The sequence below is a fragment of the Cyprinus carpio genome, unplaced genomic scaffold (genome assembly GCF_018340385.1).
Source record: "Cyprinus carpio isolate SPL01 unplaced genomic scaffold, ASM1834038v1 S000006628, whole genome shotgun sequence".
NCBI lineage: Eukaryota > Metazoa > Chordata > Actinopteri > Cypriniformes > Cyprinidae > Cyprinus > Cyprinus carpio.
Window position 1 is genome coordinate 1,225,046 of NW_024879260.1, and position 72,089 is coordinate 1,297,134.

General features: G+C 37.2%; 2 pseudogenes; one reads left to right on the forward strand and one right to left on the reverse strand.

Moving 5' to 3' along the window:
- Nucleotides 1–6,679: 6,679 nt before the first annotated feature.
- On the reverse strand, nt 6,680–60,671 carry LOC109069859 (annotated as a pseudogene).
- Nucleotides 60,672–62,934: 2,263 nt separating this feature from the next.
- Nucleotides 62,935–72,089, forward strand: part of LOC122134274 — a 30,673-nt pseudogene continuing 21,518 nt past the window's right edge.

Below are 72,089 nucleotides of genomic sequence, written 5' to 3' on the forward strand. Positions count from 1 at the left end.
ATTCTAATTTTAACCTATCAAGTAAAAAGTATTTTTAGTACATGTTTGTTCCTCACAGCACTGAATAAATAAGTGCACACACCATATTAATCCGTGGAATATATATACTATATACATATATATATATATATATATATATATATATATATATATATAATATATATAGTATTATTCCAATTTTCGTGGTTATTTATTTATGAATATTTGTTTTGGGAAATTGTACTACATGACAACTTTCCACAAACTAAAACTAACCCCTTGCCTTGTTTATTTGTTGTTGTTTTTGTTTTTAAAAATCTGATACATTTTAAGCGACCCCCCTTACTGTCCCTTTTTTTTTTTTTTCTGTATAGTTCTTGCGTTTTGTGTGCACAAATATTAACTTTGTTTTTCAAGTGCTGTAATATACATATGTAGTAAGTTTGTTTTCTTTCCCCGCCATTTCTCCAGAAATATAACAGAACTTCATTATGAAAGCAGGAATGTGTTGTATCACCCTGATGCATTTTTACTCTTTATACACTCCCCCCAAATATCAAAAAATTATGAATATTATATTTAAAAAAATGAAAACAGGTTAGTCCTCGGTTCTGAGGTAACAGGGTTATAAACAGGTTATAAAATGGTGTTATTCTAATCACTATGGCATGAATTCCGATTATTTGATATCCTAACTCTGTAATATTTTTAAAAAGAAATGATAGGTCAAAAAGCCCGCAATATATTATATATATATATCAAATATATATAATGATAAAAATAAAATAATATAATATATATATATATATATAATAATATATATTATATTATATATAGATTATATAATTATATATATATATATATCATATATATATATATAACTACAGTAAAAAAGAGAAAAGTTGGCATTTTATGGGTGCAGGGTGGAAGTCTTAGACTTCTAGGTGAAACAACAGCAGGGATCCCTTGCAGTGGTAGAGAGAGAGAGGCGTCGTGGCACACACTGGTAGCTTGCTGCAATCTTATGTGATATCCCCATCACCTCCTGGCAGATCACGGTTTTGTGCATGTTCTCCTTTTCTACACTGCCATTTACTCATTATATTGGAGGGATTGTTATTTCCAGCATATATATGGTCCCCCGCTGGCATTCAATTTACAGTGTGGATCCCTCATTTTTATTGCAGAGAAGCTGGGACAGCTCTCCATCATCTTTAAGCGAAAAGTGAACACCATGACTAGGATTACAACGCCCACATTCTTCTGAGCATTAAACACTTAATCCCACTTTCCTTCTGCCTTCGCCGAGCATCAGGTGGGGCTTTATGCCCTTAAGCAGCATTTTGGAGGGAAATGGCTGGATAAATGGTATTGAGCTTGAAGATTGGAGTCATCTAAAAGACTTATATGAGAATCGGGGCCCCTTTGGTGGCATTATATTTTACAAACCTTATATATGCCATCACTGGCACATTACCCATAAAACACCACAGGAATCCTGACCACAGCTGGGCTTCCACAGGCTGACATGTTGCAATCACTAGAAAAATGACTTCCACCTTTCCAAATGGTGACACTGACATAAAGTTAAAGGTTTGTTCAATTTCATTTGTGATTATTCTTGGAGAAAGTAAAGGAATTAAAAAAATTAAAAAAATAAAATAAAAATAAAAAAAATCTGTCATCATTTACAGTACTCACCCTCATGTTGTTCCAATTTAATTTTTTTTTTTCTTATATAGAACACAAAAGATGACTATCTGAAGAATATCCTGGCTAGTTAATAAGGCTTAAACTCAAAAAAAAAAAAAAAAAAAAAAAAGAATAAAATTTCTGAAGTCATGTAACAATTTTATGTGGGAAACTTATCAAAATTACTCGTTAATTCCTGATAACCATCCTCTCCAGTATGAAGGAAGGAAGGAAGTGAGCTTGAGAGTCAGAAGAGTGAATTCTTGAATTGTTGTGTGAACTGCATTAAGCATTTAGTTGAAAAGATCCGACTCCAAAGAATGAGTATTTCATGAATCGCACATTGCTGCATCTCTCAGGAACAAGCTACACTAGATATCAAGTTTTTTAGTGAACAGACTTTAAATTTCACATACACAAAGCTATCGTACGGCCTCGAATATTTAGAATATTAATAACAAATCATATGAACCACTTTAATTAACTGACTTACTTTCAAATATATGGTAAGAGAACTGCAAGAACATTCTTCAAAAATTCACTGTATGTGTCCACACAGAAGAAATAAAATGGACACAGTTTTGAAACAACATGAGGGTAAGAATAATGATGCAGAATTTCCTTCTTTCCATTGTCTTTTCCCTCCTGCAAACGGCCCCTTTAAACAATTAACTTTGATTTTAATGCTTAAACATTTTCAAGGAATTTACAGTCGAAATTAAATGCCTTTAAATAAACACAGACGTGTTGCAATTGAATTGAATCAAACAAATCTGAAGCACTTGGCATGTTCTAATCAAATTTTTTTAGCTATTAAGAACTTTTGCATATCCTGGTACCTGATACAAATGAGAAGTTTAAACTTAGTCTAGTGGGAAGCTGTGTGGCACAAGATATAACTGGTCTTCCTGTAAATGTGAAACGGGGGATTTGTAATGGTAATAAAGGAAACTTCTGAAAAACATGAATTCTTATAAGATGGTTGTTTGTAACCTGGGGTTAAATGTTGTATATCAGAGGAAAAAACTACATAATATGGGTCCAATGACGCATACATAGATCACCAACCATTAGCCTTCATGAACAGGCTCAGTCTTTAGCCAAGCACAAAGCATTACACAGAAGAAATTAAATCTGCCTGTTTTGCTGGTCCTTTTTGTCAAGGTCCCCTTACAAAGCACCTTGAAGGCTATTATAATGAAAGGGAAACAGCATGAGTCTACAGGCAGTTTAAGCAGATTTTGAGGATTCACACTTGCAAGGAATCTCAAACTGCGGCAGGGTTTGAGTTACATGCTTTATTTGAAAGCACTTTAAACTGAAGGTTGACCTGCATTGCTGAGAAGATACAAACGACTTAATCAGAATCAGAGCCAGACTCCGAACGCACGGCTGAACTATCATTTCAATTGTGGCTGTAAATTTAGGCACACGGGAGCAGTGCATTGCATCATTTATTTTATGGCGCAGTGTGTGTGCATTTATTTATTCAACAAAGATTTTAGAATAAAATTTATGTATGCAGTGGGATCCAAAAGTCTAAGAACACACACAAAATCTGTAATTTAAAATTTAATTTAAATGTGGAAATGAACAGAAAAAAAAAGATTAAAAATGAAATAATTTAGTCTTTTAGATCTAAGCCACAAATCAAAACCAAATGTGACCCTGGACCACAAAACCAGTCATAAGGGTAAATTTTTTGAAACTGAGATTTATACATAATCTGAAAGATGAATAAATAAGGATAGGACAATATTTGGCCGGATACTACTATTTGAAAATTTCTAATCTAAGGGGGCAAAAAAACTAAATATTAAGAAAATCGCCTTTAAAGTTGTCCAAATGAAGTTCTTAGCAATGCATATTACTAATCAAAAATAAGGTTTTGATATATTTACGGTAGGAAATTTACAAAATATCTTCATGAAACATGATCTTTACTTAATATCCTAATGATTTTTGGCATATAAGAAAAATCATTAATTTTGACCCATACAATGTATTGTTGGCTATTGCTACAAATATACCTGTGCTACTTATGACTGGTTTTGTGGTCCAGGGTCACAAAGAAATTCTGAAATTAAACAACTTTTTTTTTTTTTTTGTCCAACTTTTCACTTAAAGTATGCAAATAATAGAATTTATAACAGAAACAATTGTATTAAATCAGAAATATGCAAAATAGAAACATTTCCACTAGTTCTTGGTCTAAACTAGTTTTAAATGTTAACATTTTTAATGTTTTAAATATTTGTATTTGAAAAGAACTGTTGAAACTGCTTAAAATTTAATGTCACCTATCTGTATTAAGTAGCTAATTCGGTTTTCTATTTTCTGTTTTTGTACCAGCTGTTCAGGTCCACATCCTAAAGGCAGACAAAGCCGGCGAGTGGTGGAAGTTCACTGTCAACATCATCTCTGTCTACAAACAGGGAGAAAGCCGGATCCGCAGGGGGGATCAGTTTTTGTGGGTCAGAGCAAAGGACGTGGCCTGCAAGTGCCCAAAGATCAAGCCAGGCAAAAAGTACCTGCTGCTGGGCAATGATGAGGATTCCCCTGGACAAAGCGGAGTGGTGGCAGACAAGGGCAGTCTGGTCATTCAGTGGAGGGACACTTGGGCTCGGAGACTCCGGAAGTTTCAGCAGCGGGAGAAGAAAGGAAAATGCAAGAAAGCATAGTGAAAGAGGTGGCTATCAAGAGCTGGACAGAGAAACACCAGACGAGTGGTGGATGAAAAGAAGAGAAGAAAAAAAGACGGACTAAACATCGCTGCTTTGAATAAAAGCATGAAGAGAATATTAACTTTTTTTTTCTTTTTTTTTATAAATAGGAACATGTGTGAAGGAGTTCACAATGCAGTTTTCATTTCTTATTTGTTTGCTGTTTGCCAATTTTGCACCTGTGTTCAGCATAAAGAAAGGTATTTTATGTTAAATGGCTTTCTGATCCATTTTGGACAGTTTCAGTCTGGTTGAGAATCAGATTTAGCCATATTTAATATTCTAAAAAAAAAAAAAAAAATATTAAAGGAACAGTCCTTCAGCATGCATCTTCATTACACAAATAAAACAACTTCATTAATCAGTTTTGCATTTAAAAATTGATATGATCTAATGTATGCATAATACATGCCAACATTTCAGAAATTTCAAAATTCTGAGGAATTGGGAGGAATTTTTTTATATGACAGATATCAAAACTAATTTGCTCTTCTTCAGCCAGTTTAAAATATTATTTTTGTCTGAAAAGTATTTAAAAAGTATGACTTGAAAAGTGAAAAGGACAACACAGAAAAGCTCATGTAAAGTGTAACATTTTTATTCTTTTTTTTTTTTATTAATTATTCATTCAATTATTTTAGTTGAGTGGTTTTTCATTCAATACAGATGCAAACAAAATGAAAAGGACAACACAGAAAAGCTCATGTACAGTGTAACATTTATATTTCAAATAACACTACTAATCTATGAAAACTGGTGCTGCTTGTTTTTACCCAGACTGTCCGAGCAAATGCACCACAAAAGCAAATCAAGGTTTCTGTTCAATGTACATGTTTCCGATTCCCTTTTTATTGTCAGTGACCCAGAGTTTGCTGATTCAAAGGTAAAGAAAAATCAATCAAACAATAGCTGAAAAGAAGCTTTGTACATTTTTAAAGTAGTGCTCATTCTCTTCAACAGACATACAATATACTACATTTGGTTGATTTTATTTTTTTTTTAATTTAAGCCATGTGTTGTGAATCATGCCACAACTTCTTTACAACAAGAAAAACAAATCTGTACACATAAGTGTTGAAAACTGATTTAGGATCTATAAAAATGTAATAGCATGCTTGTACAAATCCTACAACTATTAGCATGCATTTACAATTATTTTTGAACTTGGAATAAAACCACCGTGTATATTTTTGTATAAGACATGATGATTGAGGTAGATGACTCTAAATACAAACAGCAGTCCTTGCTCTATTTGATGCTCTGATTCAATTGTTTATAGTCCAGACATGGATGATGACGTTCTTTTGTTAAAACCGAACTTCAGTGTGAGGAGTCCACTGTATAAACAGGCCTTTTCGTAAGTCCTGGAAGTGTTGGTAGAATGGTGTGTATAGTTAGTATTTTTCCTTGTGTGTGAAAGTATTTAGAAGTGTACGATTTACCTTTAACTAGTATTTAGTTTTGTAAAGCAACGACATCTCTGCTTAAACATTTCCATTTAGCATCTGTGAAAGTAGGAATGCATGTACAGTAATGTTTCACTACAATAGAGAATTCTCTTCACTGTGAGAAACGCTGCTCATACACACACACACACACACACACACACACACACACACACACACACACACACACACACACACACACACACACACACGCATTTATTTTGTTACTAATGAGACGGACGTTCTCTAAAGTACAGATCCACTGATCTTTTGAGGGTCATTACACATTTGCTTGTGTGGTCAGTCCTTCACAGATCATTAAGAAAATAAACTGCAAGAACTGATAATTTCCGCATCAAATACCAAAAAAAAAAAAAAAAAAAAGAATAGAAAGAAAAAAAGTCAGATTTGATGAACGGTTTACGTGTGCAGTAATTATCATCTTTACTCAACGATTATTTCTTGTAAATGTACACAATGTATGACATACAGATATTTATACATATGCTGTATTTACCGGTTACAAACAATATTCGTAACAGCACATGTAAATGTATTGTGTTTGGCACTCAGTATCTTAGTGCACACTCATTTTTATTTTAAGTATTCCAGTGATGTAAATTTCTGTTCAGTTTTGACTTTTCGCAGCAGTGGAAAGATGGCTCCTGTATTTGACATTACCAGCAGACCTTACATACATGCTTCTTGGTTCATATTATGAATTGTAAATTTAGCTGTGGCAAATACAAGACGTCTGCAATATTGTTTTACAGTGCATACTAATATATTATGGTTATTATAAGAAAATATTTAATGACACAAGACATTGTGGATTTTTTGTGTCTTTCTTTTTCCTTTTTTATTTTTATTTTTTACAGTTTGTGGTTGTTTAGATGGTTGTGATTAAAATCCAGAGGGGAAGATAACTACTGAACACCAACCTGGTAGAACTACATTCAGCATTCATTTGGAATAAAACCTCAAAACATTACTAGTGTGCCTTTTCTTTTTTCCCCCTCTTATAAATAAGTCAGTAACTACAGGAAAGATTTAAGAAAATATGACCTAACGTGACAAATGATCAGCACTTACATTTCTGATAATTAAAATTTTTACCATCAAAACCAAAGCTGACCAACTACATTTATTAGAATTTCTAACAGTCACATTTTCAGGTTAAAATCTATTTACAGGAAAGTGTTATTAAATGACAAAATCAGGCATTTCATTTTTTCGTACTTACAAAATAGAATCTGAACTTTAAATGAAAGAGAAGTTAAGAGATGATACATCTGCATTATACTGTATATACATATATTTTGTATTGCTTTGTGACTCAGACCTTGTTTACAAGATGGATACGCTGCCAAACAATGAATTTAAATAGGTTTTCCCCCCTTGGAGCATCTCGAACTCATGGTTATATTCATAATACTATTCAAAAGCTCTTTTCTATTTTTCTTTCCATTCCGAATCCTACTTTGATCATTATCTGAGAAGCTAAGAATTTTCGTTCTTCATAGTGGTCCATTCCTTGGCTTTATCCCAGCAATGGGTTTTATTATTTTCATAAATGTAAAAGGGCGCAGGAGTGTGTTTTTTTTTTTTTTTTACAGTAGATGTGTGTTTACATATACAGCCTGATTTGGAAGCTGTGAGTATCTCTCGTTCACATCAAAGAAGGTTTTTCTAATATATGTGCCGTCTTCTCTTCAGAAACTTGCTCTTCATTAAGTCTACCAAACAGCCACGACAATGATGGCGATGAGGAGAAGAACAATCACCAGCTGCATTCCTGATTGAAAGAACACACACAAAACATTTGAATGAACAAACAACTTCACGATGCCCCAACAGTGAATAGTTGTGTGTGTGTGCGCACATTTAAATTCATCATTTGCCATGCAAAAACACATGACTGATCTTTAGCACATGTGCATGCCCTATCAGCCGCACCGCAGAAATGTCATAAATCTGTTGTTTATATTCTGTGACTATGATCTGTTTCTCAGAGAAACTTAATGTAATCTATATTTCTGACTTCCTGAAACACTTGAAAAATGCCTAACTAGTTTATTCCTTTTATTCCATTCATTATTTGCATTTTTCAATGATCACTCTTTAAAATAAACACAGTAATGACTCCTAGATGGGGCTCTTAGCCCTGTGTTTAATTCAAACTCAAGATCAACACTAACTGATGGTGAGAAGGACAAACAAAATGTGGTGAAACTTTCAGCGATGCATCTGCCTTTCATTAATCCTTCCGATAGTCAAATTTCTCATATACTCCGTGTCACTAGAGGAATTCCATGAAGGTGTCGCAGAGGATGTCTCATCTCCTGTGAGTCACTGACATCAACCAGAACATTCTTACATGTGTTATAGATCGGCTTTTACAAAGCTGATAGTTCCGACTCTATAATGAGACACGTTTGAAGTTGTGAAATGCAAATAAAACCACAACTATGAACTGTGAGTGAACATTATCCCGCTTAGTTTTGTTTATAAGGTATAAGCCTACAGTTATAAAGCTAGGCTTGTAACAAAAGTTTTAATAATTTATTACAAATGCATTTAATGATATATTGAATATGGGTGTTTTATTAGTGCTTTAATAAAAGTATATACTTTTTGTTAAGTGCTGCCAAATCGCTTTTCATTACAATAACACTGAGTACAACATCTAATAGCAGGCATATATTTAATCTAAGGGTATTTAATTTAAATGCAAATCTGATCTCTTGAAATGTGTCAAAAAATATTTTTGCATCAATCATTTTAAAATTTTCAAATCCTTAACCAAGTCTGTTGGATAACACAATTTAGGTATGTTTCTGAATTAAAATGTTTGAATACTAACTTTGCTATCTAATATAATATACAGTAGCTACACCTCAGACTGTGATTGAAAATTTTTTAAATTAATTACATTTCTGATCTAGAAATATAAAAAAGTTTTTCTAAAACGTTAAGCATCACAGATAACAATTATGTGTTATTAGACAAAATAAAAAAAACTGTACATATAAATGCTAAATTAACTCAACCTATTCTGTTAATATGAAAAGTCCAAAATGTTCCCAATTTTAACATTTTATATTAACTGAGGAAAATTGCACCTTTCCTATTCTTAAGTGAATAATGAGACCCAATAAAAACACTCACAGGTACTATAATAAAATGTATCCAGTAAACTAGAATGACATAATATTTATTTTTTCACCTTTAAAATCATCATAGAAAAGTTACTCTACTTTCAGATCATCCATATAATTTTTTTCAATACACACATCTTCTGACTATGCTTGTCTCCAGCGTGCCTTACTTCAGTGCTTTCTTTGTTTGTGCAAACTCTCTAACATAGCAGACGCGCCATCATCTGTCACGTCTTTTCAAAACATGCTTATCTCAGCTAATCAGACAGGATTTTTGAAATATGCGCTGTTCTTCACGGACACTGGCTGGTACTGTATTTGCAGCCTGATTCAGTACTTTAGTTTACATTTCTCTCATAGTTTGGCTCGGTGGCTGTGTGTTCCCACTGGAGATCACAGCGCCAGCTGGCCTGCACTGAGGCACAGCGCAAAAGGAAGCTGTGCTGAACTAACTTACGCTGGTATTATAAAAAACCGACCTACCAAAGCCTGCTGCGGGCATGGTGTGAGTTAGGAAATCATTTTGACTGTGACAAGGAACAATGTCAGATTTTTAGAGAACAGACCCCTATCCCTCTGAATAATTCCACATTTATTTAAAAGAAAATTTGCAAGAGAAGTGAAATATCAAACACCAAAAAAAAAAAGGTTTTTCAATCTCCACTGAGCTGGTAAACCCATAGCCATTTTACAAGTTTTACTCTCCAAGTGAACATGATCTTTTCTGTATTAAATGCCAAATGGTGAAATGTCGTTCAGATTTAAATCAGCCTAAAACAAACCATCATTCAAGCTGTCAGACTTCTACGCTTGTCTGTTTGCTCCTCTTTTTCACCTCTGCGAAACTGTCACAGTTCTCTAAGTAATCAAATAAGTTCTGTAACCCAATCGCGCTGCCCCAATGACAACAATAATATTTGCTAGACAAATAGATTAGTGTGCACAGAGGGCAGAAGACCTGTGTGGCCACCCAGGGGGCAGAACAAAGGACACACATTCTTCCCAATTGTCCTTTATTTATTTAAAATCAAAGCTGAGGGAGAAAGAGAGACCTGTGAGGATCTAAACTTCAACTTGACATATTCAGGGGCTTGAAGACTCAAAACATAAGCCTCAACTTCATTTTCTGACCAGATAATTTTCCTCTGCCTGTCAATGTTGTACCTAACACCCCTTTTTTTTTCTTTTTCATCTTTCCAAAGAGGACAGTTGTAAAGTATTTGGCTGTAGAATTTAAACAAATTAAAAACTAATTACGCATCAGACTTCATACATTACAATATGACGACACATTTGGCTATTATTTTGGCATTCGATTGCAGTACTAAAGTCCATTTCTCACGTAAAGATGAAGTCATATGGTCTATATCTATTCACTACCATTCAAAGGTTTAGGGTCAGAAAGAGTTTCGACAGTAAAGGCCATTTGTAGATTATATATACACACCAAACACAGGCAGTTTTAACCTGGATTAATAAAAAAACAGAATTAAACTAAAGTAATCTGAAATAGACAATAGATAGAAAATCAGATACTTACAGATACAAGAGAACAACTGGTGCTACATGTAAAATATTCTCTTCTAGAACATACAGCATATTGTGAACACCCATATAGTTTGAAAATAAGACAAATACAGGAGAGAGATACTTTATAAACATTATGTGCCCAGAGGAGAGAATGATCAGACAGCTTTAAAAGTGGTGTGGCATGTTATTATTATTATTATTTTTTAATTTTCTTTCCACAAGACAAAGACAAGTGTTGAACAAAGTTGGGAAACGTAAGAAGTGAAGTAAGTCAGGGAACACAAGTTGAAAGAATAGACCAAAAAAAAAAAGTGGGGTATGGACGACAAGGCAGTGAGGAATTTTTCCATTCATCAACCCCTCCTTCACCCCCCTTCACTGAATACATGAATATGGTTAGGTGTCAAAAGCAGACGCGGGACGAGAAGACGAGGAGTAGAGAAATAAAGGAGCGAGAAAGAGAATCAATGCAAAACTCGGCAACTCTGGCCTTCGGCTCTGGGATCTGCAAACAAACTTCAGTCTGTAGAGTCCTCTGGACAAACAAATAGATTAAGTGTGACATAAGAGGAGCAAGACCAAGCATGGCAATGCATTTATTTCCCAGGAAAATTCACAATAGATCTTTATAGGATTTTATTATTCACACTCTTTGCATGCTCATGACCATAATAAAAATGAGTTAATGATCAATTCCACATCTTCTGCAAAGAGCTTATTTAATTAATGTCTTGATATAATTTGAGATAGTTCCAGGAAATAAAAATTCTATCATCTACCTTCAACAGCAATGACAAAAAGACAATTATGCCATGTTCGACATTTGTCAAGTATATAACCAGTGGCACCAAAAAGGTTTGTAGTGAGAGCAGATTGGTTGAACATCTCTCATCCCCCAAAGACACAAGAATTAGAGGGTTAGTTCACCCAAAATTGAGCATATGGCAACCTTTACTCACCATTATGTTGTTTCAGACCCTTATGAGATACTCTCTTCCATGGAACAAACCAGGACATGATGTATGACTTTCTTTCTTCTGCGAAAGAATGAGATCTTCAGCAGAATATTTAAGCTGCTCTTTGAATGCTATGCAATATACACTGTTAAAAATAAAGGTGCTTAAAAAGTTCTTCACAGCGATACCATAGATGAACCATTTTTGGTTCCACAAAGAACCATTCAGTCAAAGGTTCTTTAAAGAACCATCTCTTTCTTACCTTTTTATAATCTGAAGAACCTTCTTTCGCCACAACGAACCTTTTGTGAAACAGAAAGGTTCTTCAGATGTTAAAGGTTCTTTATGGAACCATTTAGACAAAAATTAGACAAAAAAGGTTCTTCTATGGCATTGTGAAGCATATATATGTATATAGTATATATATAATATTGTAAACAAGAGCTGTCTTTGAAGCCATTTGTCAGCTTTGTGTGAGAATCAGACTAAAATTTAAGTTATTCAAAGAATATTTTATAAATAAAATCTTATTTTTAAAACCATTGATTTATGTCAAGTCTGGATGCTTCAGGTTTGACAACCCCTGGTCACGGTTCACTTTCAAAGCACAGAAAAGAGCAGCTTAGATATTCTGCTGAAATACAAACATGAGGGCGGGTAAATAATCAAAGGATTTTTGGGGGAAGTATTCCTTTAATGAAGAGCTTAATGAAGACAGATATTTTGTGTCTGCTGCTGAAGTATGCAGACATGCTTGAACATTTACCACATGTGAAATGATTTAAGCGGTCCAGACATGGTTGGCGTGCACAAAACTTGAGAAATCTGAGAGGCTGCAGTCATTGATCACATCACAGAAAATGCAATTAAAGCAATAGTTCACCATAAATGAAATTTCTGTCATCATTTCCTCAACCCCAATATCGTTCCAAACACACACACGAGAAGATTTAAATACTGTACTGGCCGTTCTTTTCCCTGCATTTTACAGAAATGCAGACTTGAGCTTTCAAAGCTTCAAAAAGAAATAAATCAGAATCAGAATGAGCTTTATTGCCAAGTATGTTTACACATACGAGGAATTTGTTTTCGTGACAGAAGCTTCCACAGTGCAACAGAATGACAGCGACAGAACAAAAACAGATAATAAAATAATAAAAAAATAGAACAAGTAAGGAATAACAATATACAAATTGACAATTGTATGTGCAGGTATATTACAATAGACAGTTTTGTATGTACAGGTATATTATGTGCAAATTTGAAGTGTAGACTAAGTATGTGTGTTAGATAAATAAGTGTATGAGTGTATAAATAGTGTCAAAAAGAAATAAATGCTATATAATAACTATGTCTATCAAAAAGAAATAAATGCTATATAACTCCTCCTATGTGGAAGACTATATTATGTTTATATATGTCTGTATATTAACTCTCCTAAAGTCATAGGCTTTTCACACTTCCCAGGGTAAACAGAATCGTTATCTTGCTATACACTGCTCATAATTTACTCAGAGTTAACAAATAATCTGGAATGTTCAAAAGATGATTCCTAAACCCTATCTTAATGTTCTTATTTGCATATTTGCTGTGTCAGTTTCATTAACGAGAAAAATGTGGGACACGACTTGTTTACATAAAGGCGCTAGCATTGCACATCCTCATATTATATACTGTTGACTGTACTATCAAGTTTTTCTCAATGAATTTTTCTGACTATAAATATAAGAATGAAATGGTCTCTTTGTCACGCCAGCTGATGCATTTTCTGCCACCTTTTGACATTTTCCCCCTCTAATACTGACTGTTTGTACAACGCAAAGTGTTTCTGTGACTGTCCAAAGCATGTGAATATGTGATTGGGTGTCTGTTGCTAAGCATTTAGCCATAACATTCTAACACTGCTTCTAAATAACAAGTGTTTTAACCTGGGGTTAAAAGTGGGGTTTAGAATAATGATAACTCGGGGTTAAGCACAGTGTGAAACGCCCTTCTGAGTAGGGCTAGATGGTATATCAAGGCAATACAGCTTATATCAAAATGCAGTTTAATGTTACGAGTTCATCTGAAAACCGAGTGAGCAGAAATGAAGCACAAACAGACAAGAGTGCAGTAAAACAGGAGTGCACTAATTCTGACTAAAATATACATTTTGCTAAAATATGTGTTACTGGACATTACATGTGCCATATGTAGAATTTTAAAACTTCATCTAAGTGTATTTTATCATAGCAGTAACTGTAAAGGGACATTTGCAATAGGGTAACTCAATTGTAGGCTAATAAAGTTACTATTCTTAGATGAGCTACAGTAGGTGTGATACCTTTGATACCTAGGGTGTCAAAACGTAAAGGATATCCAAATCTTCTGTGAATTAGCAACAGATCTTGAGAGAGTGAAACAGATCATAAAAAAAGAAAAATTAGTGTACAGCATTCAAGCTGTATGGACCATTTTTATTATAATTTTATGGTGGGTTTTTTTGGTCATTTCTTCACAGTCCTAGTCCTCTTTCATTATCTTGAAAAGAGTACTCATGATGTTCTTCAAAAAAAAAAAAAAAAAACCCTTTGTGCTCCACTTCATAAAAGTTTGAAGCAAGTTTGGAAATGACGGTACTAAATAATGAAATAAATTGTAATTTTGGGTGATTTATCCCTTTAACAACAGACTAACAAAATGAGATCACAGAAGAAAGTACTCTGAAGTATACAGATGTAAAATACTGTAATGTCTTGCAGAACTTTCCAGAAATCTGTGTAAATGACCTCTCTAAATGTCTCAGCCTGATCTCACCTTTAGTGCAGCTCCAATAACAAACACACAGATCACACACAGATGGGCCTGTAAGAGCTCACAGCACTGAGACCGACCATAACGTGCAGATCTGACTTTACCATTTACAGGCAATAGACTTAATTCCTTTCAGTTCTGCAGAAGGGAGGAGAGAGGGGACAGAAATAGAGAGATTGCCATAAATCTGAACGATGGACTGGCTTATTGTTGCGAATCTCTTGATGCAGAGTACATAAAACCCGAGCTTCAGTGGCTCTACAGAGGCAGAAAACTCACCACAGGAAGCAGACTTAGTGTCCAACAGCTTGACTCTGTGCGTCTCGTTTTTGATGCGGCTGTCCGTCTTGTCCACAAGCTGAGCAAGGTCATCAATGATCTCTGAAATACACAACAAGCCAAGTCAAGGTGAGCAAGGTCATCAATGATCTCTGAAATACACAAGATCATCATTCCTAATTACTTCCCAAGACTTGCAAATGCAATACAAACATTAAAAACAGTCTCAGCACATGATCCTAGAGAGAGAAAGAGTGCAGCACGCGACATATGAAAGTATTCTCCTGCTGTCGTTTTGTGGTGTGTGTGGGGGATTTATAGTGGCCAGAAATGTGTGGTTTGTGTGTGCTGGTAGCTGTGGCTAAACCGCACACCATCTGATGCCTTATTGACTGTATTAGTATGTCTATGTTTGATGACATCTGTGCAATTACTACTAAAATATAGCCACAAGTGGCAACAACTTGTGTCCAAGCAGGCTGGACCACAATTGGAAAATCTGAAAGAACAGACCATGTGGATACAATTGTTGTGGATCAAGTTTTTTCCATCACAGTTGCACAGATTTAAGGTTTTCTTAAGTTATAGCGCCCCCTAGTTCCGTAAAATTGGTGAAATTTGGCATCTTTAGAATGTTGTCAAGTTCAAGATAGCACTTACACCAAGCAAAATGTAAACCAAATTTTCACTTTTTGATCAAATGCTTGCATCCTTTCTCTATGTGTAACAAGTTTTTAATTTGCGAGAACTCGTTTAGTCATTAGCAGTCTCATAAAAAAATAAACTGGCTTGTTTCAGTGAAATGATTTTATAAATCTCTCAACTTTTTTTTCATTCTCATCTCTAGGTGATACATATGAAATTTCTTAGAAATCAAACAAAGGGGCAAGTTTGGAAAAAAAACAAAACTGTTTTTGTAGGTAATATTTTTAAAATGTATTTAAGTTCATAAGATCCATTTAACAGTTTAATTCATTTTTATTTTAGTCCAAGTGGTATTACAGTTGTTGCAAAAGTGTAAATTTGCTTATTATAGTGTCCAAATGATATATACTGTATGCATACAATACACACTGTACAACTGATTTCAGGGTCTCTGCGATTTATCGTCTCTGACAAACTCTTTAAGAGAAAAAATAAATAAAAAATAAGCAAAGAGGAAGAAGAAAATCAGAACAAACACAACTGATTCCAGCAGCTTTGGTGCTAGGACCTAATTAGTACTTAAATTAAATTACTAAAATAATCAAAAGGAAACAGTTTCAGATTTCCTGGAAGAAGCTGGATGTAGTAGGAACGTTAATAATACACTTTCTGGGAGGAAATGTTACATATCTGGAGAGATACAGACTCACTCCTGTGCTTTGTAGAATAGAATTGAGAAGTAGAAAGAGACAGAAGAGCTGGGATCAGGACACAATGTGTCACAAATATGACATTTAACAAATTAGATCTTTTATTTAAACTAAAACTGGACCTTCAATTAAAAATGTACATAAAATAAAAAATTATAGAATTCACAGTTTACATTATGCTGTAATACTATCCATTACTGGACCTGTGCTACTGTACTTAAATAACTAACCATCTGTATTATGATTTGCAGTGTTTTTCTGTCTGTTTCAGAGTCCTGGAACTAATGCACTATAAAATCATTTTTATGAGGTCTGTTTTATCCTAGAAAATATAAGACAGTTGGGATTGAACATCACTGGGCAATGTGCCATTTAGAACTTCCCAGGACAATATGCTGTAGCCATCAGCCTCTGTCACCAAAGCAACCTACAACAACCTTTATTTCACTGCATTTCTGGAAATACTCACTCAAGACAATTTTTTTATGAATGAAAAGCTGTAGCCAGATTTTTTATTTATCATCACAGTGTATAAAGCCGTGAGCAGAGGTTATTCTATTCAAAAATCAATCAATCAAACAAAATTTAGTTGTACTGTAGCTGCAACATGGAACAAAACTTCACGTGCATGTTCCACATTGCTTACTGAAATTGTCATACACACAAGAGGGGCAACATGTAAAATAAAAACAACAACAAAATACATAAATGTGCAAGATGCAGTGTGCTAAGTTTAAAGCTTTGACTGAGTTTGATGAGAATCCGTTGAAACCCATTTTTAAGTCTAATTCTATTATGCGTACCGGTACATTAACTTTGTATCACACACTTGAGAAGACTACCATCTGAAAGGAATCTTCTCATTTTCTTTAAGAAGCTGAAATGAGCAGAACATGAACTGCAGAGCAAAAGAAAAATAAATAGAAAAATAAGGCAGCATCTGACAAAATTAAATAATGAAAAGAAAAAAGTAAACTTAAGCACAAAATACCATGGCTCATTACGGAGTACGTTCAATATAATATAATGTATGATTAAATAGAAAGTTAATTGGCCGTTTTGCTTTAGTGCAGATCTAGTTGTGTGGCTTCCCTCCTCCCTGCTCTAAAAACACTAACCTTGCTGAAAGCCTCTTTCCAGAGTAGAGAGAAAATGAGTGAAAGAAATGAAGCAGAGAGTGAGAAATAAAACGAAAGAATGAAACGGAAAGAAAAGAGAGATTAATGATAAAATGGTTAAAGACAAAAAGAAAAAAGGAGAGGGAGTGGACAGGTCGACCTGTATGGACTTTGAGGTAGAGCAGAACACACACTTGAACAGAAACCACGACTGTAAAAACGAGCCGCTTACTGACAGAATTTCAATAGCTAGCAGCAGCGAGCTGGATGTAATTCAGTAGAAAAATGCAAAGTTGTAAGTTTTTTTCTTCTGCTTGCTGCCATCAGCCTGCCAACTCAAATAAGCCTTGCTCCACTGTGCAACAAGCTGTTTTGATGAAGCCTGATGAAGAAGAATCTCCAACACATTTCAGACTCTGATACAGAAGCCAAAACAGCCATCACTCACAGCATTACTGTTATTGGTGGAAAGAGTGGAAGGACCAAAGGTTAAATATATAATGTGTCATGTCAGCTGATAGGTACAAAAAGATATAAATCAAGAACCAAAATGAAGCCAAAAAACACCAATGGAAACACAATACCACTAAGAACTGCAGATCAAGGCATATTTCGAAATGCATTACGGTCATTTTAACATGGGTGAATGTGTGGTCAAAGCAGACTTTGGTGTTCCATTAATTTCCATTTAAACACATGCGAATAAGGAGGATGGAAACATGAGCATATCTTTCACTGTGTAACAACAATATTTAAGATTGTTTACTCTGACCTGTAGCTTTAAACTTTTATATATAAAAGGTGTTCAACCAACAGAGAAGTCTCACAGATTGGCTCCACGCAAAGCATAAGTAAAAGGAGATGATATGTTTTATGTATTATATTTTATATAATTTAATTTATAATGTATTTTTTTATATTATATTTAACTTTGAGGCTTTTCCACAAGGATGGGAGAGAACACACTGACGACCGCAGTGGTCTGGCCAGAGGCACGGTTGGATGGAGGTGCAGGTTTCCTGGCTACGATACAGACCAAGAACAGGTTCATGAGTATTAATCTGGCAGCTCTAGGAAGAGATCTGAACACATTTCTGAAGGATGAAAGCCAGTTTGGCAGCAGAGCTTTGATTACGGTCAAAATGACAGATGCAGTCAGAGGTCAAAAAGTGAATGTTTTTCACTTTTCTTTTTCAGAATATCACCCCCGTTACAAACACATGCTTCGGTTTTATTGAAATAATACTCCAAGTTCAATACAAGTTAAACTCTATTACCAGTTGTACACTGTACAACAGTAGTATAAAGTTTATTAAACAGACAAAAGATGAGTTTCAGAGTAGCAAACAAAAGTAAACAAGTGAAAAATGAAGCTAGTGTAATAGACACCGTTGTGCTCATAAGTTTACATACCCCTTGCAGAATATGCAAATCATTTAGCATATTCTGCAATGGGTATGTAAACTTATGAGCACAACTGTAATTGAAAAAAAAAAAAAAAGCTGATTCAAAAGAAATAATTAAATAATTTTAGTTGTAGGGTGAACTATCCCTATCTCTCCTACTGAAATCTCATAAACACAAAGGAGAGCTGTAGTGAATGTCAAGATTTTCAGTGAATACTAACATAAATTTCACGTTTCACTGGCTTTTATATCGCTTTAATGTCTGAAATTTTGTTTATTGCAAAATTGTTTCATTGCAATTTCACGAAAAAAAAAAGAACATTAAAAACAGTTCAAAATGTCCCTTTTTGTGTTTCACACACACAAAAAAGTCATATGAGTTTGAAACAATGTGATGGTAAAATAGATTAACTGTTTACAGCTTGTATTTAACCCATAACATTGCTTAAAGGAGATTATTTATTTGAGCTGAGGCATAAGAGCTCAGAAGCAAAGAACTGTGTCACATATGGCTTAACTTGAGGCCACGCGTGTGGTAGGAGAAAATTGGCGTGTCCAACAGGAGGCCCAGAGACCACAAATGTGGACAAAGCCACGGAAATTATGTTGATAATGAAGAGAATCATTTGAAGGGGACATACAGCAGATTAATGCAGAAGAAGAAACACATAATAAAGTATTCGAGAGTGTCAAAGAAAAACAGACATAACAGACAGAAGCAAGTGCCCCAAACATAAGGTAAGATTTAGCTTCAGACTCTCATAACAACTCAGTAACTCTCTACTGGCAGCAGTGGACTCATGGGAAAACAGGCCTGCCTGGCGGTTCCCCTAACACAAGCTTGCCATTCCAGTGACATAATTCTCAATTTCCGAACTCAGTGTTTGCACAGATATCTGACAGCTGCCTTCTCTGGCTTGGGCTGTAACTATCAGCCACATAACAAAGCGGAGCCTGTTCCAAGCAAGGGCTGTTTATTTAAAATGCTATCATACTGAATAAACCTCTAAAGCCACATTGTGGAGCACAGACAATGTGTATCCACACACACAAACTTACATAGAGTGGGCAAGAAATGTAAATATGTGTGGGTCAATGACAAATAAGAGTGTTTGCACTGAAGAAAAAGGAAAATATATTTTTTTAAATGAATTAAAAAAAATCCAATTTAAAATACAAGTTCATAAATATACTTAGCATGTTGCTTTTATAGGGTTTTGAAAAATATTCTATACTATTGTCAAGAAAAGAAATTTGGTATGTGGTATAACCATCAAGTAACATTTTTATGACATTTTTATGCTGTGAATACATGGGAGTGTACAAAAGAATTACAGTATATAACGAAATATATATATAAAAAAATACATTCTCAAAGTAAAAAGGTTGAATTACCTGATATTTTTTGGAGATACGCACCAAATAAGCTTGTTGAAAAATAAAAATTTTTTCACCTATTTTTGTACTGTACCAAAAAAAAAAGTCATGATATTGACACATTCATTAATTAATTTTCAGTAGTCAAGTAAAATGTATTCACACAGTGCATTTCACAATACACAGTTTCACAGTAGCTTTACAGAAAATCATAATGTTTATAATATTATAATCAACTTTTTTGCTTTATTGGTAAAGTTATATTTTGTCACAACCAATAAAAACAAAGCAATAGTGAAGAAATATAGATTTAGATGAAGCTCCCATCAGCAATTGACTTAAACTGCCTGTCTCCTAAAACAATACTTACTAAAATTTTTCGATCATGACTATTAGGCATTCATAAGGGATAGAAATATCAAAGGAAATTTGGCCCAAAAAAAAAACACCCCACAATTTTTGAGGATATCCTAATGTCAACGCAGCATGTGATGCTGTAAAAACGTGAACCCTCTGAGAGAGACACCAATCAGACACAGATGTTCTCGCATATGACCTCATGCATGCATTTTCTTTCTCACCATCCCGCCATCATCTCAAACACTTTGGGTCGCCCCACCTCCAGACCCATCAGAGCAAGCGTCATTCTCTAAACAACCGGTCGTGATTAGCTTTCATTCTCTTCCAGATGCTTTTCACAAGGACACACCAGAGCAGTTAACAGGTTCATTTCCGTACCTGCTTGTAATGTGGAATGGGACACTTCCGATTCTGGGAATAATAGAGGGGAGTGATTTGCTCTTGGACCTGAGCCGCCTTTCCAGGCGCTAACTGCCAATCGTTTGAAAAAGTCATTGCAAATCCTTCTGAGAGGCGGTCTGCAAAGGAAGGGTGGATGCTGACAATCCGTGTCCTGTCCTGTCCACTCTGCCAGCTCTCTCCCACTCTGTCTGTCTCTCTCAGCTTGCAGCAAGCAATTCCAGTGTTCCCGCTCTATTCCCAAACCAGAGTCTTCCAGCAGTGACTCACTGGAGAGATTCCTCTGCATTCAAATCTGTTTCCTATAAATTAGTCTCTGTTATCAGAACATGTCTCCCGCTATGGGCTGATCTTACAAGCAGAAAGTAGTTGAGCTGTTTCCTACTATCATGAGTTTCCTACAAAAATGCTCAATTGTCACTGCTCTCAACTTACAGTTGTTGTTGAAACATCACAGGAAGGTGAAGTATACTGTGACATTTAATAATGACCAAAAGCCTAAATCAAAATACACCAGTATACACAAATGCAGTTCATTTTAAAACAACAACAAAAAACATTTTCACTTTTAGCTGAAATAGTTTTTTGTGGGGGTGAAATCATTGACTGAAATGATGTTTAATTATTGCTTCTGAGATAATATATTTTGTATTTTGTGCAAATAACGTGAAAATTCGAGAGGTGGCTAGCTGTCAAATTTCTTTATCAATTGAGAACATAAAAAAATATTATTAAAATTGATATTAATTTAATATTTGTTTTTTGTGTTTCGGTAAAAAATTCCATTTTGGTGCATCACTAGTAATACAGAACTATAATTGATATTATACAAAATATGCAATTTGTTTGCAGATTGTCAACCAGCTTTTTGTATAGTTACAATGTTGGAAGTATAAGTAAAGTGTACTCTTTCTCCGTGTTACATGTCATTTGCTTCATCCAGTGGACTTTTGTCAGCTCCAGGGGTTTTGTTTAAAATTACAAATCAAGCTTTTTTTTAATTCCTGCACATAGACAGTTGGATCAACAGAGGCTCGGCACCAAAATCAAAAGTGCATTATGGCTGTTGAAGTTTTTGGATGTTTAAGTTAAGTTTTTGGCGAAAGGGAATGCCATAGGCCTTTTTCTGTTTTTTTTTTTTTGTCATGTAGCAACATTTTCAAAAATCTTTTCAAGTTTTATTAAAAGTCCATCTTGTTAGCTGTGAATTCCCCTTTTAAAAGGAATAGATCACCAAAAAAATGGAACATTTTACTGAAAATGCACATACCCTAAGGCCAAGATGTAGATGTGTTCTTCATGTAAATGTTTCTTCATCACAAAGGATTTGCAAAAAAATTGCTATAAAACACTTGCACACCTATGGATCCTCGGCAATGAACATGTGCCACTGGAATTACAGTTCAAACAGCTGATACAAATATCAACCACAATAATCCACAAGTAATCCAAAAAAATGCATTCATTATATAAACATTTTGTGAGAACCTGGCAACCCTGATCTTAACGCACGTGCTGGAGATATAAAATAAAACACATCAGCATAAATACTGAAGAGATGCGCATGAAAATCGTATTCGATTTTTTGCACAGCCCTAAAACAAATGCATCAAGACGTTTTACTGTAAACCATTGCTTCTGGCTAAAATAAAAGTCCTCTGTAGAAAAAATAAGAGTCCTCCCACTGGTAACCCTCTGATCTGCACATTTTGCATGTCTCTCTTGGTGTTAAATAAGGAAGACATACAAAATGTGCAGAGTAGTGGATCCTCAGGACTGGAGTTGTGAACCACTGCTCCATCCATAATATTTCTTCTCCAGGGAAAAAAAAAACATTTTGTCTGAATCAGGATAGAAACATGCAGATTATCCATAGTTACAAGTGACCACAGTCCAAAACAGCTTGGGACACTTCAAGCTGACGGTCTTCTGTCAGGCATGTCAGGTGTTTTTTGTGTGTCGGATGGATTTAGTTTTTTCAGTGTGTGATATCGTCAGCTGTTTTTTGGCCAATTCTGCACGTCGAATTGGCAGCGGAGCTCGTCGGCGAGAAAGAGAAGTCCAATTGGTTATTCAGTTTGAGAAAATTTGAACAAACCAATGATGAAGTAAAGAGGGAATGCACAGAGGGAATGAGGGATAGACTTGTTATTCTAAAGGGGTGGTTACACCTCACTTTTCATTCCACTGACTTCCATTCGTATGTATGCGAATGCGTCAGACCAGAAACATAAGCTTATGTGAAAATTCACATCATGTCAAACCATCCGACCAACAATAGATCAATACATCACAGCATGACCGTGTAGATGAATTAAAAGAACATAAATTTAAAGAGGTCATTGGATGCCTAATTTCAACAAGTCGATTTGATTCTTTAGGGTCTTAATGAGAAGTCTATAACATACTTTGGTTAAAATTTCTCAATGGTAGTGTTAAACAACACCCTTTTTACCCTGACAAAAACAGCTCTTTTCACAGCAAGCTGTTTCAATGCATTTCCCTTTAAATACTAATGAGCTCTGCTATCTCCCTCCAAGGGGTGACACGCAGTAATCTGAGAGACAGTAAACTTTAGCCACATTCATTAAGACACTTGCTATCTAGCACATTATTAGGAAAGGCGATTTGCAAAAATCATTAAAAAATGTAAACTCACTTCTTCTGGAGGTGAAGCTGAATCACAAATGATTCGCGCAAACATAGACGCATTTAGGTAGACCGGGGGACACATTCCCTTCAAAAAAGAATGTAATCAACTGCGTCTTCAGCTGCACTGATGTCGGGAGCAAATGACGACTGCTATGTTCATTATCACATCCAACAACAAAAACACCTCAATCGCTTAGGAGCCAACCATCTCCAATCTTGTCTTCAACTGCTCCTACGTCAAAACAATGGCGGACTGATGACAGCTCACTCAGGGCAGGTCTAAGGTAAGATTGACCATGTCAATCAACAATCGTGGGAGGGGCCTGGGTCCGTGTGATGTCACACAGCCAAGAATCTGAGAACGGCTTGATTTGAAAAAGGGGATATTATATATCTGGATTTAAAAAGAAAAAAAAACACTGGGTGGATTTTATCATTTAGGGTGGTTGTGTACACACACTTCCAACACACATTTCAGTTTAAACAACATGTAAAAGTGAATTTTGCATCCGATGACCACTTTAAAACTGCAGCACTGTAGGAAAGTGGAATAGATTTTATATGTTTACATTTTAGATGTATTATAATTTGCTGTGTTGAATTTAAGTTTTTAAATAGACGCTACAGAGTGTGACATCATATCACGACCATTGCAGCGTATAAAGACATTTTGCATGCTCAAATTCTAGTGTGACCTTAAAAAAAAAAGCTACACAAATCTATAAGTAAAGAGTTCGGCTGGTGGAAACGCTGCTTGCTCTGTATATCCACACTTCTAGCTCTTCTAGTTTCACAACATAAGTCTGCAGTACAGAAACCCTGTATCATGAGAGGCGCTGTGAGCTAGTGTGTTCATATGCAATCTGTGATTCTTTTAGAACCCTTCCTACACTGACTCATAAATTTGTGTTAAACTTGGGTGAATGAATAATTCAATTACTCACGAAAAGACAATTGTTTGGTGCCACCGGTTGACTTGAATGTATGAATACTTTTGCTGAATGATTTAAAAGATTCAAATCACTCTACTACTGCGAGTAGTACAACATCTGTCTGCTCACGTGACTAGGTTACAGAACAACATTTCTAAGGTGCTGGGATCTATCACAGCTCCCTGGGAGAAATTTACCCCTCTCGTCCTGTATGCCCCACAGGAAGTCTGACTGGGCCTGCAGCCATGTGACTCTGCCAGGGGGCCTGTCACGAATACTATGTCACCCTGAAAAACCGGTACCCCCCTTTTCCTGCAAAGCCGCTGTTGCTATAGAAGAACCCGCTGGTTTGCGTGGCTGTGGGGGCTCATGCGTGTCTGCAGTAAAGAGATCCAGACAGCGGTGCTGTCTGCACCAATGTGGAGAATGGTGCAGAAAAATTCAGTTCCCCATCCCAGTGTTCACTAAACCCCCTTCAACACAGCCACTGAATAAAGACATGAAGTAATTGAACAAAAAGTACTTTTAAATTTTTTTTAAATTATGCATGGTATTATAATGTTATACTAAAATTAAAACAATGGGAAAACCCCTTAATATAAGATATCTGGTTGCACTTTATTTTACAGTACGTGTACTTACATGTACTTATAGTGTACTTACAGTGTATTTATCTAAGAAATTTCTGGTAATACAAGGTAACTACATGGGGTAGGGTTAGGTTTAGGGGTAGGTTCAGGGTTAGTACTAAGGTATTACATAGTTATTGTAATTACTAAAATAAGTAAATGGTATGTACATGAGGAACAGGATTGTAAAATAAAGTGCTACCAGATATCTTAAGCACACAAAATACTGTAAGTGGACTGTAATTGTGCCTTTAAATGATTACGTAATTGTGGAATCCATAATTGTAATCACAATCAGATATTCAATTAATTGTGCTGCCCTAATAAAAATATTTTATTTATGCTTTTTGCCATTTTTTGAGGTGCTCTATTTATTTGTAGATTAAACACTTGGATTAATAGACTAACAAAAGTCTTATAGGTTTTAAACAAAACAAAAACAAGCCCTTAAGATGTCTTTTTTTTATTCAAATAATGTGTAGTTTACTCCTATATATTATGTTTTTAATAAATGTCAGATGCAAACAATTGTGATGACATAGATTTATAGAGTACATTAATGCTTTCATTAATGCACTATATGTGGCAAAATAAGCCTCAGTACCAAAACTCTACACAGCGTTTCTTATGCTCACAGTGTGAATACTGTATCTTGTTAATGTGTGCTGCTTATACATAATAATATAACTTTGTGCTGAGTGGTGTAAAGAAAGCCTAAAAGCTAATTCTTCCCACCACTGACATCCACTTAAAAAGGTGAGTCATCTGTGTCAACCACTGCAGTGAGAGGAATTGTTGTAGAATGGGCTACTATTCTATAGGAAATATGTTGTGAAAGAAGATTATAAATACAAGTGTGCTGTACTCTGATGAATTGCATGGACGCGTATTCCTGCATGTGTGTGTTAGTGAAAGAGTCCTTCCTACTGCGCTGTATCAAGTTCTGCTTGTTTTTCCTTGCTGGTTCAATCACTACTGGGGCAGCATGTTAAGCAAGGAATAATTGACGACGGCCCGTTGAATTATTAGAAAAATAATGCACACCCGAGGTAGTGATGCGGCCACGATGCAAAGCGGGGTTCCACTTATACAATGGTTACTACACCTCAAGACATCGATCAGATGATATATTTAAAGGGATCCGTCTGGTTTTTGCACTTAAATCGCTATTGTGAGTAGGATTATTTCTTCCGCATCTCATCCAACGCGTCTTTTGCTAGTTCCAAAACATCATTTTAAAGCTGGTAATAGAGGCTTGAGCCATCGATAGCATTCTAATGCAGTTATTAATGAAGTTATTAGAAAGAGAGCGAGAGAGACGGAGACACACAGAGAAAGAGAAAGAAAGAGAGAGAGAGCTTGTGTGAATTAGGCTACCTCTGTGCATCCCTCAGCAGTGTTCTGCATCAGTGTCTCTAAACAGCCCTTCTATTACCTCGCTAGTGAGAAATGTCATGTGTATTTACTTTTGGAAAATCATCTGTCATGTTGTTGTTTTTAGTCCTGTGTGCTGTATAGGTACTGCTAATTTCCATTATTACAGTTAACTATGCCAAGTGATATTGAACTGTAATGCGGTCAAGAGAGCTGTCTGGAACTAAATTCGCCGTGCGTTTCCCTGAAAATAATTGCACACCTCAGAATGTTCGTCAGCCAATCAGATTCAAGCATTCAACGGCCCCGTAGTATAATTCTCTGCAACTTACTGGGGTAATTTTTCCTCCTGGGTGTGACAGTGAACGTTTTGCTGCCACCACAATTCCTCACAACTGTTACCACTTGGCCCTAGAGGAGAAGAGAGTTTAGGGGCCTATCTCTGCCAACAACAACATACAATATTGGCATCTCACTCTTCCCACATGGACCACACTCTCCATTTGATGATATAATGCAGGCAATTACAATATTTACAAGAAATTGTGCTTCATCGTGGAATGCCTCACATCCCGTTTCCTCACTGTTTTATCCTTGATGTAAACACTCTCTCAGAGTTAGGATTAGTTGGACTGTACTTCATGTTGAGAGTTTACGAGTTTATAAACGGACACTAAGCCGAAAAAGGCTTGCTGAGTTTTGGCCAGTAAGAAAATACACACTTGGATTTAGCTTGAAGGAACTAAGAAAAGATGTTTGTGTGATTTTGACACAAGCAATGAAATGATAACAAACACATTTATGTCCATGTATGTACAATCTACATGGTCATTTATAACCATAATCCAAAACATCAACAACTAACCTCTTTTTATAGTTTCCAAGACAAAAAAATGAAAAAATAAAATAAAAAAATAAACTATGCCAAGCTCCACTTGTATTCATGTTGGTTTAACATGGCTCATGAGGTGTTGTAAAATTGTACAACATTGTTGACAAAAATTTAAAAGACTCCATTTGGTAAACACGAAGTTAAAAGTGAAAACATATTTTCTTTGCACTTTGAATACATACATACATTAAGAGTGTACACATCTTAATCACTTCAAGAAACGATATTATTCACCAATAATGAATTAATAAGTCATAAATATCAATATGTTTTTGGGGAGTCACATCAAAATATATTTTACAACCTGAACTAATTTGAAAGTTCAAATTTGAAAAAGGCAAATTATCTGGAATTTTAGGAAACTTATTGAACTTGTCACAGTCATGAGGGCCTTAAAGGGATACTCCACCCCAAAATGTTTTTTTTTTCATTAATCACTTAACTGTATGTCGTTCTAAACCCGTAAAAGCTTCATTTCTCTTCGGAACACAATTTAAGATACTTTGGATGAAAACCGGGAGGCTTGTGACTGTCCCATAGACCTGCCAAGTAAATTACACTGTCAAGGTCCAGAAAAGTATGAAAAAGCATCGTTAGAATAGTCCATCTGCTATCAATGGTTCAACCGTAATGTTTATGAAGCGACAGAATACTTTTTGTATGCGAAAAAAAAAGACTTTATTCAACAAATTGTCTCCTCTGTGTATCTCCGCATCACTGTAGCACCATTTTGGAGAATATGAGCTGAATGCAGGCAGCGTAAGCTCTTCTGTGTCAGCTGCGCCACAAGGATATGTTTTCTATGTGTATATTCATGTGGCGCAGCTGACACAGAAGAGTGTACACTGCCTGCGTTCAGCTCATATGGGACAGTCACAAGCCTACCGGTTTTCATCCAAAAATATAAGATATTCAAGTATCTTAAATTGTGTTCCGAAGACGAACAAAGTATTATGGGTTTGGAACGACATGGGGGTAAGTGATTAATGACAAAATTTTCATTTTGGGGTGGAGTAACCCTTTAAGGGTCTTCATGATGTGATTTTTCCACCCACTGTAAGTTTATAGAAATTGGTTCCACCATATGACAATAAGTTTATAAATGTTTTTAATTATAATTTTTTTAATTGCTGCTGTAGCATTTTGTTTGTCTAATAAATAACAATAAAATATTATACCACACTAAACATGGTTTTATTTTCTTTGTAATTATGCTTTTTCCCCTTCATGGATCAGAACATGATATATTTATCTTATGGCCAATTAAAATGTATTTTTCATCATAGAAGAGGTGTATTTAAGACATGATATGAATGACTACCATTTTTAATGTATTTTTGAATAATGACGCTTTATGTCCAGAGCCTTCAATAAATATCACATCGTGTGTAATCCCAGATCCTTTTAGCTTGATTAGAAGACCAGAAAAGTTTCTTTTATCTGGATCAGTTTTCATATGCTTTAACATTCTGTTGAATTTTCTTTTTGTCATTTATTTTATTACTATTTTTATTATTTTTAATTTAAACCTTTTTTTGCCACTGTGTAGTAAAGTACTACACTCTGCCAAGCCTAGTGACAATAAAGAAACTCTGACACTGTTCCAAATGCGGTTTACTCTGTGATGTTGCAGATGGTATTAATAAGTGTCAGAAAGACCATTTTCATATATTACACAATCCAAGTTTTAAAGGATGTAGTGTGAATCACAACAAAAACACTACTCATGAATCCAGCATTCTGTTCAGGGGAGATGAGTGTGGGAAATGCTGCCTCTAGAGCAGGAATTGAACACAATGAAGCATTCACATCAAAACTGAAACGAAGGTGTTAAAGGAAGAGTCAAGATGAACATATTTTTGGATTTTCTGTCAGGAGAAAAAATGTCTGTGTGGAAAATATATGTGACATCAACAACCTTAAAGCTGGTCAAAGCACTGTTAGGAGATTGATAGAGCCTTTAGTCAACGAGCTTGACAAAGAGGTAGTGGTCTTCAACAGTTATTTGTGTGTGTTCATAAATATAGCTGAATACTGACACTAACCTAAGACGCGAAAGGAGCAAAGAAGAGAGAAAGAGTGAGAAAGACACATCACACATGTGCACAAATTAGTCTCGCCACTGGATGGGGATTCACTTGAGCCCTCTAAATCAGGCGGGTTTGTGCTCTTCACCATTCCACCTGAAGATTCATTGTTATATGGGCACCAGAGCAGACGATGGGCGGGTGATTTAGTGATTCTCAAAGGAAGAGCTCTCTTTTAAAGGTGGGGACTTCAAAGTCAGATCATAAATGGAAACCGTGTTTGTCATGTGAAGACAGGGCATTTTAGCTGTCAAATGAGAAGAAAAAACTGAATAGGTTAGTGTAGATTTACTGAAACAAAGGTCAGAAATCTAGGAAACAAATCCATCAGTCAGATTTGAGCAACCAATCAGTGGTCAGCCAAAGAAAAATTGGTGCGTTATGATGGTTGCTTCAAACAAAATGTTGTAAAATGCACATGCATGCAAATGCAGACATTCCTCAAACGTGCTGAAGTTTGATGCCTGAACTTCAAAAGCATGTGTTCCAGATTTTTGCTGAACCCAAGTGAAGGGAGGTACTGGCAACGGAGTTGGACATGATCAGTATTTTGTGATGCAATAAACCCATGACTCACAAACTCATAAAACATAGGAAGAAAACAATCTCTCTTTCAAAAATCTCCTTAAAACGTTTCCCGGAAAATGAGAGCGGGATTGCTGAACCCAGGGCTTGAGGTACCAAGGCAGAAGAAGCCAGAGTTTCCTCTACACACACAAACACACACATATCATACTAAGCGGCTCTCGTTTGTACCACAGCAGGATGTTGCGGTTGCCAGGTTCAGCTCAGAGCCTCAACGGCAGGTAACACCCGAACAATGAGAGCATAATTAGAATGAGGGTACCAGCTGCGCAAAAACAAGAACGTGGATGAATATAAGCACACCATGACGGGATCTGGCAACCAGTGGTGAGTGTTGACATCCACACAGGCTTAATGCAAAACAGGGATCTTATATTTCAACATATATTCATGAGAACTCTAGTGATTCGCAGGTTAAATGACTGACACCTCGGTGTACCTCAGTGTTATTTAATGTTTCCCCCGCACCTGTGTTTTAAGTGAAACCGATTTATAATAATGACCACAGGATTTTAATTAACGTGAATGTAAGACCAGGTAAAGCACAGTCAAGGGCTAGCTCGCCAACAGAAACGCTGACTTCAAGATTACCTAAATTGAACAGTTCTTTTATATACTGCTCCTATAGGGAAAGCACAGTTTATATCTGTAAAAGATTCCTTCTTTCCTTTTTGCTTTTACAGCTGCACAAGCATTTTTTTTTTTTTTTTTTTGCAGCTGCAGGGCTCTTCATTTAAAGTGACCAAAGAAATATAAGCACATATGCACTTGCATAACTGCATTCAATGTATACGGCATAACAGCATCAAGGAATTGCTCGTGATTTACCACAAAGATGTCTTTCAAGGTACAAACTGTACAATTATTCATTGACATTTTACACGCTTGAGCAATACTGACAAATCAAAGCAGCTTCACTCACAAGCACCAACATCTGAGGTATTACGCAGTGGTCCACTCTACTGCCCACTGGTGGTTATGGTCTTCTTCACACTTGCTCTGTGTGGACATTGCATGGCACTCTCTTAAATGCTATTCATGCTGTTTGTGAACTTTACAGAGAACCTATGGGGTCTATAATGTCCAAATTTTCCAAATGAAATGAATCATGCAAAATGTCAGATGAATCCGTACCAAGGGTTTCTTCACTGTGCTTGTATTTTTCATTAGATCTGATGAGAGTATGCATGGATCCAAACTCAGCTATAAGGCTTCAAGCCAGATGAAAGGAAAACTTTAGCCAGGGCTTGGTTGAAAATATTCATTTTCTTGATTTAAATTGATTCTCATTTTGAACCGACATCGATTGAAAAGTGCCCCATTATGACATTGTTAAGGTTCCTAATATTGTTTTTGATTTCTCCTACAATAGGATTACATGCATGCAAGGTCAAAAAACAAAACAAAAAACATTTCTCAAAATATGCATTTAATAATCACCTCATTTTCCAGCGATTCTCAAACGATTCGTTCAAAGCAGTTCTAAGATTCAATCTATCTAAACCCCTCCTTTCCATGAGCCTGCTCTGCTCTGATTGGTCAGATGGCCCAGTCTGTTGTGATTGGTCTACCGTATACAGTGCGTGTTCGAAACGATACGCCCATTGCCATAGTTATGTATTTTGGACGCTCGATAGAAAACATGAGCCATATATTATTTATCATACAGTACTTGTGATTCAGTGGAGCCAGCTGGTCCTAATAAACAGGGTACTGAACCATCTTTTAAGAGTAAGCGTTTAGTGATTCCCATGTTGAATTCCCTGAGATTAGAGAAGCAGTTGTCAGGAAAATGATGTGTTTGTGGGCGGGGTCAAGTTGTTCACTGCCTGCCAGCATAGAACATAGGCGGGAATTATGCAAATGTGTTACCCCATGACATGTAGCCATCAACAAAACTTTACACATTGTACTAACGACTCGTTTAGGCTGTATAGAGTTGATCTTTTATTTTGGGAGACAACAACTTTATTCATTGTGCACTTTCAGCTTTACAACTTTGCAGATTGTTTACATTCACATACAGCTACATTACACACTGCATGAAAGGCAATATTGGAAATGGCATAATAGGGGCGCTTTAAATCCTGAGAACCAATCAATGCTTTGTTCAGTTGACACGTGAACAAAACTTGAAACATTATTTGTACAGTGCCTCCCATACAAGAAATCACAATAAATAAGCATTGTGTGTTGTTACTTTCATATGAAACAAAGTTTCAGCTTTCGAATTAAGATGTTTAAACCCTAAACAACACACAAAAAAAGAAAAAAAAAAAGAAGCAAGACACACTGTGTTGACCATGATACCAATCTGCACATGCACACAGAACAGCAATCAAAATACTACTTTAGAGAACTGTCTACTCCAGACACTTTTAACTTGACTGAAAAAAAAATGGATCGGACTGTAAGCTATAGTGATTTATGTTCAATGATAAGGAAGAAAAACCAACAATACACTGACTTCTCTCCCTTTCTGATATGTCTATTCAATGGTTTAATAATCTATAACAATTGAACAAATGTCTTTAAATTATGAGCTTTGACTTTTCTCAGCAAATACTGATAATGACTGATATATGAACTTTGCTTAATGAGATTTAAATTTCATAAATTTGTTTATCAATTGAGAGCCATACTTTTTACAAATATTAATAGATGCTAAATAGCCCAGATAAAAAAAAAAATACATAAAAAAATGAATGAAAGATAAACTTTGATTCTGTCTGTCTGTCCAAAATAGCAGTCTGTAAAGACCTACATGCACAGGCCTGTTAAAAATATACAAGTGTGTTACTGGAGATTTAAAAAGTGTAAGGTAACAAAACAGCACAAAGCTAACAAGGAAAGAAACACAATCCAGAGTTCAAAAGCAATAATGTTATACCTTCGTGTGGTTTAGGACACTGATCAAAGGTGGAGCTTTTAAATCCGAGGGTCCACCTTTCTGACTCAGTGTTCCTATGTTTCACATGCTAATGATGCAGAGGCTCATTTGGGAAGGTAAAAACATGAAGCTTCCTCTCCTGTTATCATTGCCATTGAATCTCATCAGCCTCATCTGTTACCTTGCTGATTACAGAAACTATGAGCCGATAGATAACACAAAAAAACACCCCCAGAAAAAAAAACCCCTCCCTGAAACAACACTTCAAAAAGCTGTCCGTGAAAACCACGCAAGATGTGATCGCGAGCAAACCACGGTCTCTCAAAAGAGGGCTGAGGTTATGAGGGCCCTCTACGGCTGCCCTCGGCGTTTGACGGTTGTCAGGTGGGTTACGGTGTTGCCATTGGCAAGAGAGGCCGGTTTGAACAGCTGTGTTAGCCAAAGATGGAAGTACTGTAAAAGGAGGATGAAAGACAACATTGGTTCCTTTGTGCTGTTCTGACATCATAAAGTGTAAAATCAATTCTTCCACCTATATAATTAGTGAGGTGGGACTGTCCCCACAAAGAGCCAATGTATAGCGGGTTGCAAACTGTCCAAAGCTAGATGCAAGCTACTGTAGAAGAACTGTGGCATGAAAAACAGTGACGTTAGGCCATAACATCTGCACCTTGGATATCATCAAAATTGACAGAGCTTGCATGTAATAAGGGTGCTGGAAATATAATAGAGTGGTAGTCATAAAACTGTGGTTGGTTTTGGAAAAGAACACTAAGGGGAAAACTAAGCATTGGGACAGGATTGATTTCACACTGCACATAGCTCATTTTCGAGTATCCCTTAATTCAAATCCACCAGTGCGAGCTGCCGAGTTTGTTAATTATACTGCTTGCAGACCTTCAGCACAGATCAAAATACCAATGTTTCACCATTCTCCGCCTTTGGTACAACAACAGTAAGGCTGTTGACAAATGTTCAATGTTTGTCAAGAGTATAAACAGTGTAATACGGAAAAAAAAAAAAAATCAGGTCACATGTACTCACTCAAAACAGTTTGATTTTTCTTTTGTGAAGCACATAAGGAGAAAATTAGCAGAATATCCATGATGGTCTTTACCATGCAAAGTAAAATGTGGGTGCACACTGTCAAGCTGTAGCTTTCATAACATTAAGGGTTGAACCACTGATGTCAAATGGAATATTTAATAATAATGACTTTACTACCTTTCTGGGCCTTGAAACGTGTCAGTTACGTTGCTGTCTAAATGCAGGGTCAAAAAGCTCTCAGAACTCATCAAAAATATTTGAATTTGTGTTCTGAAGATGAACAAAGGTCTTACAGGTTTGGAACAACATAAGGGGTGAGTAACTAAATTTTTCATTTTTGGGTGAATTATCTCTTTAAAAAAATGATAACAAAGCATCATAATAAAGGGTCATAAAATTTGTTCATGTGACTGATGCGCTACATTCCAAATGTACAGGTATCAGACAGTATCAGGAACAGACTGAAATCAACTCATTACTGTTTTAAAATCTTCTCCACTATAGCTTTTAGATTTTATTTGTGTATATTGAAATATGACGTCAGGTTCGACATCAATTTGTGCCAAACAACAATGCTTCGTGATGATGTCCGTGTGGGATTAAAAAATGGCATGAGGGTGAGTAAAGTTTGACAAAAGTTTAATTTTTGCCTTTTCATGAGGCAATGACACATTAGGACATGACTCTCCTATCTCTCTTCCTTTTCTGAGCTTCACAATCATAAGCGCTCCGCCAAAGAGGGCTCAAAGCTGCAACCTAGTGAGCAGGTCTGTATACATTGAGGCTGTGTCCAACATCACTCCCTATACAAAATTAAATTTGAGGTGACAGCCATTTGTAGTGCTGCCTGAAACCATAGAGGATATTATCAAGTGCACTTATTCAATCCCATACTGCACCTTAATAAGGAGTCTATAACTTCACGGCTAGCTACTAAAATAGCTGTGGTACTGTGAGCGCTGTGCCAAAATTCACGTCTCACCAGAAAAATGGAATCCACAGTACTTCTGGCACACTCAGTGTCCAAATTAGCTCACTGGTGTTCATTTACTTTTCATACTACATTAGTGGAAATAATGTAAGGAATATGTGAATAAGGCTATTGGGGGAGATTTCAGATACAGCTTTCACAATGGGTGTGGCATATTATGGTCTTATGAAGCAAAGCAATCAGTCACAACATTATTACAACATTACAGTTACTTTACAAAATTATTACTTGCAATACATAGCCTCAAGCAAACAGTCCTGCGAATATTTCATGATAGCTTTCCATCACATGATGATGTAATGCCCGGGTAACAAACTGAGGTCATTGTTCCTTACAACAGAGAGGGGAGCACGTGTGCTGACCAAAACGCCTTCAACAGCAGTTTAACATCCCTCTATGTCTAACCCTTCAACATTCCCTCTCTCCTTTCGGTTTCACAAATACTTCTCTCAATCTGCTTTCTGTATGGAAACAGTGGAAAAAGATCATCTACAGATCATCCTCTAGACCACTAACACCTCACACAGGCGGGGGGTGACGAACAAACAGCCTGCAAGTCACCTACTCAATCATTTACCAATGAAGTAATTTTTGTTTAAGACAGCGCTGAGACTAATCTGCATTGGATTACAGTACTTTGGTGGGATTGCAATGAGAAACTAGTCTTTGCTGTTTGGAGTGATTCTGTTTTCTGGATGTCTACAATAATGTTATTTAAAATAATCTTATTACTTTTAATAGCTAATTTCAGGGAGAAATATATATGTGGGTCAATGACATGTTGGCCTTTTTTTGGTCTTGTTCAAATAAATTTTCTCAAAAATATTAAAATGCAATTCATATACAGTGGGGGAAATATTTATTTGATCCCCTGCTGATTTTGTAAGTTTGCCCACTTGCAAAGAAATGAAGGAATCTGTAATTTTTTATGGTAGGTTTTTTTTAACATGTAGAGACAGACTATCAACCAAAAAAACCAGAAAAAAAAAACAACAATTTATAAAAAGGTTAGAAAATGATTTGCATTTCAGTGAAGTATTTGATCCCCAAGCCAAAACATGAACTAGTACTTGGTGCAGAAACCCTTGTTGGCAAGCGCAGAGGTAAGATGTTTTTTGTAGTTGGTCACCAGGTATGCACACATCTCAGGAGGATTTTTGGTTGCACTCATCTTATATATCCTTTCTAAATCCTTAAGGTTTCTTGGCTGTCGTTTGGCAACTCAAAAAGTTTCAGCTTCTTAAGGCCCTGATATACTTCAAACAAAATCGAAGAACGAACTGATATGACATAATTTTTTAAGGCCCTGATATACTTCAAACAAAATCGAAGAACGAACTGATATGACATAATTTTGAACAAAATCAGGCCAAAATGATGTTCGTTTTTAAGCTCGTTTTGGCAGTTCGAAATAGCTGACCAAAAGCAAACTTTCTGGGGGAGTTTGTTTGGCTCCTTAAACACCTTTGAGCTTCCATTGGTCCGTGGCGGTTACGCAATTGGTGGGTGTGTTCTTGAAACTCCAACCTTCTTTGAAGTGCGATTTTTTTATGGAGATCAGGCAAGAGAACAGCATCTCCTGTCACTAGCAACATAAATACAATGTGTCAAATCAATGAGCCCCTGGCACAGATATATCCACACCTGTACGATAGCTCAAAGACATACTTAAAAGATTTCAGAGAAAGCATTTAATTCCTATAAAGAATTGCAACAAAGCTTGGTGTCGATGACCCGGAGTCATGCAAAAAGCAGCACGCAGAGAAACATCCGAGACAAGTTTTCCAAAGCCATGAAAAGAATGAAAGGAAAGAGTAAAGATATAAGGTAGCAATACCAAATACATGTGTTTCAAATAAATGTTACAATATACTGTGGCTGCTGTGTTTTCCTTTCTAAGCTAATTTTAAGGGTATACAATACATTATACAATACGAACATACAATAATAAACCTTTGTTTTTTATCAAAAGTAAATCATGACACCACATAAAATATAAAAATGTGTAACAATTTATCCAGTTTAATAAAATAAATGAACACTAAGTAACAAAATCGACATTCACACTTTCCAGAAAGCAGGGGTTTTCAACCCAGGGGGGCGCCGGCACCCTGTCAGGGGGCAGGAGCATCAGTTAATTCAGAGACATTCCTTGAGGATTTATGAATATGAGTTAGCCAATCTTTAGACATCCACTAGGGGGCAATCTGACTCCCACTGCTAGTCGACACAGTTAGAGCAGAGTTGGCTCGAGTATCAGTCACGCTAATTGACAGTGTAAGATGATTTACGGTAAGCCGTGTCGGAAAACAAAACCATGGATAGGCATGTCGGTTTATCCTCAGGAAAACCGCTCAGCCATCGCCAATGATTCAGGTTAAATGGTTATACATTTATGTTCAGTATTAATTAACGACCTGCTATACCAGGGGCAGTTCTTTTTAAAAAAACCCCCCCCTTTGTAGGCGGGGTTTCAAGCCCACAATCGGGCAACCTTAGCCCCCCAAAACTTAAGGATCAGGCCAGTGCTGCTGCCGTAAGAAAGGTTTTTATTCTCACGGTGTTTTAGTCTTGTTCAGTTTCAAACACTTAAAGTAATTGTTTACGCCCCCAATTTAAGCAAAAGACATCTCAATTCTCGGGACCTTACTCAAGTTGCTGTGATTAAAGCGTTTCTGTGCACCACACTCGCACAAGCTCACATTTGAAGTGCAAAGAAAAGATAGCCTTTCTCAAACAGAAGCCTGAAATACCTAATGGGTGTCTGACAAGTCTCCTTGTACAGCACCAAGTCGGTTGTTGTTTTTAAGTGACGTAAACAGTAAAGAAAATATGTAAATAATAAATTTACCTTAGGATAAACGGACATCCGTGCATCTTTCATTTAAATAATGTTAATTAAAAAGAGCAAAAAGAAGAAAATTCTTCGTCTGCTTTAATAGCTTTAAAGGATGACTGTTTGCGTTTATGTCAATGTGGCATAAAGTACTTCAGTGGTGAAATCTGGTGGGGGGGTTGGAGCGAACTGTAAACTAAGACAAAATTGAGGGGGGGGGGGTCGGCCTGCATGTCCTCACATGGTTGAAAAACCCATTGGATTAACGGGACCGATTAGGAAATAGAACGGTTCTTTTTGTGATTGAAAAAATTGGCGGAATGTTCCAAAACATAGTATTACCGTCGCTCAGCCTTTCTCGAACTTCTTTTTGCCCCGCACCGAGAAACAAAAAACGAAATTCGTTTTGAATCATCTCATGGCATTTTATGTGCTTCTTCTGTTGCCCTGGGCGGTATGTTTTGGGTCATTCATCCTCCCGGAAGACCAAGGCATATGCCATCTTCCAGTGTTCTGGGCCGAGGGAAGAGGTTGTCATCCAAGATTTTACAGTACATGGCCCCATCCCATTTAGCCCCTCATGCGTGTTAAAGTCATCCTGTACCCCTTAGCAGTACAAACCAGCTACAAAGCATAATGTTTAACACCTCTGTGTCTTGACTGTAGGGATGGTGTTCTTTGGGTCATCGTCAGCACTCTTCACTCCAAACCGGCGAGTCGGAGTTAATGCCAAAGCGCTAAATTTTGGTCTCATCTGACCACAGCACGTTCTCCCAAGCCTGAATATTTTAGATGTTCTTTGGCAAACTTTAAACGGGCCTGTATATGTGCTTTCTTGAGCAGGGGGACCTTGCAGTATTTCAGTCCACTGTGGCGTAGGACCAAGGTGTTTTATACACCCAACGAGCTGATCATTAAGAAGTAACTTTAAAGTGGCAGGACTAATGGTTTTTTTGTGTTCCACATGGGCACATACTGTCTAACCAACATGTGGGGCAGAATTCTTGCTGGTTGGTAGGGGATCAAATACTGTGCGTTGCCACATACTGTACCAATTTCATGCACTGAAATGCAAATCAATTTCTAACCTTTATATAATGTGTTTTTTTTTTTCTGGATTTTTTTGGTTGATATTCTGTCTCTATTCGTTAAAATAAACCTACCAAAAAAATTACAGACCCTTCATTTCTTTGTAAATGGGCAAACTTACAAAATCAAAACCCCACTGTATACGAACATGAACCACAAAACCAGTCATAAGGGTAATTTTTGTTTAAAAAAAATTGAGATTTCTACATTATCTGAAAGCTGAAAAAAGTAATATTTCCATTGATGTATGGTTTGTTTGGATAGGACAATAATTGGCCAAGATACAACTATTTGAATATCTGGAATCTGAGGGTGCAAAAACAATCTAAATTTTGAAAAAAAACATTTCTTTAAAGTTGTCTAAATTAAGTCATTAACATTGCATATTATTAAAGGCCCCATATTGTCAAAACTGAAATTTTCTGGCTTTTTTTCATGATAATTGAGGTCTAGGGGCTATGTAACTACCATATAAGTTTTAAAACTGTGACATCAGAACCTAGTCATAGACATAGACATAGTCACCGCCTTCAGTCACCACCCCGAGCATTGCCCACCATCCCACCAGACAACATATTAATTACCATTCTGAAACATCCTGTTGTAAGCGCATTTGAGGAGGTGGCTGGTTGTCGTCTCCGATTTGGGATATGAGTTTGGCTCAAACATGTAAGGCCGGACAACATTTCCCTCAGCAGTGACCATCATTACCGGTGTTTCTATTTAACTAATAGAATCACCAAGTCACAGCAGGCTACCGCATACATGATCCTAGTTACCTGTGGTTGGCCTGGCCATGCGTCACTCAGAAAACAACAGGTCAAATAGAAGAGAGGCTCAAGAATATTACTTAGAAAGGCCAAAATCAACTTGTTCTTAGCAGACTTCCTGAGAGAGGAGCTGTAAAAATATATTGAGAGTTTTTCTTCAGGACATCAAAACCTTCCTTCTCAAAAATTAGCATATTGTGATAAAAGTTCATTATTTTCCATAATGTAATGATAAAAATTAAACTTTCATATATTTTAGATTCATTGCACACCAACTGAAATATTTCAGGTCCTTTTATTGTTTTAATACTGATGATTTTGGCATACAGCTCATGAAACCCAAAATTCCTATCTCAAAAAAATTAGCATATTTCATCCGACCAATAAAAGAAAAGTGTTTTAATACAAAAAAAGTCAACCTTCAAATAATTATGTTCAGTTATGCACTCAATACTTGGTCGGGAATCCTTTTGCAGAAATGACTGCTTCAATGCGGCGTGGCATGGAGGCAATCAGCCTGTGGCACTGCTGAGGTGTTATGGAGGCCCAGGATGCTTCGATAGCTTAAGCTCATCCAGAGTGTTGGGTCTTGGCTCTCTCAACTTTCTTTCACAATATCCCACAGATTCTCTATGGGGTTCAGGTCAGGAGAGTTGGCAGGCCAATTGAGCACAGTAATACCATGGTCAGTAAACCATTTACCAGTGGTTTTGGCACTGTGAGCAGGTGCCAGGTCGTGCTGAAAACGAAATCTTCATCTCCATAAAGCTTTTTCAGCAGATGGAAGCATGAAGTGCTCCAAAATCTCCTGATAGCTAGCTGCATTGACCCTGCCCTTGATAAAACACAGTGGACCAACACCAGCAGCTGACATGGCACCCCAGACCATCACTGACTGTGGGTACTTGACACTGGACTTCAGGCATTTTGGCATTTCCCTTCTCCCCAGTCTTCCTCCAGACTCTGGCACCTTGATTCGAATGACATGCAAAATTTGCTTTCATCCCGAAAAAAGTACTTTGGACCACTGAGCAACAGTCCAGTGCTGCTTCTCTGTAGCCCAGGTCAGGCGCTTCTGCCGCTGTTTCTGGTTCAAAAGCACACGCCTGTGCACGGTGGTTCTGGATGTTTCTACCCAGACTCAGTCCACTGCTTCCGCAGGTCCCCAAGGTCTGGAATCGGGTCCTTTCCACAATCTTCCTCAGGGTCCGGTCACCTCTTCTCGTTGTGCAGCGCTTTTTGCCACACTTTTTCCTTCCCACAGACTTCCCACTGAGGTGCCTTGATACAGCACTCTGGGAACAGCCTATTCGCTCAGAAATTTCTTTTCTGTGTCTTACCCTCTCGCTTGAGGGTGTCAATGATGGCCTTCTGACAGCAGTCTGTGAGTAATGAACCAGGCTGGGAGTTTTTAAAAGCCTCAGGAATCTTTTTGCAGGTGTTTAGAGTTAATTAGTTGATTCAGATGATTAGTTAATAGATCGCTTAGAGAACCTTTTCATGATATGCTAATTTTTTTGAGATAGGAATTTTGGGTTTTCAGTGAGCTGTATGCCAAAAAATCATCAGTATCCAAAAGATTCCTAGACAGGCTAAGAACTACTACTATAACAAGAGTTCGAAATCAGTGTGTGTTTAAAGTGTGGATGCATGAACTAAGGACTGCTTCTAAACCTCCAAAATTCCCCTGACTCTGAATGGGAACACATGCTCTGCATATACGGTTGTTACAATCACTTTGGACTGCCCTGAGGCATAAGTTAACCGGTCACTCTCTTAGTCCGCGCCACAGATACAGTATTCCAAACCCTTGTGGGTAACAAGTTAGCAACTTCGCCACTTGTGCACTAACAGAGATCCACATTCGCTGTTGCCATCACCCACAATGACAATCATGCCATATTGGTGTGCAGAAAGAAAATATGTTAGGAGGGAATCCTTTCAAACCCTTAAAAAAACCAGGTGGGAGGGGGGTTTTACAAAGGGAACGCCGCTGAAATTGCCAGCCTCTCCTCGCACATGGCAAACTCCCCTTCCTCATAATTTGAGAGAGCGCCAGGGAAATATTACTTGCCTGCATGAAACTTTAAGGAGAAGTTTACCGCATACCATCACATTCCTGCGGCCTTAGGCAACCACCGCTTCTAAAGTATATGACGGTTTTGAAAATGTGTGAGGAGTGATATGTTCACCCTTTTAAGAGCTCTACCAAATCAAGTCCTGAAACACGGCTGTGGGTCAACACATCCCGGGCCAAGTGAGAGTTATCAGTAAATAATCCCCTAAAGTTTCACTCTTAATCGTTTCCATATACCCCATATAGAACCCCCATTGACGGCAAGAGTTTAATCCTACAACGATTCAAGGACAGGCTGATACTCTAAATGCTCACATCTGCCTTCCATTGGGGTTTTGATTTTTTTTGTACCTTATTAACAAAAAAAAAAAAAAAAATGAAGTAGATGAACTCCTTGAATCTGCCAATGCTCTTTCATCTTACATATTTTTTATTATTTAATAAATATTCATTAGTTTGCATTTTTTATTTCCCCTTGCCAAAATTACAAATGATGTAAGCAACAAAACCGCAATGCCAGAAGACAATCTGTTGTCATTGTTTGAGCATTGACTCTCCATCGAATGGAATCAGCATGGCACAATCTGGATACGATCTAAGTTACATGGGGGACCCGATAACTGATCCATTAATCAATGAAAGGTAAGGCGGTAAGCAGAGATTATAGTTTTCTTTACTTTCATTCCCACTATTGAGCTTTTCACACTATTGTTAAACAAGGACAACCTAGACCTTAGGCAAAACCATAATCCTGGCATTTCTCATTTCATACTGTTCATACATTATCAAGGATTAAGGTGTGGTCATTTTAGTAAAATTTTGTGGGTCCACTATCCTTGTCCATTGTGAAGCAATTCATGAACCACAGTTTGCATACCGAAGTTACTTTTATAAACCAAGTTAGCTTTCTGATTCGCGTCAACACCAGTGAATTTTGACTTCAGGCGCTCGCATGATGATTGACGTTGAACAACCAGTTGAAAGTGCTTCACCCCTCACACAGGACACATTCTGTAAACTGCGTGTGGAATCCTACTAAAATGACTTAATTTCACCTACAAAAAATGTACGGTTGCCCAACACTACATGGGACCGCCCCTTCATTCAAGTGTCAGCGCCCATTACACACCTGGACATTATGCGAGTTACCTGTTTACTTCTTTGCGTATTTAAGAGGTCCACATCTTTGATTGCGATGAATGCAGATCCTAGCACCGCGCACACCCTCGCTTATCGCGTGTCAATAACAGCTTGCACTGGTGGGGAAAAATGCCGAAAAATAAACCCCCGTCCCTTCTTTATTTCCAAGCATTTGCATTTGTGCCCATTCACTATGTGTCTTGTTTTGACCCATTTTTATTTCCGCCCCAGATTGTTAAAAACATAACCATCCGCATGTGAACGTTTATGTGAATGGTACAAAGAACTAACTAGAATATTTAAGCCACCCTGGCCAAGAATTGTCACTACTTTGATGATAAGTTTGGTCCGGGTTGCCAACACGATGTTCTTTCTGTAACGTTTCCGTCTGCAAATGGAACTAATTGTCATCCCAGGACTTGCATCCCCCCCACCCGGTTCCCCCCCCCCACCGAACCCCAAACCACCCCCCCCCACGATTTATAAAGTGTGCGATGCAAACCTGAGCTACAAAAAAAGGAAGTTTTTACTTAACACCAGAGCCTAAAAATGTCATTAACTCCAGCCGGCCTGAAAGGAACAATAATGCAGAAATATTTGCGAGTTCAAAAATACGCCTCCCCACCCCTTCTCCCCCTACTTACCATCTACGAATGCCCCCACCCCGGGAATTGCCCCACCCCCCCCCCCCCCCCCCCACACAACCACCCCAACCACCCCACGACAAAAACTCTCTCTAAGTGGTAAAGTTTTACTAATCGATATATATCAGCTATTCTAACTCATTTCACAGTCACAAAATCAAAAGATCTAGAAGATACATTGAAGCGCTAAGCAATCTGATCTTGGTATCCACAATAGGCTGTGGTTTCAATCAATCTCTTATACAGAAAGATCTTGTATACAGTGGGTGAAATGGAAACAGCAAGGAAATAACACAAGAAAGTATACGCGTTTCTACTCTAAAAACTCTTTTTTAAAAAACAGCTAAACTCAAATTACAGCTCTCACATTGTAAAAAGCGTGATACATTGCTCTTCCAGCTAATGAGATCGTACTGAGTGAGTAATGTGCTTTTTGAATTGCCTACTGTACCTACCATTAAAGTCTTCATTACATGGCATCTAAATTTTAATGGCGCTAAATTCCGTCTGTGTTGTGAAAACACCATGTGCTAAACTCTCTAGTCGTCTCCATCCCCGATACGCCTGTTAGAAGATTATGGAGCGCTTCGCATGCTCGCCCAATCCATCATTAACAGCATGCAAGCACAAATCGACATCAATTCACGTATGTAAAGCCAATCTTCCTTACTATTTCACAAAACAAAGACATGTAATTCAGGACCCAAAGAGTATTTCTGTCAAAACAAATATCGTCTCATTGTCTGGAGCATGCCACGGAAACCAAGTATCTAGAAGGCCGCGAGAGAAGCTTGGTAAAACATTCCACAGCTCATTCGCTGGGATAACCAAACGAGTTTGGCAGAGATCTGGATCACTTCTTACTGTTAGTATGGGAATTCCTAGCACCGCACGATGTTCTTAATGGGGGACAGGATAGGCCTACCGACAGTCACCCAGCCCAAACATTCATTCCAGGATTCGTCCTATCCACGCCCTCATCAAAAGCCAACGATCCACTAAGCAGCACTGCTGGCTGCGGCGACGCCGACGAATACCGATTTGATGGTTTATGCGTCTATAAAAAAACAAAAGAAAGAAATCTGAAAACAGCCACTCTCAGCCCTTCTTAAATAGGCCTTCAGCCTATCATACTATGATTCTTGTGGGCTTCATTCATTTGAAATGGGTAACTGTGCAATGCGAGGTTATCCTCTGCTCACAAGCAAATATTTGTATGCTTTGTACTATGAAGTGAGATCAGCTTCTGTATGCTGTCCAGGTGGAAGTGTTTTATGCCGTGCCATGAGGTAAAACATGCTATGTGTTGAGTGATTCTTGTAAAAGATACAAGAATTTGTAAAGTTGTGGAAGGCCGTGAGATATGCCTTCACTGACTGGACCTGCGACGCAATAGGCGCTTTCCCACCCTGATGTTCCCTTCTGCCTCAACAGCAATCCACCTGAAAAAGTCAGGGCTTTTTAACTTTATGTCAACGAACGTCCCTAAGTATTTATGATCTCCTGACAAGAGACCCGAAAATAAAAGCGCTACTGTATATAGTTTCATGTATAAACCCCACATTTTCAGGGTTGTGCTGAAACAATATACCTATGTTGTTTGCTAATAAATATCAGCTGTAATATGTTACGATATAAAGCAAAAGCAATTGTTAAATATTAACCTGAAAAATAAACACCTGATTTTATTGAGGTGTGTACTTTATCGACCACTAGTTAGCTGTAGAAACCTGTAGAGAAACATTTTTCACTTTTAACTCAAATTTATTTGTACAATCTTTAACATAAATAGTATTCCAGGTAGTTTCAGAGTTTAAAGGAATAGCTCAGCTCCAAAACTAAATTTCTGTCATCTTTTAGGCCTACTCCACCTCATGTCACCCAAACCTGTTTCTTTTTTATGTTGAACACAAAAGTAGATATTTTTAAATGCTGGTAATCGAACAGTTGATGTCCCCCCTGTGACTTCCATAGTATTTCATTCCTACTATAAGGCAATGGGGACGCCACACTGTTACATTCATTTAAAATTCTTCAAAATATCTTCGTTTTTTTCAGTGTAAGCAATAACTTGTACAGGTTGGGAAAGACATAGGGTTTTATAGTTACTTTTTGCAAAACAACATGGTTTATATCGATTAGTATATACTATAATTCTATATATATAATATATATGATATAATTATATATAATATATAATATCGATAGTATGCCATTTAATTTTTTGGGGGGGTCTCTTACCAGGAGATCATAAAGGGTGTCTTTATAAAAAGTTAAATGCCTGACCTTATTTTCAGAAAGAAGAGAAAGAAACTGCATGTTCATGTCAGTCAGTAAAGTGATCTTACCTAACAGGTGAGGCGTGTTCTGAACAAATATGCTACCTATCAGATATGCTACCAACAACGGTATTTATATCCTCTGAGGGTAGGTTTCATTTAATAAAGCCTCACACTTATTAATATCACGCTGGAAGCAAAATCTGGACAGGTAGCATGCACTTTTTCCGCTAATCGAATATATGCATTTGTGTTAATAAAAAATTCATTATTGTGATAATATTGTGATAATACCGTATACCATGATAAAAGCATTATCAATTATAGAAACATGAAAATTTGATACCGGCATATCCCTAATCTTACCCTTCCAGAATTTCAATAATTATTTGTTCTTTATCACTCAACACATTATGCATGTGTTCCTCCACCATAAAATCTTTATGGTGAACTATCCCTCTAATTTTGACAGTATGTATTTTTTTTATATATATAATTTTTTTTGCAAATCTCTTAGATCCCTCTTGCAACCAACCCAGTTTAAAAACTCCTGCCATTTGGACTGTCACTCAGGCAGGAAATCAGTGCACCACACAAATGCAAAGTGCACAATACAAATGACACGAAAACTATGACAATTTAATAAGGATAAATATAAATATAACAAACTCATATGTGGTAAAATAATGTTTTTTAAATTACTTATTTTAAACCAAATTTTATCAATACTTGTAGTTAATGAATTAAATTTATTTTTATAGTCACCATTTGTGCACCGAACGTATCACAGTGCATTATGAAACTTGCATCCTCTGCAAATGGATTAGGGTGTTGCCGTTACAACTTGGCCCATAAGGAAGTGCACCCCCAGACAGATCTTATAAGTTTGGTGACATCTTGCTCCTATCTTGTGTCATCACAAACGAGCACAATGAATTATAACAAAAACAGAGCACGAAGGTGCAATAACATCTTGCTGGTCTAGTCTTATATTTAAATTTGGGCTGTTATTATGCGATACTTAGGGTTTACCGTTTTCGTGTCGCAGAGTTTGCAAACACACAGAGCACCCCCCTTGCCGAGCCATTCCACCCCCATTTGCTACCCGATTGCAATTCACTGCCTACCACAACGCCCACTAGATACTCTTGCATCGGAACATCCAAAGTAAATCCTTACAACACGTCATCCCCCACCCCCCCACCCCCCCCTACATGGGCTTGGGTTAACTAATGACCCCCCCTTAATGGCCAAAACACAGCATAGGGGAGCATATTTTTGACCTTTAATTGATGATCAAGTGTGCCACTCTGAAGAACCGAGTGGCTTCTATTCATGGCACAGTTCCACTGCCTACCAAAATCAGACCACCGTCCTCCAGTATCAGGTTGGGAATGTTTGGAAATGTTAAATGCCAGTGTCGAAAGCACCCATATGTAAATGGAATCTGCCCTTCAATATAAGTTAGGTCGTGAATGCCCTAGTCCACCATACAGAAACTCCCGTAAGAAGTTGTTGACAGCGAACCGGATAGAAAAAAATGGGCTTCACCGCTTTAATCAAAATGAATAAAGAAATTTCGCTATACACCAAAGTTGGAACTACTAAAATGAAGTTGACGAACCATTTGGAACAAACAATGCCTTAAGGGAGAAGCTCACTAGGCTTTTGGAAAAGCAGGTATATGTTGTTCACACGTCATTCCCACTCTATTCATGAGACATCCCAAAATCTACTAAATGAGCCAAAAAAACTAAATCAGACCAATGATCAAGCTTATCAACATACGAGAAGGAAACACTTAACAAGTCATTTCAGTGTACTGGCTTCAACCTATATACCACAACTGGCAGCATCCATGAGTCCTGTCCCTCAGCATCTCATGAAATAACCTGTCTTGCTGGGTTGAGAGACCATCCACCATGACAAAAACATTTTCCAGAATCAATGCCCGTTTCCAACCCAAAAAAGACACTGAGAAGTAATCAGCTACTGACTGATTATAATAATATCTTAGAGCTCTATTTCATGGGATTCAGGTTGCAGGGGGGGGGAAGCAAGTTATGGTGCTTCAGGATGCACTGAGCCCCAATCACTGCTATCTTATTCAGTCTTTCTCATATCTCTTGTCAGGATGAAAACTATGACAAACCACAACTAAAAGTTCTTTTTTTTTGTTTTGTTTTTGTTTTATGTTGAACTACATAGTGATTAGAATTTCCTTGTGGGTCGTATCTTCAACAACAAACTCTCTGCCCTGTATTGTAAGTGGATGCCATAGAAAAAAGATCTTGAGGTGAAATGAATCAAAACCATGAAGAATTATTAAAAAAGAGCTAAGTGATTGATTGATGCCCACCTCTTATCACAATGTCGGTCAGACGTCCAAACACGCCCTCTATCATGGGTTCTCTGCTAAGGAGGCCTGGCTCAGGCCCCTAATCTTATTGTAAGTCACTCTGTACAGGCCTGACATTAAGGCCAAGCAGAGGAGTTAGACAAAGTAGGGATGAAGAGAGAATGAGATGAGACTATGATGGATAGAGATGATAGATGGAGAAACCTTCCCACTGTCTGCGTCTCTGTTTCTTTATCACTCCATAAAGTCAGAATGATAACAGAAGCCAACTTAACGACAACATCTTTCGAATTTTTACAGTTCAGCTTTGCACTTCAGCTTTGCCCCAAATCACAGTCTGATATACTGCTCTTTTGCAGATGTCTGTCAGAGATGGGAAAAAAAGTGATATGTATTTAATAGGAATGTTAAAAAAAAAGGGAACATGGAGATTATATGAAGCCTTTAAAGTATTTAAACAGAAAATCATGGAATATAAAAGCCTGAAATCAATAAAATACAGCTGCAAAATACCCCCCTCACCCCTCCCAGTTCCTGTCTGTTTTGTTTCTTGCTACAAAGTTACAAAGCACAAGAATGGTTAGTTACTGCTCCCTGCCTTTTTATCAAAACTCTTTACAATGCCTTTAAACACTACTGGACAGTTATTTGTGCCAATGTAAAAAGATATCAGGACTACTAAAAGTCTCCTGATGCCAGGAATATAGCTGAGGCCATTTCCTTACAAGCACAAGCGTCACAAGCTGGTGTGACAGATGCAGCATCCTTGCTGCACAGAAACAAAAAATAAAATGTTAATTTCCTCCAAAGATGTATATGGATTTCTCCTATTTAAAGTATTATACTATATATATATATATATACACACGCATAAGTCATATTTGTTTGATTTTAAACTCTCAGTGTCAAAAGAAGTGCACTTACATACTGTAACTGGTTTCCCAAGTATTTTTCCAAATGAAAAGATTTACTATTTATTATGCAAATAAAAAAGAGATTTATTATGATTTTTGTTCTATTTTTTCTTTCATTATTGTTTATTTAGGTTATTGTGATAGAAAGCTTCTATTTATGGCAAAAGAACCCCCGAAAAAAGGGCAGGGGTTTGGAAAATAAAAAGGTGACTGTACTCAGATGAATAAGATGAGAGGAAGAGAAATAAAGAAATAAATTAAACTATTTTTTCTTCAATGAATATCTATATTGCCCCCATTTTTTGAAAAAGACATTAATAAATACTTCTATTTAGCATGGATGAATCAAATTGATCAAAAGTGGCAGGAAAGGTTTTTTTATGTCAAAATAAATAAAAGTAAATAGTTTGACACTTTCTATTTATCAAATATTCCTGATCATCAAAATGTATCCCAGTTCCACAACAAATAAATACAACACAACCACCACTTTATTTTCAACATTAGATATTGATTCAAAGAAATGATTCTCGAGCACCAAATCAGCATATTAAAATGACTTCTAAAGGATCATGTGACACAGAAGTCTGAAGTAATGGCTCGTGAAATAAATATTTGCAGCCATGATAAGCTTTATAAAAAAAATTAATCAATAAATAAAAAAACCCTTACCAACCCTAAATTTGCGAGCCCCCTGATGTAGCTGTATGTCTGTCACACAAAAAAAAAAACAAAAAAAAACTTCTCTTGTGCGTTCGGGAAAAAACTCCGCAACATCCCACTACCCAACGGCCGTGTGGAAATCGACCCCCGATGCACCACACTAATCGAGTAAACAAGATGAAACAGGAACTTTTTCTTTTTTTTGGCGTCCCTCGCCACACCCCCACCCCCCACCCCCCTATGAGTACCTTTAAAAAATAACAGGATGTGCACTTGACCAAAAGCAGTAATTTTCATTTCTTTCCAGATGCTGATTTAATATGATAACCATGATGACCTATTAAACAAATGGAGAAGTTCTAGATTCACTCTTGCTCTTGCGACCTCCATCTCAGTTTTTATCTCTATGACTAGCTTCATATGACTTTTTGGCGTTCTCTCTATCCGCAGTATGAATCTGCCAGTGAACAGAGCCCGTCTGCTTCCTCATATGGACCTCACAACAGGCAGAGTCTATCTGAGTATAAAATGTGACACCCCTATCTTATCAGCACAATAGATTTATTTTCCTAGGCTCCCCCCACTTATACATGAAGTACACAGGAAAAGCCCCTACCTCATTAACAGCCTGCAAATCAAGCATTGCACACTTCAGTTTCCTCAACACACAACCAACGTGTCACCCACCCCCCCCCCCCCCCCCCATGGTTCCATCCTGAAGGACTCATCATAGTCTTTGGATCACCGCAACATGACGGTTTTGGGAGGAGTTTTTTTTTTTTAAACTCATCTTCACAGAAGCCACGTGCCCCCTGTTTTTCTTTCCTATACAAGCACTGGGCAAAATAGAGGTAATGCTCAGATGTAAAACTGAGATGAGTGGCTGCTATTAGCTAAAATGAGAAAAAAAAGCCAGTGAGTGTGTGGAGGACCATCCTAGGAAATATTTGGCTCTGCAAAAATGACTGCCATTTTCTTCAGATGGTTCGTTTATCAAAATATGAGGAGAGGGTTAAGTTACGGTGGGGCAAATGTAAACCAAAACAAAAGTGACTCACCCTTCTGAGGGCCCTATAGAAGCGGACACGGAGATCCCTATATAAGGATTGAATTGCCATATTTAGATAATGCTGATTGAACAAACACTAAAAAGGGTGTAGAATATAAAATGAACTTGGGCCCAGGTTAAAAGGCCAGAGCAAAATGCAAAGCATACTGTAATGTCCCCAAGACCAATCCTTCATTGTTTTCAAATAGGCACATAACCCAAGAACCCGCCAGAAACGCGGTGGCAATCCTCTTGCCACTATGACCTGTAATTGCATTGCCAGTGCACACAAGGCACCTTGTACCCTGACCACCCCAGCAAACTCCTCCCCCAACCCCATTTGCCCCATCCTCTAAGAAAAAGTTTCTTTTTGCAGTGCACAGTCATCACAAAATAACCACTACTCCACTCACACCGCCAATGACACGCAGCATGATGTCAAGTAGTTCCAGGCCAAAAATATCTGAGGCACCCCAAACATCCAAACAATAAACAACCAAACGATGTTGATTTGCCTCAACACAAAAAAAAGTAAAACACTCTGTTGATATAGGACTTTTTTGTAATACACAGAGGAATAATTGCTGCCATGTTGTACTTGCCGAAGCTAAATTGAGTTTTTTTTTCTTGGCCGTTTTATGAAGTTAGACAAAGTATAGTAAAACACACATAGAATTCATTAAATAAAGCATTTTTTCTCATGTCAGTGTAATGGGGGTGACTGGCTCATCTGCAAATCAGCAAAGTGGCCATATAGTTACAGTTCGCGGGTCCAAAAATCTAAGACCAGTAAACAAATGCTTCTGGTTTATCTTTTTTTTTCTCTCATATATTAAAGAAATAACCATTTCTAAAATTTCATTTTTAAAGTATTTAATATGTCCCCCATTGTGTTAATGACCATTCAATCTGAATCAACGATCACCACACACGTCACCTCATGGATAAAGTTTATAATTTCATGTTATCCAGTAAAATGACCAATTTTCAAGGGAGCAATTTTGAATCGTTTCTCAGACGCGAGAGAGACACGCCAAGGAAATTTTTGCTGCAAGATTCTTTCTTCGCTTTAATTAAAGGGCGACAGTCAGCCAATATAAATGGAAACTTCCCATCATTAATTACAATCACCCCTCATGTTGTTTCACACAACCCGTACGACCTTGCACGCTTCATCTACTTGTAAAAACCACCCAAAACGGCCGCACGCACAAGATATCCCCCGTAAACCCACCCACCCCCCCCCCCCCCACGACCCCCCCCGCCCAATACGCTCAAACATAGGTTCCACATGCGATTATCAGTGCGTTCAACCTATAATGTTATTAAGCTACAAGAATTCTTTTTTGTAGCAAGTAAAGACACAAAAATAATGATTTTATTCAACGAATTTTTCTATACCATGTCAGTATGTCGAAGAAAGAACGTTCACGGGAATACCTGATGCGATGGTGTTGCCGTTCCTCCCTGCTTAGCCAAATGAGGCACAATTGCATTGCTTGTTGCTCTGCTCTAGGCTAGGGACACGCACCCACCAGCTCTCGGGATTTTTTTTTCCCTCCCCTCTCACACCTCAACAAAATATCTTAACCCTTGTGTTCCAAAGAAGAAAACAAGCGCCTCTTATAGGGTCTCCACGAACCATCAATGTAGCGTTACCAGCTAACCCTTCTCCTAAATTACACCAACATTTCTAAATCTTACCCCGCCCGGTGCTGAACCTATCTACTCCGACACCATTGGTGGGCTTTTCTTCCCTGCACCTAGTTAAAAAGACAGCTACAAAAGAACCGCACCCAAACCACCAACAATATATAGTTTTCCATGTTATATTAAATTTTGAAATTCAGATTTTCAATCTTATTTTTTTTTAAACCTTATACTTCTATTGCTGTAGCGATATAGGCCGCCCCCTACGTTTAATAACAAAACCAGACCCGTACTATTTTTCACACCCTAATGTTGCTCTAAACGTAGACTAAACGCGTTCCACTCATCTTCAGAAAACAAACTACATAATTTTAAATAAGAATACTGGCACGTCCATCCATTGTAGATGTCCCCTTCCGCCCCGCTAGTAATCCAAAGCTTCAAAAAGAGGCACTGCTAGGAGTACCAGCCATGCTTGACTCCTCCCCAGTAGCCTTCCCAGCCGTACCAGCCCACGATTTTACTCAAAAACAATTACTCTTAAAGTAGTACATTCAGCGTTTATTCGGTGTTTCTGAAGATTGAAAACAGTTATGATTGGAACGGCCAGACTAGCCCGACAAAGTCCACGCAGATGCCCAGTAAATGATGACAGCATTTTCCAAAGTGGCCTACACCAAGATGTCACCATTTAAAAGGTGCTGTATGTAGGATTCGACAACGACAGGGCAGGTCTGAATCTAGGTATCCCCACTGCAGTATTAATTTAACAATACTGCAGAGGCGGGTTTTTTACCCCTTTTTCACCCAGCCAGGTCCACAGTCCCTCAGACTTTGAAGGGCAACACGCACGGTGGCCAGATTGACGACACATAACAGGACCACACAACCACGGCCACACCCACCACCACTGCCCCCCACCCAGCCACCCACCAGATGACCCATGAAATTAAATTGTCTGCCCACCGACAGTCTCTCCGCAACTGCCACCAGCGTGCCACCCGGGACTGCCAACCAATACAACTGGGTAAACAAGGCAGTGGGGGGTTTCACAACACAGCACACCCCCCACACAAACGACCCCGACATTCCGCCCCGGCACACACACATTTTACAAAGCCCCGGAGAATCAACTGACTAGTAGCATTGGTTTCATCCTGCCCATACCATCACACATAGTACCCGTCCCTCATCCCCCCCCTCGTAACATGTTTCATACACTATCTGGCGCCCCCCCCAACCCCCACTGCCCCCTTATCCGTTTTTTTCGCCCACGCACGACCCGATATGCTTAGGTCAAAATCTTGTATTACAGCCCATCCTTTTAAGTGCCAATAATCACACATTTAAATACATTCACTTTGTCCTTAAAATAGCTCAGTACCAGGTCAACACGACAAGCCCACGGACACGTAAATTTCCCTACTTTTGACCACTCTTCCTGATCTGGTTAGATATGGTCCAGCACCAGGATATCAGGAGGGTCCTGAACCAGGCCCGGTTTTGCCAGTATGTCGACAGCCTACTCAAAATTCAGCAGGAAGCTTCAGATGTCATGTTTTAACTTACCTCGACCACCTTTAACAGCCCCTCGGCCTATAAACGGACATCCTTGCTGCCGTCTTCTTCCTCCATCAACTGTTTAATCTTTCCAGCCTCACACTACTGAACCTCCCCCACGAACAGAACTAGAGTGGTTTTTAGGAAGGCAAAAATCCTCATTTCAAATTGAACAAAAAAGAACACACACCCCGTGAAGGAGGACAAGAAGGTTTATACTGACAACAGAACCCGAAGGATTTACTTGTTTCCTTGTCCTCTCCATTTGTTAAAAGCGCCAGACATGTTAATGCAGTTGCTTTTCAACTTAGGACATTAAACGATCCCTTATTTACTTTTTTTACAGTGATCGATTATAGTATATAATACAAGCCACTCTGCTTGGAGCGAGCCCTCGAATAACACGTCTGCTGGACCCCCGAGTTCTGATGCTGCCCCATTCTGGATATATAGGCATGTTAAGACGATACACTCTCCAAATACATAGCACCGCCACCAAAAAACACTAGTCTCGTCCTTTTCTATAGAATAGAAGGAAGAGAGATAAGGTTTTTATAGTCTAGCGTCTACCTCATGTGGTTTATTAAAAGAGAAAGGGTGAAATATTTTCAAAGTCCTGATAATGCGGTAAACTGGAGACTTGCTTAACACCAAATCAAACCAGTGCAATTGCAACTTCTCTGATGAAGACCTTGGGTTGCCTCTCTTACTTGCTTAACAGGCACTATTAGTGATGGGCTGAGGATCTTCTGAACTCCTAATGTCTAAACTGCAACCTCTTCAAATCACAATCACCTGACTTTTCACTGTGCGTGAATGAAGTGCCGTTGACTGCAGGATAGGGGATTGTGCCTGTTGTGCGTGTTATGCGTGAGTGTGTCGCGTGTGGTGTGTGATGTTTTTGGTTGTGTGTGATGTTTGGGTGTGTGTCGTGTCAGCAAACCATCTGCAATCAATTCGTTGGGACGGCCAAAGTAATATCCAAAAGATGTCATTAGGAGCCGCTGCAGAGGCATAACAGCCCCACCACATCAGCCACAGTGGCTACAGGTCCAACTCTACTGTCGTTTGTATCTCTAAGTGGGTCAAAAGCTCCAATAATTATTACATACAATCTTATAGAACAAGTGCCAATATGCGTTATTTGTAGACTCTCCCATATCTGATGACACATTTCAAAATATTTAAGTGCTATTTTTACAGGCTAGTTCAAGTGATTTAATTTGCTTAAACCATGCATCATTTCATTAAAAGATAGTCAGACAACATAGTTTAATATTTTCGGTTCTCAGCTGATGCGAAGAGCTGCCGTTTCAGATTCGCATCATTGTGAGTTCCCCTCAATCACCATTTTTTTTTGCCGTGGCTTAATCAGCTGTATCCTTACAAACGTTCCTTCCAAACAGAGCTATAGTATTCTTTTTTTATTTTTTTTTTTTAGCGGCTGTTAAGGCTATATAGTTATAAAACAAACACACATACTCTTCACTATATCAGTTGAAATTAACTACTGTTTTTATCTGTGAATTTACGAGGAGGTCGGTAAACACCTAAAAATTAGGGCGACCATATATATATTTTTTCTTTTTTTACAGTCTAACGTTCAGCTCAGCAATCTTTTGTCTCTTCAATTCGATCATTTAGTTTTTGTTTATTCCCGAAAGTATGCTTTTCATTTAGCACAAACTAAAGGCGGCCCGCACATCTATTTTTAGATTCCTCCTACATATATTCAAAATTGTGGTGTTGTCCTTTTTCTACAAATCAGTAATGATTCCCCTTCAGACAACTATAGATTTTTTCATCTATAAAATAGGGATGCCGTTTCTAATCCCATTATTTCATAGTCGGGTGAGCGGCTCCGATACTGCCATTTTTTCTCGAAATCAAGCATCGGTCAGAGATGGGCCTGCATCCCAAATTCAAGATTTATTTATTTTTCTTCTGATTGTGCCAAATTGAGCCAGCTCTATTTGTACTTCTTGTCTGCAAGCCACTAACAGTAGTAGCTTAATGCCCCCGAGCCTACATGATGAAGTGATTTAAGTCCTTACAGTAAAGTTTCACAAAAAACTATTTGTCTCCGTAGTCATGTATCTAGAGTTATGGGATTGTGAAAGAACCTATGATTATCAGATTACACACAAAGAGATATTAAATCCTACATGTATGGAAGTGGAAGAGATTAAAAAACTTTCCTTCTATCTGCGATCGGTTATCGGGGCGCGTCCCGAATTACTGAAACCACTAGCGGATCGGAATCGGATCTACCTGGAGTCGGAAAAAAAGAGCTGGATGTAGTGGCCGCTGCCGCGCATCCCCTAAGATAAGTTCCCATTTGCTACTTATAGACAATATGGCTTTTAATGTTTTCGAAAGAAAAGTGTTTTCCAAAAATACATTCTGTAAAAAGTAAGATATATAAGCTAGGTATAGTATATATATATAATATATATATATATACTATATCGTATAGATATATATAATATATCTATATATATATATATATATAATTAATACCTTACGGTAACATGGTAATGTTAACATATACTTTTTTGCAACATCTTTTTTTTTCTCTCAAATAACCTCCTAGCATCCTCCTTGCAGAACCCAGATGCCAGTTTTTGAAAAAACCTCTCCTCTAGATTCAAATGTTTAGAACCTCACATTTTGCTCAAATTACAACATATTTAATTAGGTGGATAATTTTATGATTCATTTTTTGTCAATCTGTCAAGGCAGACTTCAACAGTTTAGTGTTCAGATCGCATTCCAGCGCTGCACTAATTTTTTAATTGTTGGTCCATACAAAAACATGCGTCTGACAGATGTTTTTGTTTGTTGTGTCACAAAACCATGAGCGCTTTAGTTTTAAAGGCAATCAATCAAGTTTTTAAAAAAGTAGTCAAAAAACCTACTCTGAATGACCCCCGACCATTAATCAAAAGCAACACACTATTATCGAGTTAAATCTATTTGGGACAGCTCACAACTGAAACAAGAGATCGGATCAGTCCGGTTGTTTTAATGCTAGACCCATGGAACCACCTGTAAAAGCAAATTGTCTTGAGGAATAAAAACGTCCTACAGAAGAGTTATAAAAAATACTAGAAGGGTCACTTTTGCCAAGGACAACTGTGATGTCCATTGTATAACCAAACGGAAAAAAATGCCAAAGGGCAGAATCCAAACACATTACTAAGATCAGCGCCCATCTACCAGATCGACTAAATCAAGGACAGAAGGTCAATTGCCAGAGAGAGAAATGGATTCAGATCGTTCTTTGGATTGAAATGGGGGAAACTATGGTAGACATCAACAATTCTTCGACACTTCACTGATTACTGCCTCTCTTCATGCAGATGGCTATAAAAGAACGCCAGTTTTGAAAAAAGGCCTACATTACATCACGGCTAAAGTTTTCTAGAACCCACGGTTGATAGAACTTTAAAGGCCACTCCAAACCTTCTGGAATAATTTTGTGGTTCTGATTAGTCCAGGCTCGAGTCGATTCACCTAATGAAAACAGCAAAGGAGACTGTTTGGCGCAAAACCAAATATGGCCCAAGACCAAGGCATCAGCATCTCTTCCATCAAGTATGGTAGTGCGGCATCATCCTTCTCTTTTCAGCAGGGAGCAACTGGAAACCTTGCTGGCACCCAAGACCAACATGGATAGAGCCAAACTGACAGGTAAATACGTGGATAGAAGCTATTTGAGTCAGTCAGAGATCTGCATTTAGAGTTAAAGATTAAATTTTCCATGTGCAACAAAAAATCAAGTGCACACAGCTCAACTATAAAGGATGGCTTGGAAAAAAGCAGTTAGCAGTTCTGGAATGACCCAGTCAGATGCAAGACTTCAATCCAAACTGGGCAGCATGATCAGGAAAATCATTGTGCAAATGCTAATTTGGAAGAATTTAAAAATTTCCAATACATAAAGCTCATAGAATTACTCAAACTTACTGTGTTCTTAAATATAGAACAACCATGAAGTACCCAAGACTCAACCTTTATTGCCATAAAATTAAATTTAGCTAGTGTAACTGTGCTTAGCATTAGCATAGACTCAGGAAGTGGAAAAACCAATATAATGCATTAATTGTGTTTAAAAAAAACATTAAATAATCAAAGAAGTTAATCATAAATGTTTTTGAACTTATGAATTTACTGTTACTCAATGGTGAAAAAAAAAATTTTAGTGAGTTATAAGGTTAATAATTTGGACAAAAAAAGTAACAACATTAATGTTTTCTGTAAACACTGCACATGTGTTGTATACACTTTTTAAGTGCATCAGAAGTACAAATGTTACAGCAGTTTGGAAGGAATCCCTTCCGCTGAGTCTTGAGATATAGGACTCTGCTCAAGACTTTTCATGGGGCTGGTTTTCCAGAAGAAAGCAGGTTTTAATGTTCACATGTGATATATATCGTGGGTTATATCTGCAAGACTCTTACAGATGAAATTCAGGGGAGGATTGTTGGACTGTAGAGCAGAACAGAACTGTAACTCTATCAGCTCTCAATAGTGAACCTCTGAAACGGAAACCATTCAATCTCAATTACTGCTTTGGAAACCTCCTGTTCTAGGAAGCAATGACGCTGCACGCTTTAGAAAAAGAAGGGAGAAAAACCCGAGGACCCGCTCAAATAATTTGTTGTCACTCTTATGTTTAGTTGGGGAGGCAAGAAGCAGACTAAATCAATCACGCCGAGCTCTGAATAGACTGAGACGGGGCAGGGACAGTGAAAAGCAGCCAAGTGCTGCAATTCCAGCATAGTCTCCACCAGAAGGTCACCATAACGAAGAACCTGAGATTTGTTTAGGCTATGTAAAACATGTTACATAACTAACGATCTCTGGACCCGACATACAAAATAGTTCCATTATTTTTGAAGTAATTAGTGTGGTCAATTGGATCATCTCTATTTAATAAAAGTACCAAATGTGACCTTCGAAACATTTTAGAAACATAGAGGACTCTTTTCAAGAAGCCCAGTTGCTGAAGCAGGACAGGAAAGAGTAGTGACATTGGAAGCGGTCCATAGTAATTTACACTGCCCCCTGAAAAAGTATTGTGGGTAACCTTCACCGTGCCAACAAAAGCAACAGGGAGGAGGTGAACTTGCATTAGGATTTCTTTTTTTAGACACAAGTTGCATGGACGAAGAACTGACTTCAACTGAGATGTTTGTCCATTAATGTTCATTTTTACACTTAAGATTGTGGTCCAGCAGCTTTCATGAACATTTCTGATGTTTCTGATGGCTGCTCTTCCTTTGCAAGCTCCAAAGACCTCAGTTTGAGACCTAACAGGGAATTCACACAGGATGCACTTTTCTTTCGCTACAATGCAGCTGCAGAATGCAAAACGTAGGAACATTAATTATATACCGCTAACACAGACACTCAATATGCTTATCCATACATAAACATGCTTATGTTGTCCCCCACACTCATCTGATTGGCCAAATGTTTTAAAACAGACAATGATATGCTGTGTTGTTTTTACATATTCCACCATTCAAAAGTTTGAGTCTGTAGGCATTTTTTTTTTTAAAAGAAACTAATACTTTAATTCAGCAAGAACACATTCAGTTTATAAAAAGTGGCAGCATTACAAAAGACTACTAATCAAAAAAAAAAAAAAAAAAAAAAAGTTTTGTTGAAAAGTTTTATTTCATCAATTTAATAAAGGCATCACAGTTTCCACACAAAATATTAAGCAGCAAAACTGCTTTAAAATTTGATAATAATAAGAAAGTTTCTTGAATACCAAAACTATGAAAAAAAAATGTTTTTTGACATATCTAATTAACATTTTAATTCACATTTGCTGTTGCTGTTTAAATATATTGTTGCCTGTGTTGTCTTCCACACCAGTTACAGATAACAATTATCTCTATTTCAGGGTCCTCAAGGTCAAAAACTTGTATTTGCTTGTCAGTAACACCTGTTGGATTAGTTTCTTGTCAGATAAAGTTAAACAGAAAAGAACCGAGCTTTTGTAACAAAGACAAAAAATTGCAATTATAATACAAATTCCAATTTCAAAAGTTCGGGTCAGGAAGATCCTTTTTTTAAATAAAACAATACTTTTCTTCAGAAGGAATACATTACAATGATCGGAAGTGGCATTTAATAAACATATTAAAATAGAAAAACAGTTATTTTAAGTTGTAATAATATTTCACAGTATTACAGTTTTTATTGTATTATTTTCATTAATATATACAGTCCTTGGCTGTTGTAACCCTGACAAGTCTTCTTCTAGTGAATTTTTTGTGTAGCTGATCATTTTGAGAAAATATTGCATTTCAGCAAAATGATCTTGGAGGATTAGAATATCTCAACTTCAAAAATGGAGAATTATATATTGTCTATCTGTTTTCCCCGGTGTAGCATGTCTCACTTTACCAGCTTGGCTAGACAGATTGAGGAACCGTGTGAGAAAGTTCAAATCAGCTGCAACCTTCAGATGAGGTCACAGACTACTGATCTGAGGACGTCAGTTTCCCTCCATGTGACTTTGACATCATCATGCACTATGTAATTCCTCCATGTCCTCACATTCCAACTCAACACATTGATTCGCCACTGATGTGATGTCTCTATTCAAAGACACAGGTCTCATGTTAGAAAATATGTTTGACACATTGCAGCAGGAAGAGTTAAAAACATGATAGACCAGTGACAGTGGGTTTCCAAGTAGCCTTCCAAATTTTCCACTTTAACCCCAGCCTCAGCTCATTTGAGAGCCATGACATCATATGTAGTGTAGCGAGAAGAGCGGTGTGACAACGTAAATCCAAGCTGACCGCAATTAGACCGTTATTCACAGAAAACATCTGAATGTTCAGCCAGAGCTGTCACATACATGGCTACTGCACTTTTTCTTACCGTTCTGTTCTTCTAGCTCATTGCGATCTCCTGACCCATCTGTTTTTGTCTACTTATGACTGCAGCCAGAGCATCCAGGCCCAGCATCCTGAGCTAAAGAGAAAGACACGTGAGGATAGAAACATATTTAGACAGACATGTACAAAAGAAAGACAAAAGGGCACATATTTATCCAAAAATGTGCATATTTTATGTTCCTGTGGTTAACATCATGTAAATCATCAGGCGTTGAAGGACAAGCTAAATGCAAATCTCATGTGGGACAGAAAAACAATTGAAAAGTGCATAAATTCCATCTAAATGAGCCTCATAGAGAGAGAGGGGAAACCTGATGGCATCTGTGACATTTAAATGACACATAGTGTGATCTGATGTCATTTTTTGACAGAGGCAGCTGCTACGGTGAGCCACAAGGTACTTTAGCAGTAACCTTGAAGCTAAAAGTATAACTTGGGTAGACAAAACGGCTCCTGCTTTTTCTCAAAACTCCTACCCAGTTGCTATTCTCAAATGAGTAGCAGATCTCATAACGGGGGCGTGAAATCAAAAAAGGGCTTCTTCTAATGCCTCATTCCATCAAGAGGACAGCAGCAAGAGGTGTCCAGATAATTGCCAGCTAAAAACATGTCAAATACCACATTAGTTATGAGACTGGAAGGACTTGCACTCATATGCGATATACCTTTCGATAATCTGCTGCTGATGGTGTTTGATTTCTCCAAAGCTGAGTCCTCTGGTCTCCCTCGGACTCATTAACAAGCCACTGGTTCCCAGCAGGCCCCGAACCGCTTCCCCCTGTCATCAGACTTGACCTGAGATACACATTGTGTCATGTTCCAGTTTACTACACAGACTCTTTTAAATTCTGTAGTTTGAAATTCTGAAATAGAAGTATCCATATTGTGTACTATGCACCACATTCCCATGATTCACTAGATTTTTTTTTTTTTTTTTATGTTTAAGAATATAAAACTATTGACTGATGGCCTTTGGTTATAAGTATAAGTGCTAAACACACTTCCTTTAAAAAATTCAGTGTTTGTAAGATTTTTTTTTTTTTTTTTATGTTTAAGTCTCTTATGAACACGTGCAACATTTATGAGATCAAAAATACAGTAACAGCATCATTGTGAATTTTCATTACAATTAGGGAATTGTATGGAATAATGGAATTTATTGCTGTAAGATCAAAGCTGAACACTCAACTACCATTAATTCAGGCTTTAGTTTTAAAAAGATCATTCTAATATGCAGAACTGCATAAGATACATTACTTATTAAGCAAGCAGCACAGATATTTTCAAATTTTATGATTTTTTGTGGAAACCTTGATTTTTTTTTTTTTCAGGATTCTTTGATGAATCAGAAAGTCCAAAAGAGCAGCATTTATTTGAAATCTTCTATACCAATGTAAAAACGATCTGTATTTTCATTTCTGATTAATTTAATACATCTTTGCTGAATAAAACCATTATTTAAAATCCTACTGAAACTTTAGAGTCTAGGAAGCCTAACACTAATCACTGTGCTTCATAGGATTGGGCTTGTTTGTCCTAAATAGTTACACCTGGAATTAGCTTACATTGATTTTTTATTTTTAATTTAATAAATAATCCTAAAACCTAATGACTTCAACAGAAACATTATACCATAGATTAATAATATTGGAGTTCACGGCTTAAACAGAATCTTAACATACAGTATATTTTTTTTTTTTTACGAAAACCAACAGAAACAAAGTGCACTGTTATTTTTTGCACAAGTAAAATCACCGTAAAACATGCATCTTTTAGACTTATTGTTTTAATAAAACACAAAAACTATGTACATGCGTTTATGAATTCAGCAGTCATCACTGTAATACACAAAGTCAACTTTCTCATTACATACACACACAGTGCAATCTTATAGTTACTCCACAGGCACTGTCAATCAACAGCTACGTGCACACATCAAATGGACACACATCATCTACTTTACAAACGTAAATAAACTTCGAAGCATGTCCATGAGTTGTTCAAGAGCCACAGGCTCTTTTACCAAACTCACATCTGTAGCACTCATGTGCCTTCAGAATAAATAACCTTTCTATTTTTTACTAAAATAGCAAACAACATCCCCCTACTTTGGACCTTGTAAGATCAGAGAACCTCTGTTTATTTGTTCATATGGGTTCCACTTTGTTGGGCCCGGAGAGTGAGTTTTCATGCCCTATGTTACAAGGACACAAAGCATATGAACCGCCTCTGGCTTTTATACAAGCTTTCAAAGTGCCATGCCAAACCGAGAAGTGGCCTGTTATCCTGCGGAGACACTGCGTTGTGCTTTTGCACTTTTCTTTGATTAATGTATGAAACCTGTTCCCCCTGAGGCTCCTGGACAGCTCGCAGAGAGAGAAGTGAAGTTTAAAGGCTCTTCTGGAAAAGCTATCAGTGCTCAGCATCGCACAGAGAGTTATGAGCTGGTCACTAGCTCGCACGGGTGTCCTGCTTCCTGTATGTTCAGAGCCTATATCAAAAGTACCAATACTCGTGAAAACAAATACATCCATGGCGCTGATCACAAATCAATATTTGGGCATTTAAAGACACCTTACTGCTTAGTTAACTTATGAATATAACAGTTTGGTTAAATCCAAGCCACGTGGTGCAAACCAACATGACAAAAAACAAAACAAAACACCAACACAATATGAAAAAGGAGGACTGAGGACCGCTGCACACCCTCACAATTCTTAAAATTTTAATTAGTTTTTACTTTAAATAAACATAAAATTAAAAATAAATAAAATAACCCAATAAGGTTAGTTAAGGTTGGAAATTGCCATTATGATAGACCTAAGGGTAATGTATTAATAATAATTAATATTGAATAAAAAAAAACACAATATAACATTTGCCACGCTGGTTAGTATTACCTGATGTGTAGCTATGGCGAACTGTTATTGCAAACCCTATTATGTATAGTATGCCATCTATCCATTTTCAAAAGTACAAATTTATAAAATTCACTGTATGTGGGATATGGATTTGAAAGAGACTGGTTACACAGTTAAACTTTTACTATAGTGGTCTGGACAAGAAAAAAAGCAACACTTATGAAATGGTGGATATAGAAAAGGACAAAGAAATTATGGTCACAAAGGCAGAAATACAAATTTCAGACAGGCAAAACACGGAAAACACCCCTTTGGCAGAACTTTGCTTTTGCTACTGTCTTATAAATTTCAGAGACCTAGTTTATCAGTGGCGTGATCCACATTCCTCTTCATTAGTGAAGTCAGCGATTTACCTGCACAATTCATGCGAAAATTTTACAAAAAGGGCTAATAGAAATGGGTAGAAAATATAGGCTTGACCTTCTTATGAAACATGAATCAACCATTTTGCATTTAATAGACTTCATGATGAACTAAGACTAGATGTTCTGAGGTGGTAAGACTATTGCACAGAGACCTCTATCACAATACATTTTGACAACAGCAAAGGATCATTACAGGAAACTGCAGAAAAGTGTGTATAATCAATTGTATGAATGCACCCAAGCACTCGCAACTTGTTCACAAAGCATGAGAAACTGCTTTTTAAATGATGTGGGACACAAGTGACTAGATGATGTGGGAGATTGAAAAAGTAGTTTTGAAGAATTTTCATTTCATTTTGAGAAAGGCACCAAAGCAACTGATAAAACCTGTAAAAAAAAAAAAAAAAAAAAAAAACAGACTTTTTTTTTAATAACACAAACAGGTTAGTTAAGGTTGTAAACTGCCATATGATGCAATATATTTATTAATTCAATAATCCGATAATATCTTGTATAAAACACATTTTAACAATTTAAAAATTCTATACTTACAACCTTATACATATAGCTTATAAGACTTAAAAGTTAAATAAGGAAACTGAAATGAGATGTGTGAACCTAAATGTAGTCTAAAAGTTGTAAGGGAATAACAGTGTATTTTTATTAGATTTTTTATTCAAGTATTTATAGTCAATCAATTGAAACTTCTGAAAAATACCGATGAATCCAACATGGTCATACAAAAAAGTACAATTGCTAAAAACTTAGTCACGTGTGGTTTAACCTAGATTTTCTGAAGAGATTTTTCCTTTAATCTGCACTCTCAATATATGTCCAAAGTCCCATATCTAAAACTTATAACCATTTGTACATACCTGAGGATGTATTTTTTATGTTTCCTTTTAGGAATAGGCAAGTTGTTCATGCAGGTTAAGGGGAAACTGCATGTCAAAAAAGGTTATCTGGTTAAAACTCGAACATGGACTTCCTCTCACTGTAAATATATAAGCGCCAGTTTTTGACAATGGCCCTGCTCTCCCACTTAGTTCAGCATCAGCGGAGCTTCATTTGGGTTCAGAGAGGTCGCGAACCTCTGAAGAATTACAGCTGTATCTGTTCCTCTTCATTGGTCCATCCTTCCCGTCACACCAAAGAAGTTTAGCTTCTCACATGCTTGGTGAGCGAGAACCGCTTGCTTCTCAATCTCTCCATTCCTCCTAGCTTTCTAATCTACAAAAGTACCAAGGCAGTCCACACAGTGCCTTTGAATCATGGTTCTCTATTCCAGGTCCAAGCCGGATATTAATTATCTGCCCAGTCTAGACAACTGGGCACAGCGCGAGGATCATAATCTTTCTGACATGGTTGGCAACTCGTAGCCTGCGCCAACCCCTCTACACGTCCTCCGCTCACATCTCAGCGGCCGTGAGGATTAAACGCTGATCCAATTCACCTAACGCAGAGCCTGCCGAATTAATCAGACGAGGCATCACACTGGAGCGAGGACTGGAGACCGACCTCGTCTCTTAGAGAGGCCCTATTTAACTAAATTACAAAACTTTGTGCATTGCAATCAAATATAAAAGAGAGGAAACGGGGGAGGAGGGTAGGGGCACTCCGGTCGGGAACTCTGAATCTTCAAATGAGCGGCATGTCATTTTGTGCTTGATTAGAGGTTAATCTTCCACAAAGGTATTGTTTCACGAATGCCATAAGCCTGGTCTTAGCCCTATGGAAAAAAAAAAAGTGAAATGCTATTCAGCTTATTGGAAAGCAAATCTAACACCCCCACTGGCAGACAAGACCACACAGAGAGATGAATCCAGGACCAAAAATCCTGCCATGCTAACACTCTCATAAAAAATTCTTTAGTATTTAAAAACTTTATCAAATGACTATAATTTATTAGCACTACTTTATCTAAATGTGTGCACAGCGTAACACATTTAGACCAATAAAGATCAAATTCACCCCTCCCATTTTAGGAATTAGAGGTTAAGTCCACAAAGATGCTAAAAAAGAGGAATCAGGCCTATAAATGATTTCTCAAAGTCTCCTAATTTTATTAATTAAAGATAGAAACCTAAAATACTCTTTTTCAGCCTACCCACCCCAATGATTAAAAAAGGCCCAATCTATCAAACCTTTAAAGAAGAAGCCTCTGTATTAACCTGTGTCAGTGTTATTGTAGTATTATTACTATGAAAATATAGTATAGCACTATATAATAATAATGAATAACAATCAATTTTAATTTACAAGGATAGTCATCAATTTTTTTACTTTTAGTCGAAGTTCACAAAACAACAGAAAAGAAGATTAATACAGACAGATGGAGCATTAAGCTAAAAAAAAAAAAAAAAAAAATAAAAAAAAATATTTTTCTATTAAGCAGGTTGTTTTGCGTTCCTATCCTAGTACGTATAAACCTGGATCGAGAAGGTCAAATCAGAATAATGACCATCTCATTTCTCTGAGGAAGTTCGGGCTCCTGAGCTGTCGTTTCGATTGAGAGTCAGAAGCGCACAGGAGATGTGCACGGTGAAACATTAAGTCTCTGAGTGGTGTATTTGGGATGTGAGGCATGTGATCTGCAGTGGAGAAGATAGGGAATGGGACAACATTTCCAGGATGGTGGAAGTTCAACACTAAGCTCTTGATCAGCAAAGGCTAGTTTAAAGCTGAACTAGAGCCCTTAGAGAGTGTGCACACGACTTCCGTTTGTAGCACAGGGTCGCCACAATTTCTGGCATAGAGTTACTCAACACTGGGACACGACGGCAGGTGCCAAGAAGTAAGCATGGCAAAGCCAAGGCATCTAGGGTCTGGTAGACTAACTAGGGCACAGAGTTCACAGTTTCTCTACTGTTTGTTCTGTCAGAAACCATTCAAATTAAGGTGAATATCCAAGCATATGCAGCTTCACATAGGGATGGCCTGTCAAACGGGGGCCATAGTGAGAGAGTTTGTTGAGGTCATTTGGAACGGTCACTTGCTCTGTCAGGCAACTGGCTAGGTGGGGACTACACATTCATTGATCTTGTACATCCAATATACCTTGCAACCATAAACATTTGGTTTCGTATTGTACATCATTTTTTGCAAAACCTGCTGATTTGTCACCACAAATGCTATTACTTTACGAAAAGAATACCCTATTTTTTGCAGGGAAGAGGCATGCAAATTGTTTTAAAGTACTGGTTTTCAACATTGATAATAAATTAAAATTAGTCCCTAATGGATAATGGGGGCACTGAAGGCTACTGGTTTTTTTCAGTGTACGTCAAACAATTTTCACAAAAAAAAAAAAAAAAACGTTTTTTAAACAAAAAAAAAAAAAAAAACGTTTTTTAATGTATTTTCCAATCCATCAATAAAGTCAAGGTGAGCACTAAGACTTTCAAAAACAACAACAACAACGCATCATTATCAATCCTAAAATTTTAAATGGTAATTCCACAACCAATTATTATGGCGTTTGCATGATGAGTGTGGTTTCTGTTACAGTTGAAAAGACACAGGAAGCAAGCAGAACATTTAAAGAGCAAAATCTAAAGATTTCTGGCAAAAATTTTAAATTGCGTATTCTACTTGTTTACTAGCCTAAAATCAATAGATATATAAATACATAAATAATCAACCCCCTTTTAAAAAAAAAAAAAAAACTTTTTCACTTTTAAGGAATGACTGATATTGTCCCAAGGTTGATGTTAATACTGTTAATAGAATGCCCCATATTGATCATACATCCAACCGAAATTATAAAAAAATGCAAAAAAAAAAAATGAATAACACACAAACTAAGAAATGTACAGGTCTTTGTATTGCATTTTGTTTTATATATATCTTTATCTATATCTATATATATATAGATTATATATATATATAAATGTGGCAAGAATAAAGTATACCGAACACTGTGTTATATTTTTACTCATATAACCTTATTTGTGTCACAGAATGAATTTACCTTGATCGCGCTCAGCTTCAAAGATGGTTATCCTTTAAAAGAGGCGTTCAGTCTTCTCGTTTCTCTGGTAGCGTACGATGTCTATCAACAAGGGTCTGTCCATTCTGTTTAGCTTCAAGATTGCATTCTACACATTATTCATCAAGGCTTTAAAATGACACAGTTTATGATTGCACAAGGCTTACTCATCCACACAAAACCAGTGACTAAATCAATACATTAGCATCTGTGACTTTATGAACATTACAGTAAGATTTTAACTTTGATTGATTACCGCTGTTTAGGGCCAGTACTTCAATACTAAAACACCACTAATTCAGGACCATACGGTTATTGGTTTTGGTAGTATACCCTGCCCCCCTACAGGGGCTCCCTTAGGAAATTACACTTTTTTTCTCGATTTTTGGGATGAACTACAAGTTTAGACACTCTTGAGCCTCAAGACGCTTCCAAAAATGTCAAGACATTAAAGGGTAATGTACAATACAACACAATCTTCCTCTGGATCTCTCAAAATCTTTGGACCCCACGCGCAGCTATTTGAGAAGCCAGAATTTTTGTATTAAGTTTTTTTTTTTTGATTATTATTCTGCGAAAGGTATAAATACGCCGATGAGGCAGAAGTCTGATTCAATGTCTCCCTGGATCTGATAATATAATTCTTTAAGCTTCTGTAAATGAGGCTCTCAGGGAATGTTGAGGCTCCCAGCAAGCCAGACAACAGACAAAAGTGATCTAAACAGTATAAAGAGCACTGACATCATCTGGCTTAACTTTATTGTACAAAAAATTACCACCATGTCCTTTACCTTGGCTGGATTTCCTCCAGTCCTCTAGCTGTCTATTTCTTTCATGGATGTTTCTTCTGCAATTTCTTGAGCCAGGCGACAAGCTGCATCATAATTCTGCAAACCTAACAATGAAAACAAAACAAAATGTCAGTTTGGTAAAAAAAACATAGATTTACACTGCTACAGCTTCCACCAGTTTTCCAAGTAATTTAAATCACAAGATTGGCATCACCAAACTTCATGTCCCAGATTCAGCAAACCGCTCCCTGGCAACATTTATATAAGCTGTTGGCCGAGTAAAAACATATATATGTACACAAACAAAAAAAAAAAAAAAAACAGAAACATTTATTAAAAAGTATAGGGTGGCGACGAGTAATAAAGAAAATAACACAGCGCTCATTTCAGTCTGAGGTGATCTGGATCTGAATACAGATCCACACGACTGAACTAACGTTTAAACAGCTAATTAAGTTGGCTGAACTATACACGACACGAGGACTGTAGACCTCACATGATTATAAACGATAAAAGAATTTCAAATGCATACCACAAATCCTGTGAATTTTTGAGGCCGTTCGCTTCAGTTTTATAAACAAGCGTTTCTGCAGCAACTCAATTCAGAGCAAAATCACTAGCAGAGCCAAGTTCCTGTTTGGCCGTAAAAACGTCAGGACGGTGGCCTCGTACAAGACATCTCACGTAGCCTACACTCAAAATTAATACACAGAAAAAAGTTATATTGTCTAACACACTGTGACTGTACTATTAGATTACAATAGACTTTTCGCACGCTTTAGATATGGTAGCGTTATGTAAGGCTACATTATCTCACTTATTGCCGGACTAGTGAATACGAAGACGTAAAAATTTCGGTTTGAGTTGAAAATTATTGTTATTAGGCTAGCGCTATATATGAGAAGAAATAGACCATGGTGTCAGAAACACTAAATTCAGCCCAACACTTGTTAAAATCACGTTGTTGAGAGATATTAATGAATGTTTGATTGTAGCCATTGTACACAATTAGCCTACTGATAATAAAGAAATAAAGAGGTGATTAAAATAAAAAAAATAAATCTCTACAAATACTCCACAGTCTGCATAATAAACCGGAGAACAACTTAAACTAATTGCAACATAGAGATGCTAGTTCTTACAGCCTATGATTAGCCCTACTGATTTAACAAGAACACATATCTGATCCTGCAATATTTCTTACAACAGTGTAGCCTATAGGAATGTAATCTCTTTTACTTTTTTTTTTTTTTTTTGTCTAATTCCTCCAAATTCAGATTCTGTTAAGTGATATATTGTTTGTTACATAATGGCACAATTCTTATCTATGTAAAAGAGACAAAAATGTCTCTTTTAAATTCTGTCCTGATAAACGTCTCCCCCTGTTAATGTTTTGTTTGAAAAGTGTATTTTGAAGATATATCTTTAAAAATAAATGCTTCTTGGTTGGAGTTGCACTTTTACCTGTTGAAGTGCACTCTTATCTTTTTGAAATATAAACAATACCAGGAGCTTATGTTTAAAACTATAATACCTGTTTCCAGAAATATCCTTTGTCGTAATATTAGTTGACTAAGTTGGTTGCGTGATCTGTGTGTGCTTAATGAAGGGCAGAAACATTAAATGCCCACTAATTATGGCCCTTCTGTAAGTTATGTGGGATCATGGCAGTTGTATTTTTTGTAATTTTTTCGATGACTGGGCAGGGAGCATTATTTTCTTAATGTTTGTATTTAGACAATTATGCACTTTGAGAATGAAGAAAATAAGTGAAGATCAATAATTTGCATGCATTACAGCTTTGGGACCTCACTTCAAGAACAGTGGTGGCAAAACAATGGAGGTCCACAAGGACCACCTGTTAGTGATGGTCCACCATCAGGAAGAGCCTGTGTACTGCAAGCCTCACTGAGGCAAGCACCCATTCCCAACTGGATCCCGAAAGGACGAATCTGTGTCTGCCAGGAACCCACTGAGGGGAAAAATACGGATCCCAGAAAAATATAAAACAGCATCTTGGTCAGGCATAATGTCTGACATATTTTCCATAAGGCTCACAAAGGGACCACTACACCGTCCAGTACCTCCAAAGAAGGAACAGCATACCAAGGGGTACCACAAGGATAAGAGAGCAATTTGCCCACCGTAGGTCCATAATGTGGAGCTATCTGACTGTGCAATCACACCTAATATGAAGCAGGACAATGTTTATAAAAAATAAGACTTAACACTCAAAACCTCAGTGTGTTAACATGTAACATTCTAACAAAAAGAAAACAGGTTTAGCATCTTGTTTAATGCTATTAGCCCCCCATTTTGAGCCTGACCATTTTGTTTCACATCAAAATATACATGTGTTTGAATAAATAACAGGTGCTGAAAACAGAACTGACTTTTGGAATTTCCTGGAAAAACCAGGCATTAAAATGTGTCTGGTATAAACATTCCCTGTGCCACTTCAGAAGACAGAATTCTAACCACAGAGGGGGAATTACATCCAAATATTTCATATAGAGGTGTTATATAGCAACGTTGAGAACTGTCAGATTCTTTCAATGTTTTCTTTTAAATAAAAAAATACATACAAATATATTTAAATTATATTTTCTAATAGTTCCAACCATCTGTGTTTTTTTTTTTTTTTTTTTTTTTTGGCCATTATATCCATGTGCATTTGATGGTGTGACAATGATGTTTAGGCTTTTGGCTTTTTCTAATAAGGATAACACCCCCCCCCCTACAAAAAAAAAAAAATAATAATAATAAAAATGAATCCCTTTATAAAATATAAAAGTTATAAATGCTTAACTTAGTTATATCTTCTTATACGAGATTACATAGTTAATAAGCACTGTCAGAAAAATCTGACATTTTGAACAGATGTCACAGAATAAAATCTTACAATATCTTTATTTGCTGTTGTGATGTTGAATTTACTTACTAAACATAATTAGTTATGCCATGGTATAGCTTGGTTCTTTACTATAATTGTTTATATTAAAGAGCTAATATCATATTGCAAAACAAGACGGCCATCTGAAATTTTCCATTGGTGTTTGTATACAAGAGTACTACAGCCACCATGGACAGGTCACATGACAGTCACAATCATCTTAAATCAAAAACCCAGGTGTCTCAGGTGGCATCACAAAGAGAGCCAACAAACCTACTGTGAAACCTTATAAACTGAACTTAAGTGTCTTGATGTTAGCGGTGGGGCCATTGCTTCAGATTTACTTCAAATAGTAACATGCACCCATTTTGGCTCTACAAAAGTGAATGTCCCGAGTGTGGAGGATTGCCAAAAATTTCACAGTATGCAGATGCCAGACGGGCAAACTGTGGCAGACTCCGGTTCCCGATCTCTTTACGGCTCTGAGGAGACAACACAAAACACTCAACGGGAGAGACTGACAAGGACAG